Source organism: Phascolarctos cinereus, unplaced genomic scaffold (assembly GCF_003287225.1).
Source record: "Phascolarctos cinereus isolate Bilbo 61053 unplaced genomic scaffold, phaCin_HiC Scaffold_726;HRSCAF=1367, whole genome shotgun sequence".
NCBI lineage: Eukaryota > Metazoa > Chordata > Mammalia > Diprotodontia > Phascolarctidae > Phascolarctos > Phascolarctos cinereus.
In genome coordinates this window covers 385,809,723-385,862,713 of record NW_027556098.1, presented here as the reverse complement: position 1 = coordinate 385,862,713, position 52,991 = coordinate 385,809,723, and the positions used below count along the sequence as shown (strand labels likewise).

The 52,991-nt window shown below is 42.7% G+C and overlaps 2 protein-coding genes across 2 annotated transcripts; both read left to right on the top strand.

The window, feature by feature from the left end:
* Positions 1 to 8,945: 8,945 nt before the first annotated feature.
* On the top strand, positions 8,946 to 14,998 carry CTRC (chymotrypsin C). The gene is made up of 7 exons (XM_078146672.1): positions 8,946 to 8,985; positions 9,168 to 9,259; positions 9,698 to 9,795; positions 11,283 to 11,402; positions 12,474 to 12,610; positions 13,696 to 13,841; positions 14,796 to 14,998. The coding sequence occupies exons 1-7, from the start codon at positions 8,946 to 8,948 to the stop codon at positions 14,964 to 14,966; spliced, it is 804 nt and encodes a 267-aa protein (XP_078002798.1). The 3' UTR covers positions 14,967 to 14,998.
* A 10,325-nt stretch (positions 14,999 to 25,323) lies between these two features.
* On the top strand, positions 25,324 to 40,406 carry LOC110197911 (chymotrypsin-like elastase family member 2A). Its single transcript, XM_078146671.1, has 9 exons — positions 25,324 to 25,363; positions 25,411 to 25,415; positions 26,519 to 26,602; positions 29,115 to 29,212; positions 32,527 to 32,655; positions 34,705 to 34,841; positions 37,192 to 37,337; positions 38,702 to 38,854; positions 40,327 to 40,406. The coding sequence occupies exons 1-9, from the start codon at positions 25,324 to 25,326 to the stop codon at positions 40,342 to 40,344; spliced, it is 810 nt and encodes a 269-aa protein (XP_078002797.1). The 3' UTR covers positions 40,345 to 40,406.
* The last annotated feature ends 12,585 nt before the right edge of the window (positions 40,407 to 52,991 follow it).

The window sequence follows — 52,991 nt, the reverse complement described above, 5'->3', positions numbered from 1 at the left end:
CTGGAGTGTGAGAATCTGGCACATGCCAGATTCCCCGTTCCTCGTGCATATCATGCCTGAGAATCTACCACCTGCCCCTCATTCCCTATGTACATCATGCTGGCCAAGAAGACCTGACAAGCCCAGAGGGAGGGAAAGGAAAGGGGGAGCAGAGGGAGTCCTAGCAGAGTTAGGAACTGAAGGAGGCGAGTTCAATTCGAGTCAATTGCCCTAACATTTACAAAGTGCATAGTATGCATAGTTCTGTTGCCCATGCCTCGAATGCCCTCCCTCCCTCCTGGCTTCTGCCTCAGAGAGCCCCTCACTTCTTCCAACAAGGCTCAATCATCTCCTCCTACAGGAAGCCCTTTCTGATTCCATAATTGCTGCCTTGCTACTTGGGTGATCTTGGTAAAGTCACTTCAGGTCTCTAGGGCTCATCACAGAGATGAGGGGCTTGGACTAATGACCTCTGAGGCTCTGGATGTATGAACTGTTTATACCCTCCTTCTCTAACTACCTCTAATTTATTCTGCATATACTGTATTTATACTTATTTCCCCTGCTAGAATGGAAGCACCTTGAGGGTAGGGGCAGTTTCATTCTTTATCTAGCATCTAACCCAATGACTGGCACACAGTAGGTGCTTAATAAATACTTGTTAATTAAATGACTGATTGCAAAGCTTTGTGCTAGTTACCAGGTATATAAAAAGGATAAATGACATAATCTTTGCCTTAAAGTACCTTACAGTCTAATAGACTATAACACAGTTAGAGGCTGGAAGGAATCAAAAGGGAAAAGTCTACCTGATGGGCCTGGTAGGACAAGGAGAGGAAGGAGCATGCCTGAAGCCTACCTCACCTCCCCAGCCACAGGTTCTATTGCTTTTTCGCTAAGCATTTTACCTTTTAATTAAATTTTTTTTTCAAATAACTAGCATTTGTTTTCTCCTTCTCCCATCTTCTCCCACATTGAGAAACAAACAAACAAAAAAACCCCAAGCATTGTAACAAGCATGAGTAGTCAAACAAAACAAAATCTACCCCCCACCTTGGGTGTCCAAAAATATATGTTTCATTCTGCACCCTGAGCCCACCACCTCTCTGTCAGGAGAGTAGCCTGCTTCATCATTGGTCCTCTGGGATCATAGTCAGTCATAACATTGATCAGAATTCTTGTATCTTTCATTGTTATTTTCACAATGTCCTTATTATATAAGTTGTTCTGTTTCTTCTCATTTCACTTCAAATAAGTGTTCCCAGGTTTCTCTGATAATGGTCCCTTTTGTTATTTCTTATGGGACAATAGTATTCCATTACATTTATATCCCATGTTTTGTTCAGCCATTCCCCAGTTGATGGACACCCCTATGTTTTCCAATTCTTCACTACCCCAAAAGAATTGTCATAAATATTTTTGTACATTTGGGTTCTTTTTCTCTTTTCTTGTTTTCTTTGGGGGTATAGACAGTAATATTTTCCCTTGATAAAGGGCACTTTAATAACATTGGGAGCATATTATCAAATTCTAGCCAAAGTTCTTAATCAGCCTCCATATGATCTGTTTCTCAGCCTCACCAGCCTTGGGGACCTTGGGAAAATATTGCCAAAGGTACGAAGAAGTCACCTTCCTGCTTCCTGACCCCATTTCTCAATAGCCAATCTACATACTCTTCCCCAAGTGAAGGACCACCCTATTACATGCTTTCTTTTTTCTTCTTCTTCTTTTTTCCAGGCAATTGGGGTTAAGTGACTTGTCCAGGGTCACACAGCCAGTAAGTGTCAAGTGTTGGTCTGAAGCCAGATTTGAACTCAAGTCCTCCTGATTTTAGGGCTGGTGCTCTATCCACCATGCCACCTAGCTGCCATCCTACTGCATGCTCTCTTTCCCACCTCTGTGTATCATTATGGTAGCCAGATCTTCCCAGCTCTCCTTTCTTCCCTTTCCATTTCCCCTTTTTCTTCTCCCTTCTCCTCTCTAGTCATCCTTCATCCTGCTTTCAGGGTAATCTTTCTTCTACATAGATAGGACATGTTAAAGCTCAGAAAGAGCTCTAGCTGAGAAGGATGCTAAACACACAAATGGATTTATTTGTTTGCTTTTTAAAAAAAATTTTGTTTACTTTTTTATCTATATTGGGGAAAAAGGGTGGGGGGAGTCTCTGTGAAAGAATAAGGCCACTGCTTGGGCAAGATTGAACTATGGAGAGAAGGAAGACCTATTTAAACTGTATTTTGTTTCTATTTCTCTGCTAAAAGGAGTGATATTCACACTAAAAAGGACAAAACAAAAATGGCTAAAAGACAATTGACAAGTAGACAAAGAGGGAGAGTGTAAAAGCAGCAACTACCTGCTCATGATGAGTTCAAGTAACCAGATCAGGCCCAGATAAACTATGTTCTAGAATCCTGAAAGATATGATTGCTGATCTGTCAGAGTTCTTTAAAAGACCATAGAGAACGGAAGTAGCACATCAGTAGGCAGAATTAAAGGAGGCCAAATGCCCCCATTTTCAAAAAGGAGAAGAAAATAGTCTTCCAAATACAGGCCAGTGAGCATGACTTTTATTCCTAGCAAAAATTCTTGAGTGTATTATAAAAGGATGGTTAGTGAGCATCTAGAAAAGGAAGCAGCAATCACAGAGACATTGTCGAGAACAGATCACTCCAGATGAACCTCATTTCCTCTTTGGATTGGAATACTCTACTGGTAGATAAGGGGAGCAGTAGATATAGTTTACTGAGATTTTAGCAAAGCAGTTGATAAAATCTTTCATGTTATATCTGTGGAAAATATGGAGAGATATGGGCTGGATGATACAGAACTGTTGAATGGCCAGACTCAAAGAGTAGTCATCAATGGTTCGATGTCAGCTTGGAAGGAGTTATCTCATAGAATTCTCCTAGAGATCTATGCTTGGTCCCATGGTATTTAACAATTTTATCAGTGATGTAGGTAGAGGCAAAGGTGGAATGTTTTATTGGATTTTCAGATTGGCAAAAAGTAATAGCTCAAATATAAATCCTTGAATGACTGACAGAATTTTAAAAATCTTGACAAGTGAAAGCATTGGGTTGAATCTAATAAGAAGATAATTAATAGAGATAAATGTGGAGTCTTATACTTGGATTTTAAAAAATCAACTTCCCAAGTCTGTGTATATTGGGGATGAAGTTAGCTAGGTAGTAATCTGGAAATGATTCAGGGGATTTTAGTGGACTGGAAGTTCAACAGGAAGCAACACTACAATATGGTAGCAAAAAATGGTAATAAGAGCTTGAGAGAGATATAGTATCCTTAACAAGGAAACAAGAAAATTCCTTGATGTAAGGAAAAACTTCCTGATATCTTGAGCTATCCAAAAGTGAAATGGACTACATTAGGAAAGGGTGGCTTCTTCTTTGCTGAAGATCTTCAAGCAGAACCTGGATGACCACTTGTCAGGTTTGTTTTAGTAGGAATTCTTTGAGGGGAGGGGGAGAGTTGGACTGGAGGGTCACTGAGGTCCTTCCAGCTCTGAAATTCTGTGATTCTGTAACAGTCATGTTGGATTTGGTCCTGGTCAGGTCACATCAAGAATATTGTGTTCGGGGTGTGGGTGGGGGTGAGCCAAGATGGCAGAGTGAAAGCAGTGACTTGCTTGAGCTCTCCCCCAAACCCCTCCAAATACCTACAAAAAATGGCTCTGAACAAATTCTAAAGCATCAGAATCCACAAAAAGACAGAGTGGAACAAATTTCCAGCCCAAGACAACCTGGATGGTTGATCAGAAAGGTATATCAAGCCAGACAGGGAGAGGAGTGCAGTTCAGCATGGGCATGGAGGCCTCAGCGAACCTGGAACAGGCCTCAGGGGACTGAATCATGGGCAGCTGTGGTGGTTTCCAGACTTCTCAACACACGAATGCCAAAGAAAACTTAGAAGGTTAGTAGGGAAAGTCTGTTTCTTCAGTGAGAGAGAAGCTAGGTCTCAGCCCCACTCCGGGAGCTCGGTAACAAGGCGGCGGCTGCCTCCTGAGCTTCCAGCCCACAGACTGAGGGGGAATCGAGTGGCTGATCAGAGAGGGATTGCAGGGATCTCTCTGCTGGTGCAGGATTTTCCTGCTTTGCCTGTGTTTGGATCTGGGTCACAGTTCTGGGTGACAGTCCCAGGTGACAGTCCCAGGGCAAGGAGGAGCGCTGGCTTGGTGGAACTGGTAGTGGCTGTAGAGAGGAAATCCTCACAGTTCCAAGACAGAAAAGACTACTTGTGGTCACTCATAGACTAGGGCACAGACCAGGAAAGGAGTAAACATCTCACCCCTTATCATACCACCTTGGGAAAACTGAAAATTTGCAGGTCCCTAGAAGTATCTCTGAAAACAGCTGTACAAACCCCTGAAGCTTGGGACAGTACATTCTCCACACTGGAAGCAGACTCTTACCTTAACAAAGAGTTTAAAACTCAAGTAATTGGCTGGGATCATGAGCAAACCTCACAAAAAGAGTCAGACTATATTATCTTACTTTGGTGACAAAGAAGATCAAAACATACAACCAGAAGAAGACAACAAAGTCAAAGCTCCTACATCCAAAGCCTCCAAGAAAAATATGAATCAGTCCCAGGCCTTGGAAGAGCTCAAAAGGGATTTTGAGAAGCAAGTAAGAGAAGTAGAGGAAAAACTGGGAAGAGAAATGAGAGTGATGCAAGAAAATCATGAAAAACAAGTCAACAGCTTGCAAAAGAGACCCAAAAAATACTGAAGAAAATAACACCTTAAAAAATAGCCTAACCCAAATGGCAAAAGAGGTCCAAAAGCCAATGAGGAAAGATGCCCTAAAAAAAATTGGCCAAATGGAAAAGGAAGTCCAAAAGCTTACTGAAGAAAATACTTCCTTAAAAATTAGAATAGAGCAATTGGAAGCTAGTGACTTTATGAGAAATCAAGACACTGTAAAACAAATCCAAAAGAATGAAAAATTAGAAACAATGTGAAATATCTCATTGGAAAAACAACTGACCTGGAAAATAGATCCAGGAGAAAGAATTTAAAAATTATTGGACTATCTGAAAGCCGTGATCAAAAAAAAAGCCTAGACATCATCTTTCAAGAAATTATCAAGGAAAACTGTCCTGATATTTTAGAACCAGAGGGCAAAAAGAAATTGACAGAATCCACAGATCTCCTCCTGAAAGAGGTCCCCAAAGGAAAACTCCTAGGAATATTGTAGCCAAATTCCAGAGTTCCCAGTTCAAAGAGAAGAAAGAAACAACCAGAAAGAAAAGATTCAACTATTGTGTAAACACAATCAGGATAACACAAGATTTAGCAGCTTCTACATTAAGGGACCGCAGGGCATGGAATATAATATTCTGGAGGGCAAAGGAGCTAGGATTACAACCAAGAATCACCTACCCAGCAAAACTGAGTATAATCCTTCAGGGGAAAAAATGGTCATTCAGTGAAATAGAGGACTTTCAAGCATTCTTGATGAAGAGACCAGAGCTAAACAGAAAATTTGACTTTTGAATACAAAACTCAAGTGGAACATGAAGAGCTCTGCCTGATTTCAGCTCTACAACAAGATGCTCCACACAAGATATGCTCATCGCTTCTAACCTCAACACCGTAACTGCTAACTCAGGCTTGGATACCACCATGCTCACCCTCCTCTCCCCTCTCATTGGAGGGCTTGAGGGTGGAGTACTGAACTCGTCCCAAAACCTTACTTTATAGAAGGCGGAAACTGGAATTCCAGCTCACTCCACTTCATATCTGCAGCTCTGCCTGATTTGTCTCCCCTCCCCCCACTCTGCCCCCCCACACACACATTCTTTCCAGTTTCTATTTGTGTATTGTCCTCCTCTATTAGATAGTAAGTTCCTTGAAGGCAAGGATTGTCCTTCTTTTTCTTATTTGTATAGTGCCTGGTCCTTAGAAGGCACTTAATAAATGTTTATTTAATTGAATTGAAAAAATATAAAGAATATTGCATTCCATTCTAGGGGCCACATCTTAGGAAAGATATCTTCAATAAGCTGATGGGAAAGCTACTGAGCTCAGAAAAGAATATGAAGCTGAGGAGAATTCAGAGACAATGGCCAGGATGATGAAAGGACTCAAGATGATACCAAATGAGAAGTGTTTGAAGAAACTAGGTATGGTTAGCCTGGAGAAGGAAAGATTTATGGGAGACATCACAGCTGTTTAAAGTATTTGAAGAATTATCAAATGGAACAGGGATTAGTCCCAGATAGCAAAACTAGGAGCAGTAATGAGAAGTCGAAAGGTCAGGGGATTTGCAGAGGAAAATTTAGACTTGTTGTAAAGAAACACTTACTAAAAATTGTTACTTTCCCAAAATGGAAAGGGCTGCCTGAGGAGGTAGTGAGCTCCCCATCAATGAAGGGAGGGTGTGGAGTGGAAGCAAAGACTGGATGAATACTTATTAGACATGATGTAAAAGGGATTCTTGGTCTTGTATGAGCTAGAGTAGGAGATATTTCTAAACCTGATCTTTCCAGTAGTGTTTCTTTTTGTTTTTTTGTATTTGTCCAAGTGCCTGACACATTTAGTTTAGCCATTTTTCAGTTGTGTCTGACTCATCATGACCCCACTTGGAGTTTTCTGGGCAGAGATACGGGAGAGGTTTGCCATTTCCTTCTCCAGCTCATTTTGCAGAAGAGGAAACTGAGGCAAACAGGGTTAAGTGACTTGCCCAGGATCACATAGCTAGTAAGTGTCTGAGGCAGGACTTGACTCAGAAAGAGGAGTCATCCAGACTTCAAGCCTGACACTCCATCCACTGTACCACCTAGTTACTCCAGGAGATAGTTAACAATATTTTTTGATTGTTGAGATGATCATAGCTATAGAACTAGAAAAGAGTTCAGGTCATCTGGTCCAACCTCTTATTTTACCAAGAAGTAAGTTAAGGGCTAAGGATATGGTTATCCTTATATACATATCCTAAGGATACGTATAAAGATAAGATAAGGGCCAAGGTCACACTAGTACTAATTCAGTAGAGGTAGGATTTGAACCCAGGACCTCTACCTCCAGAGTCAGAACTCTTTCCACTGTACTACATTAGATCAGATCATGTTTCTTATCTCCTCAAAATCTTCAATGTCTCCCTATTCTCCTAAGTAAAGTTTAGACTCTTCTGTCTGACATTCAAGGCCTCCTTCAATCTACCACAACCCTAACTTTTCAGCCATATCTCATGACTCCTTTCCTCATACTGTACAATCTAGTCAAACCAGACCCTCAAAACAAGTCTTGCATTCTCCTGGCTCTGCAACTTTGTTCATGTTGCTTCTGTGCCTGGAATGTTCTCTTTCCCCCTATTAAATATTTGCCCATCCTTTCAAGATCAACCCAAATGTCACTTCCTCTGGGAAGCCTTCTCTGATTCCCCCTCTCAAGAATGAACTTTACCTGCTGCTTTCACATAACACTGTATCTGTGCCTCTCTGATGCTCTGATCAGATGTCAGAGCAATATATCTGTAGGTGTCTTATCTCCCTCCTGGACGATAACCTCCATGAAGGCAGGAATCAATCAACCAGTCAGCAAAGAAGTAAGAAGCACCTGCTCTGTGTCCAGCATCCTGCTAGGTCCTGGGGGATGCAAAGACCCATGATGAAGCAATCCCTGCTTTTAAGGAGTTTACAATCTATCAGGAGAGATGATGTGTGCATCTCTGAGCACCACCAATTAAATCTAGGGGACAGGCACTGGGCCTGTGATTTTATTACCATATAGAGAGATCCCAAAGGAGGAAATTCCCTTTACTGTGCAAGTCAACACCTTCTCTACAATTTATATAGTCTTAGAGAGTTACCTAGATCACTGAGAAATTAAACGATTTGGCCAGGGTCACACATTCAACACATATAAGAAATAGGACTTGAAGGGGCAGCTAGGTGGTGCAATGGATAGAGCTCTGGACTTGGAGTCAGGGGGACCTGAGTTCAAATTTGGCCTCAGACACCTGACATTTACTAGCTGTATAACCCTGGGCAAGTCACTTAACCCCATTGCCTAGCCAAAAAGCAAAAAAGAAAAAAGAAATAGGACTTGAACCCAGCTCTTTCTGACCTTGAGGTCAGCCCTGTAACTGCTATAGAATACTGGCATTCATACAAATTAAATAGAAAATAAATACCAGGTAGTTATGAGGGAGGGAGGGTACCAACAGTCGTGGAGATCAGAAAAGGCTTCATGTAGAAGATGGTGGTTCGGCCTTGAAGGAAGTGAGGAATTCTAGAAGAGAGAGGTGAAGAGGGATTGCCCTTTAGGCATGGGGGATGGCCAGCAAAAAGGTCATGGGCGATGGAGTGCCATGTGGGACGAACAGAGCCTTGGTTGTGGACAGAGCCCAGACATACATTGTGGCTGGACTGAAACATCTGGGAAGGGGGCATAACATAGAAATGAGGTTGGAAATAAAAGCTAGAGGCAAGTTGCAAAGGACTTCACAAGACACAGACATCTCTATTATATTGTAATGGCAATCAATAATCCCTAAAGTTGATTGAGTGGGTCAGATCTAGGCTTAAAGGAAATCCCTTGGCGCCTTATGGAGGATGGACTGGGGTGGGGAGGCGTAAAGCAGAGAGGCCAATTAGAAGGCCATTGCAATAGTGCCAGGTAGGTAATTCCCAGGGAGGGATCTTATCTAGATTTCAAAGCTCAACATTCTGTACAAAGTAGGTGCTAAATATATTTGGTTGATTGAATTCCTAGTTTGGGGCTCCCAGTCCCTCTTAAGGGTTTCTAGAAAATGTTCACTTGTTCTCAGAAAGTTCTCAGTCCATTAAACAGTAATCAACTGAAGGTCAGGGCAAGACCCTTGTCAGGAACTGTGACCTTCCCCAAGTGTGATCTCAGCTTTGGCTCAGACCCCAGGTTGAGACACCCATCTATAAGAACCCTCCCAACTGGCCACATCAGTCCACTGACTGCCTACGCGGGCACCATGTTAGGCTCTGTCCTCCTAATTGCGTTCCTGAGCTATGGTAAACTGAGAGCCAGAGAGCTCCACAGATCCATCCCAGACAGTTAATCTCTATCTTTCAGTTTAGTACTTTCTGCTTAGAAAGGTCCAGTGGGGTAAAGAGTCAGGCCACATCCACACCAACTATCCCGGGGCCCCCACTGCTGACATGGTTCATATAGGCTTGTCTGGTCTCCCTTCCAGCCTCCAGCTGTGGCGTCCCCACCTATCCACCCAACGTGGCCTCCCGGGTGGTGGGAGGAGAAGACGTCAAGGCCCATAGCTGGCCCTGGCAGGTAAGGAAGGCATGTGTGGTATGGTAGACAGAATAGCATTCTTACTCTTTCATGGTGAGGCATTATGTAAGTGTAAGTTGTTGAGGATGTCTCAGGCCTATCCCAACAGAGAGAGACTGACAATGTGGTTCAGTAGAAAAGAGTGGGGTGTAATCCAAGAGTGCTAGGATCAGAGAAAAACAGTTTTGAGATAAATTCTGGACCTGCCAATACATCGGCAGTAGCTAATTTTTTTTCAAGTTGCTTTACTCCTCTGGTCATCAGATTTTCTTATTTGTAAAATGAGAAAGTTAGACCAGATGCCCTTTGGGGTTCCTTTCTCCAAATCTATGATCTAGACTTGTGGAGGCTTTTTAAGTTAGAGCAGCAGCTGGGAATCCTGGGCCAAATGCCCTGCCTGAGTTTTACCCCTCTCTCACCACTCCTCCTGGTTGGTAGGTCTCCCTCCAGTACCTTAAGGATGACACCTACAGACACACCTGTGGAGGGACCCTGATCTCCAGCCAGCATGTCCTGACTGCTGCCCATTGCATCAGGTGAGCCCCCTCCCCCCCACCCCGAGCCGTGGATCTTACTGCACAGAAGCAGGATACTGGGGGTCTGTCTCTCTTCCCTCCATCCACAATGGGATCTGAAAGCTGCCTAGACATCATTTACAAAAGAAACAACAACACAGACCCCCAGAGCCGGACAAAAACTTCAAGTCCTCCTGCTCCAACCTGTTTCCAGACACAAAGATCTCCTCTGCAACATCCTCAGCAGGTGCTCAGTCCAGGCTTATCACAAGTCCTAAGACGGGATAGTGACTCCTCCAAAGGTTCCCAGCATTTCTACCCACAGCAGCAGATTCTTTGCCGCTACAAAATAACGTTCTTCCACTAGAATGTAGACATGCTTGCTGGACTTGTATCCCCAGCTTCTAGTTCAGTGCCTAGAATTTTGTCAATTCTTAATCATTGCTTTATCTACCTATTTAGATTCATTTATCTATCTATTAATAGCATCTATCTACCTTTTCCTTATGTACCTATCTACTTATCAACATCTATCTATCCATCCATCCATCTAGCTACCATCTGTTGGTGAGAATCAGATTCTGAAAACATGGATGGGTGGATGCATGTCAGAGGAATAATGTATGGATAGATAGACACAGGAAGGTATATATAATAGAGATCAGAAGGTGGATAGGTATAGATGAGAGAGAGAGAGATAAAATGGTGATTAAGAATTGACAAAATTCAAAGTGAGAAACTGCTAAGCAGCAGGGAAAAAACATAAGCAAGCAAAAATGGAATTTCCCCTTTGGAAACAAATTAGTTTGAAGGATGAAATTATCATTGAGTCAAGTGAAAAAATGTACCAGCTGGGGCAGCTAGGTGGTGCAGTGGATAGAGCACCATCCCTGAAGTCAGGAGGACCTGAGTTCAAATCCAGCCTCAGACCAAACACTTGATGCGTACTAGCTGTGTGACCCTGGGCAAGTCACTTAACCCCAACTGCCTTTAAAAAAAAATGTACCAGCTATTATACTTTTGGAAAAATCAGAGCTCCAGCAAATGTCTGGATAATGGAAGTGCCTTACGATGACTCACAGTCTCCCATCTCTGCGGGGGGTTGGAGATAATGTTTCCCAGACTCCTCATCCAGTTCTGCTTTCTGCCTAGGTGGTCTATAGCATAGCCCAAAGACTGATCCCATAGTCTCCCAGCTAATGATGTATAGTAATCAGGATTTAAACCTGACTTCAAGTATTGTATGCTTCTCAGGAGAGCATGATGTTATTAAGCCCAAATCTACCTTCCATAGACTCTATATATTGGTCTTAGTTTTCTCAGGATCTAAATTGACTCCTTCTTTCCTTACAGCATTCCAGACATTTTCTTCTCTCAGAGTTCAGTGAGGGTGATAGGGAGAGGCTTGTGGAATAAACATTTGCTGAATTGAATTAAAGGTTTATGGTCCATGAAGGGGCCAAGGCCCAAATGTAACCAGATTCCCCCTCCCCATTGCCTTTGTCCAGCAATAGCAGAACCTACCGCGTGTTGCTAGGCAAGAATAACCTGGAGGTGGAGGAAGAGGATGGTTCTGTGGCAGTGGCTGTGGATACCATTTTTGTCCATGAGAAATGGAACTCCCTCCTGTGCGGTGAGTGGTCTCCATGCTGGCACCTTTGTCCTGTTGGACATGGAGCCAGCCCTCAGGGCTAGGGCCAGAAAGCTGGCCTCCACTGTCTCATCCATCTCCAATGATACCAACTCTGACGAGGTGCTGGACATTGTAACAACTCCAGTCCTCTCCCACCTACTAAAATGTTCTCCCCACTACAGCTCTCTCTTAGAATAGTAATAGCACTTTTTCATATGAGGCACTAAGATTTATACAGAGCTCTCCCTTCTGGACCCTTCAGAGATAAGTCAAGCAGGGATTCTTGGCTCCTTTTATAGATGAGGAAGCAGAGGCACAAAGATCTGTGGTCACATAGCAAGTCAGTGGCCACGTTAGATGAGCCTTGTGTGTCCTAACCCAGGGCTCTTTCATCCTGGATAGGGAGAGAAGCAGGAGAGGTTCTCACCATCTTTCCCCCTCCACTCTCCTTCGTCCAACAGGAGGTTTCATGATGCCAATTTCCTTACTGTCCCTGTAGAAGGTAAGTTGCTTGAGGGCAGGGACTAAGACACTTTATTTTATTTTATTTTTTGTTGAGGCAATCAGGGTTAAGTAACTTGCCCAAGGTCACATAGCTAGTGAGTGTTATGTGTCTGAGGCCAGATTTGAACTCAGGTCCTCCTGACTCCAGGGCCAGTACTCTATCCACTGTGCCACCTAGCTGCTGCTGGGTCTACATTTTTCAGTTCTCCATCCCACTATCCTAGAGTTAGCTAGGTGGGGCAGTAGAGACAGCATCAGGCCTGGAGTCGGGAAGATCTGAGTTCAAATATGGCCTCAGACTCTTACTACCTGTGTGACCCGGGGCAAGTCATTTCACCCTGTTCGCCTCAATTTCCTCATCTGTAAAAAGAGCTGGAGAAGGAAATGACAAACAACTCTAGCATTCTTGCCAAGAAAACCCCATGGAAAAAGACTGTCAGATCACCAAGAGTCAGACACAACAGAATAATTAAACAACAAATTCCCTATATTAAGCCCAGGGCCCCTGCACACAGTGCTTAATCCATATGTCTAGAGTTGGGTTCATGAATTCTGCTCCTAGCAATGACATCGCCCTCATCAAGTTGGCTGAGCCTGTGGAACTGAGTGACACCATCCAGGTGGCCTGTCTGCCCCCAGAGGACTCCCTACTGCCCCAAGACTATCCTTGTTATGTGACTGGCTGGGGCCTCCTCTGGAGTAAGTGCATGGCCTGCAAGGTCCCTTTGAGTCATCTTTTGGGGGAGGGAAGGGGCACCTATCCTCAAACTGCACCACTGGACAGTCAAGCTGTAATGCCAAACTGTTGGAGCCCAAGGAAGTCATCTGGCCTAGCCAATCAGGGCAGGCTTCCTGGAGGAGGAAGCCCTTTTTGTACATAGTAATTGTGCTAGCTTCAAAGCTCCTTTGCCTCTATCATCTTGATTTATTTGCCTAGCATCCCTGAGAAATACAAATATTACTGATACAGTTATCTGGGTAAGGAAACTGAGACCCAGGGCAGTTAAATCATGTACCCAGGATCTCACACAAATCAATCAGGGAAAGGGCTCAAAGCCAAGGACTTCACTGAAAGCTGAATATGGAAGACCAGCAGGACAGTGGCTTGTTCCACAGCTAATCCTCCCTGAACTCTGCCGGGTGGCAAGGACTCCAGACCCCCTTCTCACCACCGACCACTCTTTAGTCTGGTTGTGTCCATTCTAAAACAGTCTTTGACACAAAGACTAGAGACACAGTCCAGCCACGTCAGAGAATAGTGTGACTCCTAACAGTGTGATCCATGAGCAACCTTTTCAGCCTCACATTCTTCATCTGTAAAATGAAGAGTTTTCTCAAAATGATAACTAAGGATCTTTTCCACTCTGATTTCTCTGTTTTATAGTCTCTCTGGCTTCAAAATTCTTTTTTCTAAGATCTCTCCCACCTCTGACATTTTGTGTTCTAAGGGCTCTCCCAGCTCTGACATTCCCTGTTCTAACCACCCTCTCAGCTCTGACATCACTTGTTCTAAGGCCCCGTCCAGCTCTGACATTTTCCCTATCATTTCCTGCAATGGATATTGGGCTTCCGTTAACCTAGAAAGAATAAGATAACCTAAGTTCTGAAATCCCCCTCACAAGTGATACACATCCTCACACCATATACAATTTCTTTGAATTTGGGTAGGCCTACTATGTTGGAGCACCAGTTATCTTTCTGACAGCTCCATAAGAGGCTGGGGCAGATGGGTTGGGGGGCCATGGGAAAAGAACCCAATTATGACTTGTTCTCTCTTTCCCTAGCCGATGGCCCCCTTTCTGATGTTCTCCAGCAAGCCCTACTGCCCATAGTGGACCATGACACGTGCAGTCGTTTCGACTGGTGGAGCATCATGGTGTCCGAAAAGATGGTGTGTGCTGGAGGAGATGGTGTCCTCTCAGCATGCAATGTGAGTTGTATTACTGAACAGCAAGCCAGGGATGAAAGATCCAGGGCCTTCTGGGAGAGATTGCTGCAGATTCAGAGAGCTTTTGACTTCTTGACACCTTCACGGGGAGACCTCCTAGGAAGCCCTTTCCCAGAGTGGCCTGAGGCCACAGATACTGCTTCATCTGCCATAATCAAGCTTGATAAACACTAGTCCATCCTGCTCCTCTCTGCTTCCCAACATTATCACTGACTGTTCCTTTGGCAAAATTAATCATTCACACCCATCCCCTCTCTACCCCCACAAATAGACACACACTATCCCCACCATCATGGTAGTGTAGAAAAAGTGTTTTGCAAACCATATAACACAAAGGCAATGCAAGATATTGCATTTCTTACCCCATCAGTAACACCTCCATCATTTTTAGCATCATTACCAACACCAACCACCATCCTCATCACTACCAGCATCACTAGCTTCATTACCATCAGCCCTACCCACACCACCAGCTCTACATTGCCATCACAGGGGGAGGGGAGAAAGGATAATTGTTCAAATAGTGCCTACAGGGTGCAAGGTACTGGACTGAGTGCTTTACAAATATCGCATTTGATCACCATCTCCATCATCACCTTCTCAGCCACCACCATCATCTTTATCACCACCAACCGCCATCTCCAGCGTCATCATCAATCCTACCAGCAACACCAATATCTGAAAACTGAGCTGCTAAAAGAGGCAATACCTGATCTTTTTCTGTCTCGGAATAGTATTCTACATTTCAGAGATGCTGGCTGAGATAGAGTGGTTGGAGAAACCAAGGCACGTAGAAAGGCGCGAATTACCCAAGGTCGCATAAAAAGCAAGTCCATGTCAGGATAGCTACAGTTGCCTCATGATGGAAGGAATAGAAACTTTCTCTTGGTGGCTCTGAGTTGACTAGTGACCAATGCTCATATTTGTTGGGGACAGGGAGACTCAGGTGGACCTCTGAACTGTGAGGCTGAAGACGGAGCCTGGGAAGTGAGAGGTATTGTGAGTTTTGGTTCTAGCTTGGGCTGTAACACAGCCAAGAAGCCCACAGTCTTCACCCGGGTCTCTGCATACATTGACTGGATTAATGAGGTACATTCATTCATTTAATCATTCATTCATATATCTATCCATTCGTTTATCCATACAGCAGCAACAATAAAAAGCCAAACTGAGTGAGGGGGATGGAGGCTCTCTTAGGGCATGGGAGGGGTTGGGGGAGGGCCAGATTGAGGTTCAAGGAAGGAGTATGGAACTCAGTGAGGAGGATGGGGACTTAGCCGTGGGGATAGGAAACTCATTGAGGGTCCTTGGGGCTCAGTGAGGGCATAAGCGCTTGGGGTAAGAATAAAGGCTCAGTGAGGCAATGTGGCCTCAAAAAAGAATGTGAGGGGCTCAGTGAATGGGATGAGATCTTTAAAAATGCATGGAGACTCAGTGAGGGGAAGAAATGGCTCTGAGGGAGGATCAAGGGAGGAATCCAGGTCACAATGAATGTAGGGGGTGGTGTCAGTGTCTAGAACTAGAGCCTAGGGAGGGGATAGGGCCTAAGTGTAAAATGAGGGACTCAGTGAGGGACTGGGATTCAGTAAAGACTTGGGGACTCATTATAAGGATCTGGGTTCAATGAGGACATGAAAGCTCAGTGAGCCAATGAGGGCTCAGTAAGAAGATGGGGGCTCAGGGAGGGGGATATGGGGTTTAGGGAGACACAGGAAAGGGGCTCTGGGTTCAGGAAAAGATAAGAGCCAAGTGAAGAGCTGGAAAGTTCAGTGAGGGGGATGGGGAAGTCAGGGACTTGAAGGAAGGGACCAGTGACATTCAGCCAATGAGATGACCCAGAATAGGACCAAAGCTCAGGCCTTCTGAGTCCTGGGCTGAAGGCTTCTGGGCCCCATGAAGAGGCCCCAAGGCAGTCAAAGTCTTCAAATTATTCTCTGTTCCTCCAGAAAATACTGCTCTGAACAATCACCAGCCTCTCTACTGGGAACCCCCTGGATACTTCACAATCAACCCGCCCATTTAGCGCTATCTTGGATTTTCAATAAAGTCTCCTCTCCTGTCTGTACACTTGGTTACTGAGTTGTCTGGATGGCTTCCCTCAGTTTCCCCTGACAGCCCCTAGGGCCAGGGCTCTCTGATGGGGCCTGTTCACTCCCTAGAATACAGTCCCCTTCCTACAATAACAGTTCAGAAGGATTAATAAGCTTGATAGGATTTAGGGCCTGGAGGGGACCTTCATCCTCACCTAGCCTAGACTACATGAGGAAACTGAGACCCACAGAGGGAGGTGACCAATTCCTGTAGGATTCTGTATAAGCTGCTCTTCATGCCTCGGCCCCTTCCTAAATTTTCAGCCTTCTAATACTTTACTCCCCCCTTGGCACTCTATGTTACATGGACACTGGCCTTCTTGCAGTGCTTCAAACTAACATCCCCCACCTCTGCATCTTTGAGCTAGGTGACCCCCACACCAGGAATACGCTTTTCTTCCTCACCTCTGTCTCATCATCCTTAAATCCCAGCTCAAATCCCACCTTCCACCCCCGCTGCTAGTGCCTTTCTCTGATATAATATAACATTACTCTACTTGTCTTTTATAGATCTAGTTACTGGTATGTTGTTTCTACACTAGAACAAGAGCTCACTGAGGGCAGGGATTGGTTTTTCTTATTTTCTGTATCCTTAGCACTTAGGATAGCCCCTGGCATAAATGCTTGTGGATTTATTAACTGACTGACTAATAAACTGTTCAAAGTCACGAGCATCAGAACTGAGATTCACACCCAGGCCTCCGTCTCCAAATCTCTTGCTCTTTCTATAAAAACTGTGCTGTCAGCTCCCTGCTAGGCTCATGATGGCCCAGGCAGCCCTAGCGGTTTGGGAGGATCCCTGGGCAAAGTCAGGTAAGAAGGGGTGGTGATGGTGGTTTTGGTGGTGATGGTGGTAGTGGTATATACCAAGGATAAGCTGTCCCCAGGCCTGATTTTTATGCAGTCATCTCAGTTGTGTCTGACTCTTTCTCACTCCATTTGGGGTTTTCTTGGCAAAGATACTGGTGGGATTTACCATTTCCTCCTCCAGCTCATTTTACAGATGAGGAAACTGAGGCAAACCGGGTGAAGTGATTTGCCCAGGGTCACAAAGCTAATAAATGTTTGAGGCCAGATTTGAATTCAGGAAGATGAATCTTCCTGCCAGGCCTGGTACTCTATACACTGTACCACCTAGCTGACAGGAAGTCAACAGCACTAATAGCCATCACCCCCAATTCTCTGAGCTTCAAGGTACACAAATAGCTTTCCACATTAGCACCCCATGAGGTGGAATTACAAATGCTATCACACCCATTTTATAGATCAAGAAACTGAGGCTCAGTTTCTGGGTGCTCAAGGTCATTCACTTAGGAAGTATCAGAGGCAATCGACTGGCTCCAAGTTCAGTGTTCTTTGCTGCCTCTAAATACACATAAGATAATTAACAACGCAATATTGATTGTATTATCCTTAAAAGAGATTTAACTTATTTTATTAATCATTTTAAGTAATTGATAGATTATCATTTATTTCAGCCATGTTTATTTCAACTAAAACCAGTTACAGAAGACTCAATGATACAGACAAAACCTTTCCCATAGTTGTTTAAAGAAAGAAGAGATCACTCTAGTTACAGTAGTCAAGGCAGGCTTCTTGGAGGATGTAGGGCTCAAACCAGGCCATCCCCACCCCCACACCCCAGCATGACTCTACTGTATATTGTGTGCACCCTGCCAGAGCCGCAACTAAGATAGGGCACCCAGGACCTTCTCCCAGTTGCCAAAATTTGATTGGATAATGTTTTATTGAATAATTTGTTCTAGAGGCCACACTCCTTGTCATCTCTACTGCTGGAATGAGAGGAAGAGAATGTAAAGATGGGACAGAGAGAAGGGAGTAGGCTCAGTAGCAGCAGAATCTGGTGGAGAGGGAGAGGGGAAGGGGAAGAGAATGGGCTGCGCTAGTCTTCTGCTGCAACTACAATGGCCCAAGCACCAAAGGAAATTGGGAGGGGAAGGTGGGAGCAGACGATAGATTAGAAGTGGGCCTTCTCCACCAAGATCTGGGGACACAGCAGAGAGGGAGGGTGGTATGAGGGGAAGAGAGCCTTTGATGGGGTCTGTATCATGAGGACTGGGGCAGGTACAGACTGCATATACAGTGTGCTGGTGCAAGTTCTCCATGTGGAGGAAGATCAGGAGCCTGCTTCCAGTAGGGGAGTGACGCACTGATGCATGTACCAGTCCCCTCGTATACACACATGTTACTCACCTCCTGGCAAAGAGGTGATGCACTCCAGATGAGGAAGAAGACATACATTTTTAAACATGGCCACCATGTGGAGTTGTTCTCTGGGGTAGTACTGGTAATGTCAAAAAAGAAGGGGAGAGAGAAGAAGAAAAAGAAGAAGGAGGAGGAGGAGGAGGACAAGGGAGGGAGAAAAGAAGGAAGGAAAGAAGGAAGGAAGGAAGAAGGAAGGAAGGAAGGAAGGAAGGAGGAAGGAAGGAAGGAAGGAAGGAAGGAAGGAAGGAAGGAAGGAAGGAAGGAAAGAAAGGAAGAAAGAAAGAAGGAAAGAAAAAGGAAGAAAGAGAAGCAGAGGAAGAACAATAAAACATTTTTAAAAGTACATAAAGACCTGCAGAAAGGCATTGAAAGAAAAGGAAAAACAAGCAGGGACATCTTCAAAGTCACCAGTGAATTTTGTTACATATTTTCTTTTTTAAAGGATGCAGTACAGAATAGAGATTCATGACACCTGAGATGTTTTATCATAAGGAGGACACTAGAAAGCCTTCCCCAGGTTCACTGGGCCAGCAGCTACTCAAACCATGTTCACAATATATTTACTTTTACCAGACAGCAAATATATTAAACAAAACTTTGGCAGAAAGCTCACAGTAAAAATATATTTTTTAATGCCTACAACCTAATAATGGCATTTATTAGTAATGATTAATAATCATGAATTTATTGTAAAATAAAAGACATTTAATCAAGCAGACTAGCAAATAAAGTGAGGGGAAAGATCTTCCTATGCGCACATGGGATGTATTTTAGTCACCACACATATCAATGGGAAAAGGGAATGGAATAAACATCTGTTAAACTCCTATCATGTGCCAGGCACTGGGCTAAGCACTTTACAAATATCATCTCATTTAATCTTATAATAGCCCTGGGAGGTAGGTGCTATTATTATCCCTATTTTACATATGAGGAAACTGAGGCAGATAGAAGTTAAGTGACTTGCCCAGAACCTCACAGCTACTAAGTGTCTAAGGCTGGATTTGAAATTGGGTCTTTCTGAATCCAGATCTAGCATTCTATCCATTGAACTGAATTCAATGACCTCTAAGGTCCCCTCAAATTCTAGATCTATGATCTATGATCCCATGAACCTCATTTATAACGAGATCCCATCCCCTCACTAAGCCTTCATCCCGCCACCAAGTCCCCTACACCCTCACAGAGCCCCATTCTCTGAGTCTCTAGCTCAGAGGCGGTGAACTTGCAGCCTCAAGGCCACATGTGGCCCTCTAGATCCTCAAGTGTAGCCCATTGGACTTCACAGAGCAAACCCCAGGTCTGTTCTTTGAAGTTGGGAATCAGTCAAAGGATTGCACCTGAGGATCTAGAGGGCTACATGTAGCCTTGAGGCTGCAAGTTCCCCACCCTAGCTCTGCCTTTTCACTGAGATCCCCCTCCACTCTCTGAGCCCATGTATACATTTATCGAACCTTCACTGGCAGAATCAGCAGTAGTCCCCCATACCTAGAATGCTCTCCCTTCTCGCCTCTACCTACCGCCATCCCCGGCTTCCTTCTAGTCCCAACTAAAATCTCCCCTTCTACAGGGAGCCTTTCTCACCTCCCCTGAATTCTAGCGGCTTCCTTCTTAATTGTTTCCTGTTTATCCTGTATAGCTTGTTTGTAAACATGGGTGGTAAAGCATGGTGCGGCAGACTGGAGTAAAGGCCATTGAGCATTCTAGCTCACTCACTTGATGCTTATTGGACAAGTGACTTCATTCTCTGAGTCTCAGCCTCTTCATCTATAGAATGAGGGGATTGGACCAGATGACCTCTGAGGCCCCTCCAACTCTGTACCTTTGATCAGGTCCAGCTCCCAAGGGCAGACTCTGCATCTTCTCCTGCTCTCATGGCCCACCACACCATCGGGGCCAGTGCAGAGTACACAGTAATCCTTCCCTCAAGAAATGCTAATTGATTGATACGGAGACTGATAGGCCACTCACTACCTGATGCAGAGAAACAAAGCTGTCTATGTGGATCGATGTTCCCAGTGCCCAGAACTGGCCCTTGAGTCACCACTGCCAAGGGCCTTGACCGGTAGCACCATGTTGGCCCAGGGCCTCTCTCAGGAAGCGAGGGGTGGAAGCAAAGCCAGGTGCCTAATCAGTTTTCACCTGACCCTTTTCTCAGGTTGCCCAGACAACTGGGGGCCTTGAGAAGGTGTTGACAGGGGAAGAAAGAAGTCACATGCCCCCCTTCCCTTGTTTCCTTGGCAGCAGGCCTCCAGATCAAATAAAAAATCCTGTACTTGGCATTCAAAGCCCTTCCTGACCTAACCTCTCCTATCTTTCCAGTCTTCTCACTCCTGACTCCCACCAGGAACTTTTTGATCCAGTGATACTGGTCTCCTTGCTGTTCCATGAACAAGACACATCCCTGGGCTCCAGGCATGTTCTCTGCCTGTCCCCCATGCCTAGAACGCTCCTCCTTCTCATCCCCGCCTCCTGGCTTCCCTGGCTTCCTTCTAGTCCCAACTAAAATCTCCCCTTCTACAGGGAGCCTTCCTCAAATCCCCTGAATTCTAGTGGCTTCCTTCTTAATTGTTTCCTATTTATCCTGTACATAGCTTGTTTATAAATATGTGTTTGCTCATTGTCTTCTCCATTAGACTGTCAGCTCCTTGAGGGCAGGGACTGTCATTTGCCTTTTTTTGTATCCTCAGCATTTAGCACTGTGCCTGGTACATAGTAAGAACTATGTCAAAGTTAGCTATCATATTATTATTATTATTATTATCATGTACTCTGTCCATAATACATACAATGTACTATGAGAAGAATAGACTGGTTCTGAACACTTATATCCTATGGAGCTTTTGTCATGAGCAAAAAGCCCTGGACTTTTGGCAAAATCATATAGTAAAAAATAAGCAAAGGCATAATTAAATCGATTAAAATCAATTAAATTAAATCAGTATGGAATGGCAGCCAGGAAAGCTAATAAATATTGGGTTAAATTAAAAGACATAGCTTCCAGGAACCAGGACTTGATCAGACCTTAGCTGTAGTAATATGTTCAGCTCTGGGTCATGGTTGGAGAAGGATATTGATAGAGCTTGACTGTGTCCAAAGGAGGGCAGCTAAGATGGAGAAAGGTCTTGACTCCATGGTAAATGAGGACTGATTGAAGTAACTGAGCATAATTAGCCTAGAAAAGAAATGGACAGACCTGCAGCTAAATATTCCTCTTCCACAGCCCGAGTCATTGAAAACTGTGTTTCTTCACACTCACATTCTACCAGTTTTTCATAAATAAAAATTGTTTCACTGCCCCATCAAGCTATTCACACACACACACACACACACACACACACAGAGAGCATTAATTTACATCCTTTACAAGGTGATTTGAGCCTTTGTCTTTATTCTAAAGTCTATTTTCCACTAGGAACCATTCACATCCCACCTAAAAGATGTTTCTTTATACTTGGATTTTAGCGGTTTTTACTAAAACAAAATCCTTTTCCTGCTTTCTGCTTCTTTGAAACACCAAGCCACTTATTTGGAGCACCTAAGTGGCCCAGTAGATAGAACACTGGGCCTGGAGTCAGGAAGTCCTGAGTTCAAATCAAGCCTCAAACACTTACTAGCTATGTGACCTTGGGCAAGTCATTTCATCTCTCTTTGCCTCAGTTTTCTCATCTGTAGAATGGGGTTAACGACCACCTATCTCCCAGGGTTGTTGCATAGATCAACTGAGATAATAATTGTAAAGCACTTAGCATGGTCTAAGTGTTATTTAAACCTCAGCTTTAATTATTATTATTATTACTGTTATCATTATCCATGAAAAAGACAATGCCTTGCATCCTTTCCCAATTGATTGCATTCTTTTTCTTTATGTAAAAGCAAATTTTCTTTATTTTCAATACTTTATGCAAAGAATAATGCAATCCCCACCCTCAAGGTGATTCATCACTCCTGATTCCACCATTACTCTTGATTCTACTCCATGGGCCAGATAAACAAGTTTGATGGCTCCAGAGGAGAAAGGCTGGTGACTTTACACAGCCCTCCCTCGCTTAAATCCAATTTCCTTGCATTTCATAGCATCACCTCCCTGATGTCATGGTCCTCTTTGAGAATGAAAGACAAATAACAATAACAACAAACTTCCATTTAGGGCATTCAGCTTCTTGGACATGTATGGCAGGTTTGCCTCCTCTTCCTCTTTTCAGTTTAAACCCCCTTTGGTCATATTCACCAAACACAAGTATCCCAGGGGGACTGGCCAAGGGGAGGCCTGTGCTCAGAGCACACTCCACTTTTGCCAAAAGAGGGAATTGGTGAACTCACTTCTGGGAGCGTGTGATGGTATGTGATGAAGGACTCTGCTCTCCACTTCACAATATGAGCATGTATAGCTCAAGAATATGATGAAATAGACTTTGGATTGGCTGCTGGGCCTGATCTGAGAGTGGAGGACACCTTGGTCCTTTTTCCTTACTTGATGTCCATCAAGGACAAACTGCTGTGGGCCTTCCTGGCAGGGGCTAGAAACATTTTTTTAAAATATTTTTCTACATGATGGAAAATGCTATCCACATCCAAAGAAAGAACTATAGAGTTTGAATGCAGATTGAAGCATACCATTCTCTATTTTTTACTTCTCTTTTGTTTTGTTTTCTCTTTCTTGTGGTTCCTCCTATCGTTTTTAATTCTTCCTTACAACATCACTAATGTGAAAATATGTTTAATAGGAATGTATATGTATAGCCTATATCTGATTGAGTGCAATCTTGGGGAAGGAGAGGAGTGAGGGGGAGAAAAATTTAAAAATCAAAACCTTACAGAAGTGACTGTTAATAAATTAAAATAAATTAATAAAATATTTTTCTAATTAGTTCAAAATAATTGGTTTCCTTTCTAATCCTATATATCTTGCTTTGTACATTTAAAAACTTGATTCTGAGAAGGCTTCCCCAGACTTTACAGGGTGTCCGTGGCACCAAAAAAAAAAAGGTTAAGAAACTCTGGTCTAATGGTGTTTAGGAAGATAATACCACCTCTGCTTGTCAGTTTCTCATCCAAGATTCTATAAACATTGGCGATGCTTTCTAGGTTCATTCTACAAGTACAGTGTGTCCAGATAAATCACTGGAATTGGACCTGTTTTAACAGGTCTTGAAAGATTCTCTGTGTCACCTTGGATACACAGTCAGGAAACAAGCAGACTTCTTCATTGGTGTTTTCAACAACAGGTAGAACAGCTGCCTCAATGCTCGTCAGCAGGAAGTCACCCCGATTCTTCTCTTTCCTGGACCTCTCGTGGCTGCTCTTGCACTTGAAAGCCTCCATGGATTACTATATCACCTCTTGAAGAACATGCAGATGTTTCTCCTCAGTGAGTCTAGCCCCTTCCTCTTAAAAGAATCTAGCCCCCCACCCTTGTAGAAGACACTGAAGTTTGTTTCTTAGTTCCCAGTGTTCAGTATTCATTCTCCTCTTCCTCTAAGTCGCGTTTTTTCATCTTCTAACCTTCTGACACAGGATTCACCTCTGCTTCCTCAGATCCTTTTTTTCCCTTTATTTTCACATTAAAATGCTTCTGTGGTTTTTTTTTTTTTAGCGGGGAGGTGGGAGGCAATTGGGGTTAAGTGACTTGCCCAGAGTTACACGGCTAGTGAGTGTCATGTGTCTGAAGCCAGATTTGAACTCGGGTCCTCCTGACTCCAGGGCTGGTGCTCTCTCCACTGCACCACCTAGCTGCCCTTCTTCTGTCTTTTTAAAGAACAATGCATTGCCCCTGTTGATGTTGTTTGCCCTCTATTTTCAAAGAGGGTAATGTTTTAAGGTGCACATGAATTGCAATCGAGTGAGACAGAATTGCATAATCATCAGCCTCACTCTCTCTTCCAGAGCCATTGAAGTTCCGAGGCAAGACAAAAGTTAGGACAACTGGCTAAGGCCTGGAATGCAGTGGATGACCTTGGAGTCTTCAATGTCTTACCAAACTCTAAGGGCTCCAGAGTGCCTGCTTCAGCCACCTTCATCGCCATTGGAACTAATTGTTCTCATCCTCCCATTTTGCCAGGGGAAGTCTTCATATGCTTAGGGTACACTGCCTCCCACTCACTGAGAGATTTGAGGACCATCAATTACCCTCAATGTGGTTTAGCCCATCTGCTGAGACATTTCACCGAGGAGTGACAGCTGCACACGCTCCGGCTTCTTGGAGCCACAAGTGACATTTGGGTGATGCTGGACACCGAAGGTGGATGAGCAGCCCTGAAAAGGGCTCAGGGAGCCCTCACACCAGAGGTGCTAGTCCTCCTGAACATTCCATGTGACACCTGCCCTTAATAACTTAGAGTGTGGAGAAGTGTTCCTCAAGGCTCTTCAATTTCTCCTCCAGGAGAGAGGCAAGTTCACTGCCCTTTGGGCACAGACAACAGTCTTTTGGTCACACTATATGGCCATTACTTAGAAACATCTCAGGGTGAGTCAAGGCCCCTGGGAATTCTCCCTGTTCTCCACATTTACTAGAAGATGGATCCATAGCCTTCATCTTTCTCGCTGGGGTCTCCCCTGAAGAACTCAACTATTCATTGGGAATTTACCTTGTTCATTTTTAGTTTGGACACTCCTTTTCCACCTCCTCCTTCTTTCCATCTGTCTGTCTATCTCTCCATCAAATTAAGTAATGGCTTATCAATTATGTTAGTCTTTAAACAACTACCCTTTATTAGCTTCATCTTCAGATTTACTTCTATTCTAATTTTCAGATTTTCTTTGTGATTTTTGTAAGCTGGTTAATTTGTTAAATTACAGGGTGTTTTTCTTTATGTATGCCCAATTCATTAATCCTCTTTTTCTATTTAGTTAATATATATTTTCAGAGATGTAAAGTCATCTTGTCTTCACCCCAAACATACATCATAGCTCACAAAGCAGGTGGAATCTAAGGTCCAATTCCAATATTTTGCTTAAATATTTCCAATAAAATGCGTAGCATATGTTGGGAAGGGAAAAAAATGGACAAACAATTTTTTTCCATCACGTCCTGAGAAAAGTCCCACTTGTGTTCTGCACACATCCGGGGCTGATGATAAGAGCTCTGATTTAAGGAAGACCTTCTCTGTGGCCTTTCCTCAGTCTTAGGGGAAACCTAAGGAGGCACCATGATCAAGCTCCTACTGGTCTCAGCGCTGGTGGCTGGAGGTAAAACTTATGGCTGGGGAGGGAGTGAGGGAAGCAGGGAATGAAAGATTTAGTGTGGTATAGCAGAAAGGAAAATCAGATTTGGAACAGGAAAAGACTTTAGAGGTCATTGCATCCAATCTCCTCATTTTATAGATGAGGAAATTGAGGTACATAAAGGTTAAGCGACTTGCCCAGGATCACACAGTAAGTATCTAAGATGGGATTTTAATCAAGGTGGTCCAGTTTCAAGGGCAGCTCTTTATCCACTAATCCAGCAGTCTCAGGATCCCTTTATACAATTAAAAATTATTATTGAGGACTCCTCCCCACAAAGGGTTTATGTGAATTTTGTCTATTGGTATTCACCACATTAGAAATTAAGACATCAATATTATAATGAAAATAATTCTGTACTCATTGACATCCTGAAAGAGTCCCAAAGACCACCCTTTGAGAACATATGTATCAGACTGCCTCATTTATGCCCTGCCCTCACTTACAAATAAGGTACCTCAGTTCCAGAGAGGTAATGACTTAACCCCAGTTCAAACTGGTCAGAACCAACAGAGACAGAATTCAAACCAAATTCTCTGGCTCCAAATCTAGAATCTTTCCATTACACCATGCTGCCTCAGATGAGATTTATAATCAATCAGCAGTAACCCAGTTCAAATCCCAGGTTGATATTTACTAGCTGTGTGAACCTGAGCAAATTACTCCTCTCCCTCTCTCTGCCTTAGTTTCACCCTCTGTAAAATGGGGGTCATAATAATACACGGTCTATGTTGAAGGGCAAGGTGAACAAAGTACTTGATGCTTTTGAATGTGTTACAGGAATGTGAGTTCTCATCATTCAGTCACTTTGTTCTGGGCTGTAGTCTCCCCCAATACCTATCACATGGACCATCTCTTCTTGGTCATCTTCCCTTCCATGGATCTCAGTCTTGTGGGGTATGAAGAATTAAGGAGGAGTTGCAAGGGGTCACTGGGCATCAAGTCAGGGAAATGGTCAAAACCACCTCCCACTATCCCTACTTGTCTGGGTGTTCTATCATCACAGGTGTGGGGTCAGGGCCAGGGCTACATGATGTGGCTATGTGGGCCAATGGGGTGGCTTGGTCTGATGATATCTCCTCTGCCTTCCTTAACTCTCACCCTGTGTTTCAGTTCTAGGCTGTGGGGGTCCCTACCTACCAGCCCAGCGTGAGCAGGGTAGTTGGAGGAGAAGATGTGCTGCCTAACAGTTGGCCCTGGCAGGTCAGTAATTGCCCTTTACTCCACTCAGAGATGACATTAGGGTTAGACAGGATGGGTTGCTACATAATGGCGGAGGGGTGCTTGTAGTGCCTTTTTATAAATGCACATCTTGTTAATCCCTCTCTTATAGGGAATTATTCTGTGATAAGCTAAATCACATGTGTTCCAGTAAGTTTTGGGTGTATAGTAATTGCGTTAATGATTTAATTGTTTGGGATGGGAAGCAAAATGCACAGGGAGATGGGAAGTGGCTGCTGTCTTACACTGAAGGTGCAATAATGTTTTAGCAGAACTTGTTCTTCTCCAGCCCCATTTTCCCAAAGCTCACCAAGAGCTCAGGGCCATCACCTGGACACACCTTTGTACAATCAAAGATACAATAGTAGGATGGGAAGCTTCTGAGTCCTACTTCACCCTTGATCGATTGTGGGGGAGTGGCATGAAGGTGGGAATGAGGAACCCATTAGGCCTTCCCATATAACCTTTTTGTCATGCTGTGGGGCAGCTCTTTCTGTCTTCAAGACTGGACCACTGCCACTCCCTTCCATGCCCTCTGCCACCCCCACCACCCTGAAAAGTAGGAAAAGTATTTGGATGCGAAGAAATGAGTGATAGCTGCCATCCCCACCTTTGCCCCTTCCTCCACCAAATGGTGCTGCCCTTGCCTCCCAACCTTTCCCAGATCTTTAAGTTATAGCACCAAGCTGATTACAGAAACCCTATGATGATTACAGAAAGCTCTGAATGACAGGCTTCCAAAGCCCCATCAAGCAGATCATTGATGTCAAGGAGCCTTTAATACAGAATTCTAGTAGGACCCAATCTTCCAGGTGTCCATGTCAAATCAAAGTCTTCCTCCAACTGGCCAGTCAAATCTGGGAAGTTAGCCACCAGATACTGTTAAAGCAGGAAGTCTATCAAAGGATTTCTGTGCCTGGCTTTGACCAACCTTTTTAGCCTAATTATAGATTTTCATCTATTCCTTTGCTCCTGAAGCCTGTTTATAAGCTATAGCCTATGGCTCTCACACATACTCTATATTTTCCTTCCTTGGAACCTGCCTTGAATCTCCCAGGACTGGTTTATAGCCCTGATTGCAATCTGTAAACAATCTGCAATCAGCACCCACGTTGGCTGTTGGCTTCAGTGGTAAATGAAGAGGGAGGGAGAGAGAGAGAGAGAGAGAGAGAGAGAGAGAGAGAGAGAGAGAGAGAGAGAGAGAGAGAGAGAGAGAGAGAGAGAGAGAGAGAGAGAGTGATGTAATGTAAGGGGGGATCAACTGAATAAACCAATCAAATCACTCCACCCCATTTAAAGTAATTGTCAGGATGCTAAACCCTGATACATTTACCAAGTAAAAACATATCTTAAATGCTAACTAGGTATGATTGAGGCCTGAATCAAAGACATTCCAATTAGGTGCCCTAAGGAGTCTGCTCAGACTGAGTGAGGTCATGACCTGAGGAGCTCATATAAAAGTCAGAGCTAGTATGGAAGAGAGGAGAGATTTCCAGGGTCTGGAACTGAAGAGGAAGGAGTGAGGACTTCACCAAAAGAACTGGTGGCAAAGGAGGAAGGGGAAGTAGGACCCAGCATTGCAAAGAAGGAAAATGTTAAGGATCTTGACACTGAATTGTCAATTGCCTATTGAACTGAATGACTGATTGAGCACAAAACCAAAGTCACTAAAATGGCTGAGGGATGAGGCAGCCCTAACCCACAGAGGGAACGAAATCTTATTCAGTAAAAGAAAAGAGAGAAAGCAGATGGTACCACTCTGGTGCACAGCCCTCACCTCCTCACATCTGCACTAGTTAAATTGCCTCCTGGGGAGTCTGCCTGCCTCAACTCTCTCCAACACTCCAATCCATCCTCCATTCAGCAGCCAGACTGATCTTCTTAATGTGCAGGTCTGACCTGCACTCACCCCTCCCCCCCCACTCAGTAAACTCTGATGGTTCCCTCTCACTTCCTGGATCAAACAGAAAAGTCTCTTCTTGGAATCCAAAGCCCTTCCTAACCTACCACCCTCCTGCCTTTCAGTCTTCTATCACCTTGTTCCCCAATATGTGCACTGACACTGGCCTCCTGGCTGTTGTAACAAGACCCTCCATCTCTTGGCTTCAGGCATTTTCTCTGGCTGTCTCTCATGCCTGGAATGCTCTCCCTCCTCATCTCTGCCTACTGGCTTCCCTGATCTCCTTCAAGTCCCATCTGAAATCCCATCTTCTACTGGAAACCTTTCTCAGCCCCTCTTAATCCTCCTACCTCCCTCTGTTCATTATTTCCTATGTATTCTGTATATACTTAGTTTATATATTATTTGTATGCTGTCTCCTCTATTAGATTGCAAGCTCCTTGAGTGCAAGGACTGTCTTTTGTCATTTTTGTACCCCAGCACTTAGCACAATGCCTGGCACATAGTAGGTGCTTAATAAATGTTTTATTGGCTGACTGACCAACATAGACTTAGACTTCTCAGCACCTTTATACTCTGTATTTTTCTACTCAGGTCTCTCTTCAATACCTTTCCAGCGGTGTGTGGAAACACACCTGTGGGGGATCCCTGATAGAAAGGAACTGGGTAATGACTGCCGCTCACTGCATCAGGTAACTCTTCTAGGATTCCTATCCAGTCTATGTCTCCACCATTTGCAAACACTTATTTCTGGGGCTTGGGACCTCAATGATCAAACCTATGCGTTTGACATAATGTGTCTGATTAACTTAAACTCTTTAAAGGAATCTTATAAATAAGTCACTTGGCTAGAGTGATTGAATTCTGTTTTGGGGGGGTAGATAACTGTTGTTTGCAACTTAGGGTCCAAGTCAGTAAAAAGGCTTTACTTCATTCATAGTTCCAAGCCAAGACAGAAGGAAATATCAGTTGGCACACTGAGAAGCACATCTCTCTAGGGCAAGCAGGCTTCTGAAAACAAGCCATTTCCTCACCAATATTTATAGCATGCAAAAAGCACATTTCCATGCTGGGTTCCCAACCAATTAGCCATTGGGCTTGGGGGACAACTTGTATTTCAGATGAAGAGATAGAGACTTCCTAATAGTAGTCTGTCATTGGCCTCAGGGGTCTGAGACAGAGCTGACCCTGTCTTTGAGTTGGCTTCTTCCATAACCAGGAGTAAAGAAAGGCAGAAAATTGAGTCAAATTTATAAGAATACAAGTCATTCCTCAATTGATGAATGGTCAAAGGATATGAACAGGCAGTTTTCAGAGGAAGAAATTAAAGCTATCTATAGTCATATGAAAAAAATGCTCTAAATCACTATTGATTAGAGAAATGCAAATCAAAACAACTCTGAGGTACCATCTCAAACCTATCAGATTGGTTAACAAGACAAAACAGGAAAATGATAAATGTTGGAGAAGATGTGGGAAAACTGGAACACTAATGCATTGTTAGTGGAGTTCTGAACTGATCCAACCATTCTGGAGAGCAATTTGGAACTATGCCAAAGGGCTATAAAAATGTACATACCCTTTGACCCAGCAATAGCACTTCTAGGGCTATATCTCAAAGAGATCATAAAAATAGGAAAAGGACCCACATGTACAAAAATATTTATAGCAGCTTTTTTTGTGGTGGCAAAGAATTGAAAATTGAGGGTATACCCATCAGTTGGGGAATAGCTGAACAAGGTGTGATATATGAATGTAATGAATACTATTGTGCTGTAAGAAATGATGAGCAAGCAGACTTCAGAAAAACCTGGAAAATCTTATATGAACTGATGCTGAGTGAAATGAGCAGAATTAGGAGAACACTGTACACAGTAACAACCACATCGTGCAATGACCAACTTTGATAGACTTAGCTCTTCTCAGCAATGCAAGGATCTTAGACAACTCCAAAACACTCATGACTGAAAATGCATTTCAGAATCTGAATGCAGATGGAAGCATACTATTTGCTCGTCTTTTCTTTTGTTTTTTTCTTTTGTTTCTTCTTTCTTGTGGGTCCTCTCATTAGTTCTAATTCTTCTTTACATCATGACTAATGTGAAAATATGTTTAATATGAATGCATAAGTAGAACTTATATCAGATTGCACACTGTCTTCGGGAGGGTGAAGGAAAGGGAGGGGGAGAAAATTTAAAACTCAAAATCTTATGGACGTGAATGTTGAAAACTAAAAATAAATAAATTATTTTTTCTTTAAAAAGGGAGAAAATATTTCAATTGGACTGCCCTATTTACACTGAAATGGAGGCATGTTATTAAATAGTATTACCCATGTCAAAAAAGGGAAAATATAGTGTTCTCCCGCTCTCTCTATCCCTGCCTCTCTCTCTCTTTCTCTCTCTCCATCTTTTTCTCTTTCATACTCTCTTTCTCTTCCTCCTCACTCTCTTCCACTATTCTCTCTCTCCCTCTTTCTCTTTCTGTCTCACTATTTCTCTTTCTCCTTCCCTCTCTCTTTTCCTCTCTTCTTCTTCTTCTTCTTCTCTCTGTCTCTCTGTCTCTCTCTGTCTCTCTCTCCCCTTCCTCTCTCTCTCTCTCTCTCTCTCTCTCTCTCTCTCTCTCTCTCTCCTCTCTCTCTCTCCCTCTCTCCTTCTCTCTTTCTCTCCCCCTTTTTCCTCCACTAAAGTTCCCTTCCAATGCTTCACCTTGGTGTAGACATGGCTTTGTATTCTCAAATGCCATGACAGTAGACATACTTGGACCAGTCCTCCCAAGTTCCAAAGACTTCAAGTTCAGGGTGAAGAATGAACAGGGTATCCATCATTTGAAGGCCAGCCAAGGCTCAGCACCAGAGGTTAGGTTCATCGACCATACGATAGCAGGGACTTCAGAGATCATCTAACAGCAGTTCTTAACCTTCTTTGTTTCCTAGATCCCTTTGGCAGAATCTTGCAGAGCCCCTTCTCAGAATCATGTTTTTAAAAGCGCAAAATAAAGTATAAAAGATTTGAAACATACTAAAATACAGTTACAAAAATCTTCTTAAAAATAAATTCATGGTCCCCAGGTCAAGAATCCCTGGTTCTAGTCCATCTACCTTGTTTTACACATATGGAAACAGAGGCTACAAGGAGAGAAGGGGTTTGCCCAAGGTCCCACAGCTAGTAAGTGTCAAAGCCAGAATTCAAACCCAGACCTAAACTCCAGATTGGTCACTTTTTCCACTACACCATGACCTCAGTCTGAGCAAGGCTTTTAGTTTGGGGAAACTCACTCACTGAGCCATCTCCTAGGGCAATGTTTCTCAAACAATGTGACAAGCAACCATGAAACAACCAAAGTTTTGTTTGTTTGTTTGTTTAATGAACTTTATATTGTTTCTTGTTGTTGTTTAATCATTTCAATCTTGTCTGATTCTTCATAACCCTATTGGGGTTTGCTTGGTGAAAATACTGGAGTGGTTTGCCATTTCCTTCTCTAGCTCATTTCACAGATGAGGAAACTGAGGCAAACAGTGACTTGCCCAAGGTCATATAGCTAGTGTCTGAGGCCAGCTTTGAATTCAGATATTCTTGATTCCAGGACCAGCTCTATCCACTGTGCCATCCAATTGACTATGTTGTTTCTTAGTAAACATTAAAAAAATAATAATTTTAGAGGATTTGGCCTGGCCAAAGTTTTTTTTTAATCTAAGGGGTTCTAACATGTAACAATGTTTGAGAACCAGTGTTTCAGGTTCTGGAAGCATTGGCAGAGGATGCACCATACCCCTCAAGTTACAGGTCTTTTCAGTCTTCCCCAGAATCGTTGAAGAAAACCCAGGCCAAGAGCCCACCAAAGAGTCTTGGTGTAAATTGTCACAAGCCCTATGCTGGGCTCTTGGGAAACTGTGAGGGTCAAAGATGGGTTCTGGATGTAAAACTGCAACCCTTGTCCATGATCCTGATGACCATCACACCCTGCAGAGCTGACCCTCTCAACCTCTCCTTTCTCTTTTCTGCAGCTCTTCTAAGACCTATAGAGTGCTGGTTGGGAGACACAGCCTATCCACTGATGAAGAAGGATCTCTTGCTATCAGCGTTTCAAAAGCAGTGATCCATGGAAGCTGGAACTCTAACAAGCTCTCCAATGGGTACCTTAAGAGCATTTTCTTCTTTGGGTTGAATTGGGAAGAGGGAAGGGGTTCTTATGGAAGGCAGTGAGGCTAAGAAAGAAACAGCTAATCTTCCCTTGAGAAGAAGATGCCCTCTGCCTAGTGTCTTAACCTCCTAGGAATGGAAAGGATGAACTCTAATGAGAATATACTTAAGTAATGGGAATGTATGGAAAGGAATGCATGAAAATGTCTACAATAAGAGTAGTGATGGTCCCACTAGACAGACCCCAGATCACAGGTCACATCTACAGCCACATTTTAGGAAGGACATTGACAAACTGCAGCATGTCCACATGAGAGTAACCAGATAGGAAGGAGACTGTTTAGGAAGGAGAATCACAGAATTTCAGGGTTGAGAGAGACCTTAGCAGCCAACCAATTCAAATGTTATATAGGAAAACACCTCCTGGAGAACATATACTTATTACATAAGTAAGTTTCCATTTCCTTAACTTGATGCAAGGATCACTAATCAGACTGGGAATATTCAGCTTTGAGAAAACTTTAGGGAGATGTGACCACTGTCTCCAAATATTTGAAGCATTTAATAAATGCTTTATCTATCTATCTGAAGGTCTGTCTCATGTAAGTCAGTCAACAAACATTTATTAAACCCCTACTATGTTCCAAGAACTCTGCCAAGTTCTACAGATACAAAGAAAGGCAAAGGCAGTCCCTGCCCTCACAGAGCTCACATTCTAATAGGGAAGACAAACATGTAAATAATTAGATACACAGAAGACCTATACAGAATCAACGGAAAATAATCTCAGCAGTGAAGGCACTAACAGCTGGGGGGACTGGGAAAGACTGCCTGCAGAATATGAGACGCGCTCAGTCTGAAAAGAAGCCAGAGATTCTTAAAGTAGGAGTCAGGGAGGAGAGAGTGTGGATAGAGTTGTAGATAATTCCAATTAGGCTCAATGTAAGAAAATACTTCCTAATGCTGAGAACTCTCCCCAAATGGAATATACCCCTGTCCCTTAAAATCATAGTATCCTAACCACAAAAAGCCAGAGAGACCTTAGAAGCCATGTAGTATAACTCCCTCATTATACAGATAAGGAAACTGAGGTATAGAGATTTTTTTAAGTGATTTGTACACACAAGGAGTAAGTGACAGAACCAGGATCAGGGCTCAGGTCCTTTGACCCTTAGGTCAGACCATTCTATGTCTAGGAGGCTTTCCTCTGTGACACACTGCCCCCCTGTTGTGTTGAACTTCTGGTGGTTTAGAAATTTTCAGTGGTGTCAAACTCAAATACAAATGGATCCCTACCAGTGGCATATTGACTTAGAAAACCACAAATTCACATTATCTATGTTACACTGTATTTGTATTTATTTTTCCCAATTCCCAGTTCCTTTCCACTGTATTTCTCAATCACATTTTAATCTGGTTTGAGTTGTACTAGGGAATTTTGCTGGTCCTCATGAGACATGGGAGTTTGACACCTCTGAAGGACTTCCAAGTTCCTTTTGGGCTCTCATGGTCTCAGATTCTCTAATGAGGAGTCCTTCACCAAAGCTCTCTGAGCAGGGAGGACCCAAGGAACCAATGCTTTAGCCATGTCCATGAGGCCATGGCCTAAGGATAGAATTGAGAAGAAAGGGACAAGAGCCAAGGAGACCTACTTACTGACCTGATAGTCTCCAAATACATTCCAAACATTCCCTCTAAGTGCTTAGAAATCACCATTACTCCAAGCCACACATTCCAATGGATCTGTGAGCTCATGGATACAGGTACTTCCTCCAACAACATAGGTTGCACCTTATCCCTGCCCGGTCATCATCTATGTGGGGTGTGTGTGTGTGTGTGTGTGTGTGTGTGTGTGTGTATGTGTGTGTATACAAGAGTTTAAATGAGGTATGACTTCATCAATCCATACAGGATTATGAAAGAGAACACAAGACTCTGGGATGGCTGCATTTTGTTGGGGTGAACTCAGGTTAAATTGGGAAAAGAAACTGGCCAGAAGTCCACTCTCTTCAGACTTTCACTCTTCTCTCTCCCACACTCAGGAATGACATCGCCCTGCTCAAACTGGCCAGCTCAGTCTCTCTGACTGACAAGATTCAGCTAGCCTGCCTGCCTTCTGCTGGTACTATCCTGCCCAACAATTATGTCTGCTATGTCACAGGCTGGGGACGGCTGCAAAGTAAGTGGGAGCCCAGATGTGGGAAGGGATAGCAGGGTAGTGGTCAGGGAGAGAAAGGAGTCAGAGCCCATCCAATCATTTGAAGGAGACCAAAGACCTGGGAGGCTCTCTCCCCATTCTGTTGCCTGAGGCTGATGGGAGAAGGGTGACAGGGAGCAGAGGAAGCTAAAATAAAGTGGAGAAAAGGCCCCAAGATTTAGAGGTGAAAGGGGTTTGGAGAGTGTGATGTTGATCCCCTGATTATGAGGGGCCAGAGAGGAGGAACTGACCAAGTTACTAAGTAGCAGAGGTGAAGTTTCAGCCAGATTTTCTGATAACAAACCTAATGTCCATCCCATTAAACCACACGGCCATAGTTTGGAATCCAGAACAGTCAATGATCTCCTAACTTTGGCCTCAGGGCCTTGAACCCTGAAAAGGTTCTCAGGGTCCATCAACCTTTCTCACTTTTCCCCCTGGCTCTGAGCTTCCCTGGTCTTCTGCTGATATGCAATTCTGGGGTCAGGAATGCAGGTCAACGTTACTAGATAAGAAACAATTGTAGAAGGAAGATTCCAGAAGATCTGAAACAGGAAGCACAGATAGGCTGGTAAATCTTTAAAAGCTGGCTCTCAGAGAGGGGAGAAAGGGAGAGGGGAAAACACACTTAAGTTTAAGCTGCAGCATTTAGGCTTTCTTTGTAAAGAACTAAGTCTAGACAATTAACAAAACAACAAATTTAACCTGATATATACATAGCATTTGCTTCTTTCCACGGTATAAATGCTCACACTGAAAATTTAACAGTTGGCTGTCTGAAGCCAGGAGGAGCTGACTCCAGCGCGCTCTTGGCTGGAAGCCATCTCAGAGGCCATCAATTCTAACTTCACCATTTTCCAGAAGAGGAAACAAGCCAGGGGAAGTGGAGTCACTGACCCAAGATCATTAAGTTGTAGATAACAGAGTCAGAATTTGAACCCAGGTCCTCTGACTCCAATTCAGGTCTCTTCCATTGCACTTCAATACCTCCCCAGTTGAAATCATATCCATTGGGTTTACCTTGAATAAATGTGTCTGAGATCTAGGAATGAGATACAAATTCTATGTCAATTATATGGAAATGAAAGAGGGCATTGAAAGTTGAAATTGAAGCCGAATGTTAAAGTACTTAGCTGTTAACTAAGATATAGTATAACAAATGGCCACCAATGTAGTTGTAAAAGTAGGAAGTACACTAGTAGTCAGAAGATAGAGGTTCACATCAAAACTCTGTTACTTAATTACTATGTATCTTAGCACCTTAGCACTTCAGTCTTTGCCTCACCCGTAATATGAGCAGATTAGACTACATGAATGACGGACGATCCCTTCCAGCTCTAAATCCTATGGTCCTCTGGTCTTTGAACCTCTATTTCCTCATGCATCACATTGCCGAAAAGCGCAATAACACTCGTAAAGCTTCCGTCATGGGACTGAAAACTGGAAGGAACCTCCAAGATTGGTGAGGCAGAGCAGGACAGTGGGAAGAGCATGGACCTTGAAGTCAGAGGTTTTCTTTTGAGGTTTTTTTTGCTTTCTTTGTTTATTTTTTTTAACCAGACTTCCTGATTTCATCAGTCCTCAGGGAGCTTCTGGAAAGGATCCTTCCTCTACTGAGGCAGACTGGCATTGTCCCCGTCATTTAAAGTCATAGAGAGTTGCGTGGGGACACTCTGGACTAATTTGCCCAGAAGTCCACAGTCCTGTCTGTTCCTGTGTCATCACCTCTTGATGCTCACTAACCGTGTGACTTTGACTAACATACACAGGCCTCAGTTCTCCCATCTGTAAAATGAGAAGAATGGACTCTGAGTTCATTTCTAGCCCTAAATCTAGGATCCTACGACTTTGAGAAAGAGAATTTGGATTCAAATCCCTGCTTTGCCATACCCTTAGCTAAGACTATAAAGGAGGCACTTCTCTGTGAGACTCAATTTCCCCATCTGTAAAATAGAGATAACAATATTTGCACAACCTCCCTCATGGGCCAGTTGTCAGGAAAGAACTTTGCAGACTTTATGGTGCCGCAGAAATGCAAGCTACCAGTATTACAGTTGGCATTTTGTAACCTTCAAGAAAACTGTAGTGGAGACATTTGAAGGATGTTTTCCTGATTCTGGGGATCCAAAGAGCATTGGTCTTGCAGAAGATCTGGGTCCAAATCCCACCTCCTCCCATTTACTAGCAGAGTGACTTTGGGCAGGTCCCTCTTCCTCCCACGATTCCTTTCTTCTCCTCATACTATCATTGGATGCTTCTATAATTTCCAGAGCACCATGTTTCTCATGAGATCTCCTCCCATGAACTCTTTCTGTCTCTGGTCTCATTCCAGCTGATGGAGAAATCCCAGATATCTTGCAGCAGGCTCCCTTGCTGGTGGTAGACTATGCTACCTGCTCCCTCTCCAGCTGGTGGGGCAGCTCTGTGAAAAACAACATGGTGTGTGCCGGTGGTGATGGAGTGACATCCAGTTGCAATGTAAGTGTGGAAGATGGGCAGATCTCCCTGCCCCATACACGCCCCACTCTCTGACCACACATGACCATATAGGGAGGGCCACACTTGCTTCATTCCAGATAGATGAGAAACTGGCTGGCAAGGGAATTAGAACGTGAGTCCAAAGTCTGTTTCTTATTGCCTATACGACCTTAAGCCACCTCCCTGGGTTTGTTGCCTGTCTGAAAAATGAGGAAACTTGACCATATGGCCTCTGAGGTCTTTTCCATCACTACAGTTATGATCCTATGAACAAGAGAGGCAGGGAGACAAAGTGGAAAGATTGCTGGAAAGATCGAGAAGACCTAGATTCAAACCCATGCAACTTGCCCGGCATGACAACTTAATCTTGCAGCTAGATGGCACAGTGGATAGAGCACTGGGTTTGGACTGAGAAAGATTCATCTTTATGAGTTCAAATCTGGCCTCAAACACTTACCAGCTGAGGGACCCTGAGCAAGTCACTGAATCCTGTTTGCTTCATGAGCTGGAGAAGGAATTGATAAACTACTCCAATGTCTTTGCCAAGAAAACCCCCCAAAAGATCAAAGAGTCAGACATGACTAAATAACAAGAACAAAAATTTAATCTCATTGAGCCTCAGTTTCCTCATCTGTAAAACTAGGACAATGAATGCCTGTAGGACCCACCTCATAAATGTAGACTTCAATGACTTCAATTGGGAGGCTTCTGGGAGATAAATATGTGTTAAGTATTTCACAAGAGTCAAAGGGCTAAAAGTCAAATACAGTCATCATTACCATTATCATAGTTTTTACCCTGTGATGTTGAGTAAGTCATTTATCCACTCCAAATTCCCAGTTCTTTAACTATAAAACAAAGGGATTGAAGTAGAAGCCTTCTAAGGGCCAGCTCTCAAGCTATGGTCCTAAGCCCTACATCTTTGGTTTTAATGGCTGATAATGGCTTGACCAGAAATTTCCTAGAAGTATTGACATTTCAACCGTAATTCCAAAGGAATGGTGAATCTTAGGCATAATGTCAGGCCTGCTGGTGAGAGAGATATTTGAGGACCAGGGACTCTTTCACATCCCTCAAAGTACAGTCCTAGTCATTCTGCCCATGGGTATGCTCAGGAACCCTTTCACAATGCTGTTTGAAGGACAGAACACCTATTCTAGCCTCACTTTAGAGCCTGACCATGCTGTAGCCACTTCCACCATTGGCTTCTCCCTTTCCAGAGCCAGAATGTTGCGTAGCACAGCCAAATACTTGTGTTGAATACACAAGTCATGAACTTATTGGAAAAGCCAACTTCTGTCTCTGTAAGATATCCCCCCCAAAGACCCTTAATCCAGCCTCATTGAACCTTGGTTTACCCTCAGGGAGACTCTGGTGGCCCACTGAACTGCCAGACATCTGATGGATCCTGGGAAGTGCACGGCATCGTGAGCTTTGGCTCATCCCTTGGCTGCAACTACCCCAGGAAACCCTCTGTCTTCACCCGCGTCTCCAACTACAATGACTGGATCGATAAGGTGAGAGGTTTCCACTTATTCCCAAGGCCAGAGCCCTGCTCTGCTTCCTTGGCATAGTATGAAGACATGCATGGAAAGATGGGCATATGAGGTCTTAAGAGCAGCCACTCTGCCTGGTGGAGAAGTAGTTTCTTCCTGAGAGTTGAGAAGGAAATGAATCTGTGTTCTGAGAACATTAGAACTAGAAGAGATCTTAGAACACAGATTGGGAGAGTTCAGAGGGACCTTGAAGTGGAACATTTAGGGACTAAAAAGAACCCTAGATCATTGAATGTGAAGGCTGAAAGGGACCACTAGAACAGAGAAGGTCAGAGCTGGCAGGGCTTTAGAGCACAGGTCAGAGCTGGGAAAGACTTTAGAAAACAGAAGGTCAGAGGTGGGAGGGCCCTTAGAACACAGAATGTCAGAATTGGAGTGGCTCTTAGAACATAGAACGTCAGAGCTTGGAGGACCTTTAGAACTCAGAATGTCAGAGCTGGGAGGGCCTTAGAATACAGAAGGTCAGGGCTGGGAGTATCCTGCCCTTAGAACACTGGATGTCTGAGCTGGGAGGGGTCTTAGGGCAGAGAATGTGAGAGCTAAAAGGGCCTTCAAAACTTAAAATGTGAGAACATAAACTATTAGAAGTAGAAGTAACCTGGGATCATAAAAAGTAAAAACTTTTTGAGTCTGTTTAAGACTTTTTAAGATCTCCTTGATAGAGGAGAAAGGGAATGAAATTCATGATGCAGGTTGTTATCTTGGGCTCAGCACTCTCCAGACAGTGGCACAAAAGCCCTGATTGTCATCACCTGGGATCCCCTCTGGACACATGAGTCAGCAAGCTCTGACTTTCGAACATCAAGAGAGTTCTTGATGGAGAAAATCAAACCAAATCGTTGAAGAACTGAAATAAGGGTGGCAGACCTAAGCATTTAGGAAGCTTTCAGTGAAGGAAGTGACATTACAAAGGCTAAGTTTCCGCCCAGAGAAGAGTCGAGAAAATGCCCATCCCTCTACTCTTTGCAGAAGTGGGAGACTAGGGCTATGGACAACTGCATATTCTGGCAGACATGGTTGATATGTTGATTAGCTCTACAGAACTGCTTTATAAATCTTTGTTACAACAAATGTCTCACAAGAAAGGGATCTAAAAGAGAAGTGTTTGAAAATGAATGTGATATAAATTTTTTTAAATGAAATTAGATAAAAAAATTTTTAAAAAGAAAAAGAATGACCTGAGCTAGTGCTTGTAGGGAACCACTGGACCAAGAGCATTTCCATGACTTGGATATTAAGGAAAAGTTAAGAAAAATAAATGAAAGCTGGAAATACTTCTTGCCTCCTCCTCCATCCTCTAAAAATATTGCAAATCCTCCAAGTATAGCTTCAAGCTGCCATCTTGGGCCATCTGATATTGACAGACAAGTCCATAAGGCAGAGAGCTACAAAAGTTCCTTCTTTCCTGAACTCCTCTCTTGTATCTTCCACAGGTGATTGCAGAATACTAACCAGAGGATCCTGAGAAATGGGCCCATTATACAGGGGAAAGGAAATAAAATAGATATAAAGAGAAACCAACTAATGCAGTCGGAGTGGTTCTTAGCCAGCCAATATGTCCTTCCTGTCCAGAGATCCTGGAGGAAAGTGGGTCCCTTAGCTCATGGGCAGCATTGAGACGGCACCCATGGTTTCTGATATTCCCCTGTTGCAGACTGATTCCAACATTCCACAGGATAAACCAATATCTATGTCAGATGAAGCTTTTTTTTGTTTGGTTTGGTTTGGGGTTTGGTTTTTTTTTGGTTGGACAATGGGTCACACAGCTAGTGTTATGTGTCTGAGGCTGGATTTGAACTCAAGTCCTCCTGAATCCAGGGCCAGTGCTCTATCCACTGCATCACCTAGTTGCCCCCTAGATGAAGCTTTTTAAGAAACAATACATTAGGTAGCCAGTAACACAGGGGATGGAGCACGTGACCTGCAGTCAGGATCTCCTGAGTTTAAATCTGACCTCAGACACTAGTTTTGTGACCCTGGGCAGTTGTGTAACCTCTTTCTACCTCAGTTTCCTTAACTGTAAAGTGGGAATAATAAGATCACCTACCTCCCAGGATCATTGTGGGGATCAAATAAAATAATATTTGCAAAGCACTTGGCACAATACCTGGCACGTAGCAGGCACTATATAAATGTTAGGGATGATGATGATGATGATGATGATGATGGTGATTACTACAGAGGAACAATGTGGTGATGTGGAAAGAGTGGTGGAAGTAGAAACAAAGAACTTTGGTTTGAATCCCTGATCTGCTGCTCAGTACTTGAGTGACCTTGGCCAAATCACTCATTTCCACTGGATTTTAGGTTCCCCCTCCACAAAATGAGAAGGTTGGCCTAGATGATCCAAGAGATCTTATTGCTCTGAATTTTTTGACCTAAGAGAAGACCTGGGTTCCAGAGCCCTGGGTTCCAGTCCCAACCCCCATATTTACAAGCCATGGAAGACACAGCTACCACATGTCAAAGGCTGGAATAAAGGGGTCAAAGGAGTCATGAACAACCTGCTCCTGATAAATGTGAGGGGGGAGAGAACTGGGGTTAGGGGAGAGCCCCATGGAAGACATGGGACCTGAACTAAAGCCTGAAGGATAAAAATTATGAAAGGAAGAGTGAGCAGAGACAGACTACTTCATTTCACTTCTTCAGACTTACTGTGGAGTTTCATGTAATGAAGGTTAATGTATAAAAGAGGAAGTGTTAGGCAAGAAGGTGTGACAAATAAAAAAACCCAAGAGACAGAATTTCCGAGTAATTCATAATCAATGTATTAATTAGGCTAGCTAATAATCAATAAATTGATGGTCAGTGGTTTCCCTTAACAACCAACCGTCCCCCCCCCCCATGATGACACTGAATGCCTTCAATACTTTTGTGAAAGGGAATGCCCCTGAAAAGTGAAAATCAACCCTGATTGGTAGACATTTAATGAGGAGGTTGGCTAGAAGTCTTCAGCTCCTCCTGCTGATAATGTGGCTTGACCATGAGACTCAGACACCTCCAGAAGTCTGGACAGGGGGATACATCTCCATCCAGACCACTCCAGTTGGTTTTGTCCTTCATGAGCTGGGTCACCCTAAACTCTAATGGGGAGGGTTATAAGGACAGGGGTTCATTTCCTTGGGTGAGAACTACTCCAGACTGGATTCTGGTTATAATCTAAACAGAAGTTAGGTCTCCTACTTGGCTGAGGCTCTGCCCAAGATCCAAAAGCATGTTCCCTGAGAGTTAGGGTTAATCTCAATCAGCCATGTCCTTCAGAGGCTGACCTTTCACAGGCCCTGGGCCTCAATGCTAATTTAATAATTGGCTGCTAATATAATAGAAAAACAATTTCTCTCAAAGGTGAGTGGAGGTCTAGGATGTGCAAGATTAAGACCCAATCCCAACTTCAACAAGGATTTTGGACAAATCACTTCCCATTCTTCACCTCACCTTCCTCACCTATAAAATGGGCACGATGGCCACACACTTTTGTCCCTCAACTAGCCAGCCACAACGGAGGAGACATCAACACCTATGGTGACCTCCTCATTTCCCTTTTCCCATCATTGGACCTTTGCACTGTCCAAACGGTTCCTTCCAGGTCTTCTGGACCTGAAAGCCAGGCCAGACCTTCTCCCCCTGTTGGTGGTCATCTTCTTCAATGCAGAAACTCCCCTTGCCTTCAGTGAGCTCCAAACCAGAGTCCCCTCTCAAACTCATGATGTGGCTTTCAAGCCTAGACACAGGCATCTCAGGATTCAGTCATCATGTTTACTGAAAGAACACAAAACAAACAACACAACAACAACAACAACAACAACCAGAGGCCCAAGCTCAAACTCATCCAGACACTTTCTTCAGCTGTTATGTGCTCAGTAAGACTGCACAGTGGGGATTAGGGCACTACCAGCCTGCTCACCCCTCACGCCAACAAGAGGCTTGAAGATTCTTCCACATGTCAATAATGAAGATGAGAAAGACTGATAGTGGGTCACCTCCATTGAAAGATCTAAGCATTCATTAAGGATCTACTATGTAACAGCCTCAGTGTAAGGCTCAGGGGATACAATGACAAAAAGTGAACAGCACCTGCTCTTTAAAAGTTTACAATCTAGCCAAAGGAGATAGCATGTACGTATATTTTGTTATTTTGTTAAGCTGTTTTTCAGTCCAACTCTTTATGATCCCATTTTGGGATCATGATAAACCTTGTCTTTGGCTGAAAGAAGACTTGGTTCCAATTCATTCGGGCAGGACCCATGTGTCATGATTTTGGGGTCCCAGTACCCCCAGCATCTACAGCCCAACAACATTAAAAAAAGTTTGGAAACTCAGAAATGCGTAAAATATATGCATAGCATTATATAATGTCAACATATTTTATCTTTCAGTACCATAATAATTCAGACTTCTCTGGTACAAAGGGAACACCAAAAAATCTTATGCAGATTTTCCAGATTGAGGGGCCCCATGCCCCTAATACCTACAATGTGGAAGGGAGAAGTAGACAGAGACATAAAACATAGACACAAGGCAATGTGGCAGCTCATTAAAAAATCTCCTTTTCATTTTATCTAAAAAAAATTAAGAAATAGACATTTCTCTAGTTTGAAGTACCCTCTATACTTACCTGGATAAAGGAAACCTTTTCGATACTTGAACAAATTTCCCAGGAAACAATACCCTGCACTAAAATTCTTTCCTTAAGTCTCACTCCTTTCTTTTAGGAAAATAGGTAAGAGGTCAAAAATAAAATCTAAAGCCCAGGAGAATGGATTAAGGGAGTGATTAAATTTAGAATGAAAAATATCTCAGTTATAATCAAGACCCATACCTTCCCCTGAAGAGATTAGAGTTATGACCCACCAAAGATCAATTGATCTTTCCCCATTTCCTCAGGGGGTGATCAGAGGGAGGAAGTCCCTTTGATTGATTATTTCAGATGACCTGAGACCAACTGGGGAAGAACACTTGAGGGGAAATGACTGATACTTCAGATCACCTGAGACCAACTGGGGAAGAACACTTGAAGGGAAAGAAGAATTGAGTCATTTTGGAAGAATAGTTCTATAAGGGTATTTATGAAAGATTAAGCGACTATTGTTCTATCTGAAGGAGTTAGGGGTCATTCTACTCAGTAGAATGTTAACCACAACTGTATTTTATCATATCACAATGTTCCCTTGTTCAAAATTCCAATAAGTGTTGATTTAAAATGTCTGTTTTGATCTATGGATAAGAGAAGAATTTAAGACCAAACAACTTCTAGAGATCATTACAAAATGGAAAATGGAAAATTTTGATTATGTAAAATTAAAAAGTTTTTAGACGAACAAAACCAATGCAACCAAAATTAGAAAGAAAGCAGAAAACTGGAGGGGGGGGATTTTTACAGGAAGTATCTCTGATAAAGGCCTCATTTCTCAAAAACATGGAGAACTGAGTCAAACTTATAAGAATACAAATCATTTCCCAACTGATAAATAGTCAAAGTATATGAACAGGCTGTTTTCTTTTTTTATTGTTTATTTATTTTGAATTATCAACAACCACTTCCATAAGCTTTTGAGTTTTAAATTTTTCTCCCCCTCCTTTCCCACCTCCCTTCCCAAGACAGTGTGCAATTTGATATAGGCTATACATATACATGCTTATTAAACATATTTTCACATTACTGATATTGTAAGTAAGAATTAGAACCAATAGGAGGAACACCAGAAAGAGAAAACGAAGCACAACAGAAGAAAGAACAAATAGCAAATAGTATGCTTCGATCTGCATTCAAACTCCATAGTTCTTCCTTTGGATGTGGATAGCATTTTCCATCATGAGGCCTTTAGAGATGTCTTAGATCCTTGAACAGGCTGTTTTCAAACAAAGAAATCAAAGCTATCTATAGTCATATAAAAAAATGCTCTAAATCACTATTGATTAAATTAAAACAAATTAAAACAACTCTGAGATACCATCTTATACCTATCAGATTGGCTAATGACAAAAAAAAAAGGAAAATGATAAATGTTGGAGGGGATGTGGGAAAACTGGGACACTAATGTACTCTTGATGGAGTTGTGAACTGATCTAACCATGCTGGAGAGCAATTTGGAACTATGCCCAAGGGGCTATAAAACCCTACATACCATTTGATCCAGCAATACCACTGCTAGGTCTATATCCCTAAGACATCTCAAAAAAGGGGGAAATGAAGTATTTGTACAAAAATATTTATAGCAGCTCTTTTTGGGGTGGCTAAAAATTAGAAATCAAAGAGATGACCATCAATTGGGGAATTGATGGTCATCTCAAGCTGTGGTATATGATTGAATATTATTGTGCTATAAGAAATGACAAGCAGGATAATTTCAGAAAAACCTGGAAAGACTTACATGAACTGATGCATAGTGAAGTGAACAGAACCTGGAGAACATTGTACTCAGTGACAACAATATTGTTCAATGAAGAATTGTGAATGAATTAGCTATTCTCAGCAATATAATGATCCAGACAATCCCAAAGGACTAATGATGAAGCTTACTGTCTGACTCAAGAGAAAGAACTGATATTGATTGAATATAGACAGAAGCATGCTATTTTTTACTTTCTTTCATTTTTTTCTTTTATTTAAGTCTTCTTGTACAGAATGACTAATACGGAAATGTTTTACATAATTGCACATACATAACCTATATCTGATTGCTTGCCATTTCAGAGAGGGGGGAAGTGAGGAAGGAATAGAATTTGGAACCTAAAACTTTAAATAAGAAATATAAAACATTGGGGAAAAAAAGAAATTCTGTGATCATATAACTTGAACATAGACTGTCAGAGCCAGGAGGGTCTTTAGAATGTGGGAGTTAGAAGGGACTTTAAGAATTATGTAGTCTTGAGATTTGAGAGAAATGATTCATTGAGGACCCCTACTTAAACTCTAATCAGCATTAGTCAGTTCATTATGATTTTATAAGGGGTAATGATTGTTAGTAATTACTTGAATATATTCATCTAGTAATACATATCTAATCAATCACCTAATAATAGGTATAAGAATAAGCAATGCATTAATCCACACTTTGCATAAGTTACATAGGAGTATAGATTCTAATAGGTGGGCTCTATAATAGACCTCAAACTTTAATACAATACTCATTACTTGTCTACCAGCTATGGAGCTTACTTACATAATGATGAGAATCTGCCCCATAGGGGGCTGAGTCAAGGTGGCAGAGTAAAAGCAGTGAGTTGCTTGAGCTCTTCCCCAAACCCCTCCAAATACTTGTAAAAAATGACTCTAAACAAATTCTGGAGCAGCAGAACCCACAAAAAGACAGAGCGAAACAAATTTCCAGCCTAAGACAACCTGGAAGGTCTACAGGAAAGTTTGTTGCTCTGTGCTGGGAGAGAGCACAGTTCAACATGGGCTGCTCCAGCAAAGACAGGGGTACAGCAAACCCAAAGCAGGCTTCAGAGGACTAAATCAAGGGGAGCAGTGGCAATTTCCAGACTTCTCAACCCACCAACACCAAAGACAACTCATAAGGTCAATGGGAAAGGTCTGTCAGACCTGGGTGAGAGAAGCATGGTCCAGCCCTGGCCCTAGCACAGCCCCAGGGTGGTGGCCACAGTTCCAAGACAGAAAAGAGTGCTTGTGGTCACTCATAGACCAGAGCACAGGCCAGGAAAGGAATAAACACCTCGCCATTGAGCATAGCACCTTGGAAGAACTGAAAACTTACAGGTCCCTAGAAGTAGCTCTGAAAACAGCTGCATAAAACCCCTGAAGCTTGGGACAGTACATTCTCCATGCTGGAAGCAGACCCCTACCTTAACAAAGAGTTCAAAATTCAAGTAATTGGCTGTGATCATGAGCAAACTGCACCAAAAAAAAAAAAAGTCAGACGATAGAATCTTTCTTTGGTGACAAAGAAGATCAAAACATACAACCAGAAGACAACAAAGTCAAAGCTCCTACATTCAAAGCTTCCAAGAAAAATATGAGTCAGTCCCAGGCCATGGAAGAGCTCAAAAAGGTTTTTGAGAAGCAAGTAAGAGAAATAGAGGAAAAACTAGGAAGAGAAATGAGAGTGATGCAAGAAAATCATGACAAACTTGTCAACAATTTGTTAAAGGACACCAAAAAAAATACTGAAGAAAATAACACTTTAAAAAATAGCCCAACGCAAACGGCAAAAGAGGTCCAAAAAGCCAATGAGGAGAATGCCTTAAAAAGCAGAATTGGGGGGGAGGGGGAAGAGCCAAGATGGCAGAGAGAAAGCAGTGACTTGCTTCAGCTCTCCCCCAAACCCCTCCAAATACCTATAAAAAATGGCTCTAAACAAATTCTAAAGCAGCAGAACCCACAAAAAGACAGAGTGAAACAAAATTCCAGCCCAAGACAACCTGGATGGTTGATCAGAAAGGTATATTACGCCAGGCTGGTAGAGGAGCACAGTTCAGTGTGGGGGCACAGGCCCCAGCGAACCCCGAGCAGGCTGCAGAGGACTGAATCATGGGCAGCTGTGGCAGCTTCCAGACCTCAACCCACGAATGCCAAAGACAGCTTAGGAGGTCAGTGGGAAAAGTCTGTTTCTGTGGTGCTGAAAGAGAAGAAAGGTGGTCTCAGCTCCATTCCCCGAGCACGGCCCAGGGCAGTGGCTGCCTCCTGAGCTTCCGGCCCACAGACTGAGGGGGAATTGAGCAGCTGATCAGAGAGGGATTGCAGGCATCTCTCTGCTGGTGCAGGATTCTCTTGCTTTTCCTGTGCTTGGATCTGGGTCACAGTTCCAGATGGCAGTCCTGGAGCAAGAAGGAGTGCTGGTGTGGTGGAGCTTGTAGTGGCTGTGAAGAATAAATCTTACTCACAGTTCCAAGGCAGAAAAGAGTGCTTGTGGTCACTCATAGACCAGAGCACAGGCCAGGAAAGGAGTAAACACCTCGTCCTCGATCACAGCACCTTGGAAGAAGTGAAAGTTTACAGGTCCCTACAAGTATCTCTGAAAACAGCTGCACAAAACCCCTGAAGCTTGGGACAGTACATTCTCCACACTGGAAACAGACTCCTACCTTAACAAAGAGTTTATAACTCAAGTAATTGACCGGGATCATGAGCAAGCAGCACAAAAAGAGTCACACTATATCATCTTACTTTGGTAACAAAGAAGATCAAAACACACAACCAGAAGAAGACAATGAAGCCAAAGCTCCTACATCCAAAGACTCTAAGAAAAATATGAATTGGTCCTGGCCATGGAAGAGCTCAAAAACTATTTTGAGAAGCAAGTAAGAGAAGTAGAGGAAAAACTGAGAGTGATGCTAAAGGAGACCCAAAAAAATACTAAAGAAAATAACACCTTAAAAAATAGCCTAACCCAAAAGACAAAAGAGCCCCGAAAAGTCAATGAGGAGAAGAATGCCCTAAAAAGCAAAACTGGCCAAATGAAAAATGCCCTAAAAAGCAAAATTGGCCAAATAGAAAAGGAAGTCCAAAAGCTTACTGAAGAAAATACTTCCTTAAAAATTAGAATAGAGCAATTGGAAGCTACTGACTTTATGAGAAATCAAGACACTGTAAAACAAATCCAAAAAATGAAAAATTAGAAAACAATGTGAAATATCTCATTGGAAAAACAACTGACCTGGAAAATAGATCCAGGAGAGAGAACTTAAAAGTTATTGGACTATCTGAAAGCCATGATCAAAAAAAGAGCCTGGACATCATCTTTCAAGAAATTATCAAGGAAAACTGCCCTGATATTTTAGAACCAGAGGGCATTAATGGAAATTGAGAGAATCTACCGATCACCTCCTGAAAGAGATGCCCAAAGGAAAACTCCTAGGAATATTGTAGCCAAATTCCAGAATTCCCAGGTCAAGGAGAAAACATTGCAGGCAGCCAGAAGAAAACAATTCAAGTATTGTGGAAACACAATCAGGATTTAGCAGCTTCTATGATAAGGGACTGGAGAGCACGGAGTATGATATTCTGGAGGGCAAAGGAGCTAGGGTTACAAGCAAGAATCACCTACCCAGCAAAACTGAGTATAATCCTTCAGGGGGAAAAAATGGTCATTCAGTGAAATAGAGGACTTTCAAGCATTCTTGATGAAAAGACAAGAACTGAATAGAAAATCTGACTTTCAAATATAAGGTTCAAGAGAAGCATAAAAAGTTAAACAGAAAAGAGAAATCATAAGAGACTTATTAAGGTTGAACTGTTTACATTCCTACATGGAAAGATGGTATTTATAACTCATGAGACCTTTGTCAGTATTAGGGTAGTTGGAGGGAAAAAATTATATGTATGTATATATATAGATATAAATAGATAAATAGATAGATAGAGGGCACAGAGTAAGTTGATGATGAAGAGGTCATATCTGGAGAATAAAAATAAGGGGTGAGAGAGGATTATACTGAGAGAAAGAGAAAGGGAGAGGTAGAACGAAGTAAATTATCTCACAAAAAAAAACAGAAAAGAAAAGGCTCTTATAGTGGAGGGGAAACAGGGGAAGGTGAGAGGGAATGAGAGAATCTTATTCTCCTAGGTTTTAGCTTAAGGAGAGAATAACATATACACTCAATTGGGTGTGGAAAGCTGTCTTATCCTACAGGAAAATAGAGGGGAAAGGGCACAAGAGAGCAGGGGAATGATAGAAAGGATGGCAGATTGGGAAAGGGGGCAATCAGAAGCAAACACTTTTGAGGAGGGAAAGGGTCAAAAGAAAGAATAGAATAAATGGGGGGCAGGATAGGATTAAAGGAAATAGAGTTACTTTTTTTACAGCATGACTACTATGGAAGTGTTTTGCATGACTGCACATGTATAACCTATATTGAGTTCCTTGCCTTTTCAGTGGGGGGTGGGTAGGGAGGGAGGAAGGGAGAAAATTTGGAACCCAAAGTTTTAAAAACACATATTTTTTTTAAAAAGTTTTCACATGCAACTGGGAAATAAGAAATACAGGAAATGGGGTACAGATATCTATCCTGCCCTACAGGAAAGCAGAAAGGGAAGGGGATAAGAGAAGGGGGGAAGAGATAGAAGGGAGGGCAGACTAGGGGAAGGGATATTCAGAATGCATGCCATCTTGGGGGGAAGGAGTGAGATGGGGTAAAAATTTGGAACTCAAAATCTTGTGGAAGTAAATGTTGAAAACTAAAAATAAATAAATTTTTAAAAATTTTTTTTAAAAAAGCAGAATTGGCCAAATGGACAAGGAAGTCCCAAAGCTCACTGAAGAAAACACTTCCTTAAAAATTAGAATGGAGCAATGGGAAGCTAGTGACTTTGTGAGAAATCAAGACATTGTAAAACAAAACCAAAAGAATGAAACAATAGAAGACAATATGAAATATCTCACTGGAAAAACAACTGACCTGGAAAATAGATCCAGAAGAGAAAATTTAAAAATTATTGAACTACCTGAAAGCCATGATCAAAAAAAGAGCCTAGACCTCATCTCTCAAGAAGTTATCAAGGAAAATTGCCCTGATATTCTAGAATCAGAGGGTAAAATGGAAATGGAAAGAATCCACTAATCACCTCCTGAAAGAGATCCCCAAAGGAAAACTCCTAGGAATGTTATAGCCAAATTCCAGAATTCCAAGGTCAAGGAGAAAATATTACAAGCAGCCAGAAAGAAACAATTCAAGTATTGTGGAAACACAACCAGGATAACACAACATTTAGCAGCTTCTACTTTAAAGGATCAGAGAGCTTGGAATATGATATTCTGAAGGTCAAAAGAACTGGGATTAAAACCAAGAATCACCTACTCAGCAAAACTGAGTATAATCTTTCGGGGGGGGGGTAAATGGACATTCAATGAAATAGAGAACTTTCAAGTATTCTTGACGAAAAGACCAGAGCTGAACAGAAAATTTGACTTTCAAATACAAGACTCAAGAGAATCATGAAAAGGTAAATAGGAAAGAGAAATCATAAGACTTATTAAAGTTGAAGGGAATATATTTATAGACAGAGGGCACAGGGTGAATTGAATATGAAGGGATAATATGTAAAAAATAAAATTAAAGGGTGAGAGAGATTTGTACTGGGAGGAAAAGAAAGGAAGAGATAGAATGGGATAAATTATCTTACATAAAAGAGGCAAGAAAAAGCTTTTACAGTGGAGGGGAAGAGGGGGGAGGTGAGAGGGAATGAATGAATCTTACTCTCATCAGATCTGGCTTAAGGAGGAAATAACATACACACTCAACTGGGTATGGAAATCTATCTTACCCTATAGGAAAATAGGGGGAAAGGGGATAAGAGAGGAATGAATGATAGACGGGAGGGCAGAATGGGGAAGGGGCTAATCAGAAGCAAACACTTTTGAGGAGGGACAGGGTCAAAGGAGAGAGTAGAATAAATGGGAGAGCAGGATAAGATGGAGGGAATTATAGTTAGTATTTCACAACATGACTAATATGGAAGTGTTTTATATGACTACACATGTGTAATCTGTATTGAATTGCTTGCCTTCTCAATGAAGGTGAGTGGGGAAGGAGGAAGGGGGAGAATTTGGAAACTCAAAGTTTTAAAAACGAATGTTAAAAATTGTTTTTACATGCAACTGAGAAATAAGACACACAGGCAGTGGAATATAGGAAAATAGAAGGGGAAGAGGATAAGAGAAGGGGGGGGTAATAGAAAGGAGGGCAGATTGGGGGAAGGGGAATTCAGAAACCACACAGTCTTGGGGTGGGGGGAGGGAGAGATGTGGAGAAATTTTGAAACTCAAAATCTTGTGGAAGTAAATGTTGGAAACTAAAAATAAAAAATTTTTAAAAAGGAAAGACATCTCCATACTGTTTTGATCAAATTCCATGACCAAACCAAGCATGGGTGGTAGCATGGTAAGGAAAGTCCCCCTTCTATATTCTTGGAGCACATGTATAGCTCATACCATCTCCTCCTACCTAACCTAAGGAGGAACCATCCATCTTATAGCCACCTAGTCAATGGAGTTATTCCTTGCTTTACCCAACTTGTGACCCTGCTGACAGATCATTTTTGTTTATTTTAGCTTATGCATCATATGTCAACCAATGGGATTCTGTATTTTACCATGCTTCTTTTACATATTTGGGCATCAAACTCTACCAAAAAAAGGTACTGGAAGAAGGGGGAATCTCCTTGTGAGGAAGATCTGAGGTCTACTTCATTAGAGGGGACCATGGACCCTTTGATAAAATGCCATTGGTTCAGAGCTCTGCCTCAATCTCTTTTATTGTAAGTTGGACAATTTTAGTCCCCACAGGTTCTCAAACTTTTTGGTCTCAACATCTTTTTACACTCTTAAAAATTATTGAGGAGCCCCTAAAGAGCTTTTGTTTATGTGGATTATATCTATCAATATTGTATTAGAAACTAAAATATTTCAATATTGTCACGAAAATAGTTTGATCTATATAACTTATATCAACTTGCTTACTGTCTTAGGGAGGAGGGAGGGGAGAGAGGGAGAAAATTGGGAATTCAAAATTTAATTTTAAAGTGAATGTTTTAAAAAATTATCTCTACATATAACTGGAAACAATAAAGTACCTCCCAAAAAGAAAAGAATTTGACCTCATATACCCCCTGAAAGGGTCTGTGCTACCCCTAGACTTTAAGAACCACTGATCTAGTCTAAGTCCCTGGGTTTATAGAGAAGAAAACAGAGGTTTAGAAGTAATCTTTCTGAGGTGACTCCCCAGTCCATGTGTCACACTGCCTTGCTCTAGCCCTGTCCAATCCAGATTTTCCAGGGCCGAGAATAAGCACCTCACATTTATTTTGCTCCTTTACTACCTATCCTACTTCCTGTCTCCTACTAGGATCAACATCTCTTGTGTCTCAAATGCCTACCCAGGCTTGATATTTTACAAGGCACTCTCCACAAAACTGTGTGGAGTATGTAGTATAAATATTGATCTTCCTATTGTATGGATGAGGAACAAAGAGGTGAAGAAAGACACTTGGGATCCTAAGAGCTGGACTTGGAGACGAGCCTCATCATTTTACAGACAAGGATACTGAGGCACAACAGTTAATTGACTTATTTTCTACCAGGATGAAAAAAAAAAATCCATTGCTCTTTCTATTAGGCTATCCTGCCTTCTTGTCATATGG

Bases quoted from the DNA above. Each gene is read 5' to 3' on its own strand.
- CTRC (XM_078146672.1), top strand. From the start codon at position 8,946: ATGTTAGGCTCTGTCCTCCTAATTGCGTTCCTGAGCTATG. The intron at 9,796-11,282 runs GTGAGCCCCCTC...GCCTTTGTCCAG, and splicing joins ACTGCTGCCCATTGCATCAG to CAATAGCAGAACCTACCGCG. The intron at 11,403-12,473 runs GTGCGGTGAGTG...TTCTGCTCCTAG, and splicing joins GAGAAATGGAACTCCCTCCT to CAATGACATCGCCCTCATCA.
- LOC110197911 (XM_078146671.1), top strand. From the start codon at position 25,324: ATGATCAAGCTCCTACTGGTCTCAGCGCTGGTGGCTGGAG. The intron at 29,213-32,526 runs GTAACTCTTCTA...TCTTTTCTGCAG, and splicing joins ACTGCCGCTCACTGCATCAG to CTCTTCTAAGACCTATAGAG. The intron at 34,842-37,191 runs GTAAGTGGGAGC...GTCTCATTCCAG, and splicing joins AGGCTGGGGACGGCTGCAAA to CTGATGGAGAAATCCCAGAT.